The sequence below is a fragment of the Mandrillus leucophaeus genome, unplaced genomic scaffold (assembly GCF_000951045.1).
Source record: "Mandrillus leucophaeus isolate KB7577 unplaced genomic scaffold, Mleu.le_1.0 Scaffold994, whole genome shotgun sequence".
Lineage (NCBI taxonomy): Eukaryota > Metazoa > Chordata > Mammalia > Primates > Cercopithecidae > Mandrillus > Mandrillus leucophaeus.
The window spans coordinates 1268668-1334156 of record NW_012110852.1 but is presented as its reverse complement, the minus strand read 5'-3'; the positions used below and the strand labels follow the sequence as shown (position 1 = coordinate 1334156).

The 65489-nt window shown below is 44.1% G+C and overlaps 1 protein-coding gene across 3 annotated transcripts; it reads left to right on the top strand.

The window, feature by feature from the left end:
* Positions 1-13137: 13137 nt before the first annotated feature.
* IDS (iduronate 2-sulfatase) lies at positions 13138-39842 on the top strand. Of its 3 annotated transcripts, none has more exons than XM_011971252.1 (9): positions 13138-13691; positions 14409-14545; positions 15256-15389; positions 17730-17818; positions 20421-20621; positions 22209-22379; positions 28206-28332; positions 31492-31665; positions 35393-39842. In XM_011971252.1, the coding sequence occupies exons 2-9, from the start codon at positions 14532-14534 to the stop codon at positions 35863-35865; spliced, it is 1383 nt and encodes a 460-aa protein (XP_011826642.1). In that variant the 5' UTR covers positions 13138-13691; positions 14409-14531; the 3' UTR covers positions 35866-39842. The 3 variants fall into 3 exon arrangements, with proteins under 3 accessions (XP_011826642.1, XP_011826641.1, XP_011826643.1); XM_011971251.1 differs by having other exon boundaries at positions 15212-15389; XM_011971253.1 differs by lacking the exons at positions 31492-31665; positions 35393-39842 and adding an exon at positions 31277-31462 and having other exon boundaries at positions 15212-15389.
* Positions 39843-65489: the final 25647 nt, after the last annotated feature.

Here is a 65489-nt window from a genome sequence, read left to right as displayed (position 1 = left end):
TCTTTCTTTCTTTCTTTCTTTCTTTCTTTCTTTCTTTCTTTCTTTCTTTCTTTCTTTCTTTCTTTCTTTCTTTCTTTCTCTGTCTCTCTTTCTTTCTTTTCTCTCTCTCTCTCCTTTCTTTTCTTTTTCTTTTCTTTTTTTTTTGATACAGAGTCTCACTCTGTCACCCAGGCTGGAGTGCAGTAGCGCAAGGTGCAATCTTGGCTCACTGCAACCTCTGCATCCTGGGTTCAGGCGATTCTCATGCCTTAGTCTCCCAAGTAGCTGGGATTACAGGCATAAGCCATTGTGCCCGGCCTTCTTTTTTTTTTTTTCTTTCATGACTTTGCCAGATTTTGGTATCAGGATGATGCTGGTTTTGTAGAATGAGTTAAAGGGGAGTCTCTCTCAATTTTTTGGAATAGTTTTAGTAGGATGAATACCAGCTCTGTTTTATATATGTCTGGTAGAATTTGGTTGTGAATGTATTTGGTCCAGTACTTTTTTTGTTGGTAGGTTTTGTTTGTTTTGTTTGTTTGTTTGTTTTCTGACAGGGTCTCACTTGTCACCCAGGCTGAGGTGCAGTAGTGCAAACACAGCTTACCGTAACCTCTGCCTCACAGCCTCAAGCCATCCTCCCACCTCAGCCTCCTGAGTAACTGGGACCACAGGTGTACACCACAATGCCTGGCTATTTTTTTGTCCTTTTAGTAGAGACAGGGTCTCACTATGTTGCCCAGGCTGGTCATGAACTCCTGAGCTCAACTTATCTGCCCGCCTCGGCCTCCCAAAGTGCTAAGATTACAGGCGTGAGTCATTGTGCCCAGCCTTGGTAGGTTTTTTTACATTACGAATTCAATTTTATAACTTGTTATTGGTCTGTGTAGGCTTTTAATTTCTTACTGATTTAATCTTGTGTGGTTGTGTTTTTCTAGGAATTTATCCATTTCCTCTATTCCTAGGAATTTATCCATTTCCTCTGTTCCTAGGAATTTATCCATTTCCTCTGTTTCTAGGAATTTATCCATTTCCTCTAGATTTTCTAGTTTGTGTTCAGTGAGGTGTTCTTAATAATCTCTGAACAGCTGGGCACGGTGTCTCATGTCTGTAATCCCAGCACTCTGCAACACTGAGGCAGGTGGATTGCTTGAGTTTGAGACCAGCCTGGGCAACATAGTGAGACCCTGTCTCTATTGAAAAAAAAAAAGAATCTTTTCTGAGGATCTTTTGTATTTCTGTGGGATTAGTTATAATGTCACCTTTGTTATGTCTGATTGTACTTATTTGAATCTTTTCTTTTTTTGTTTGTTAATCTAGCTGGCAGACTATTGATCTTGTTTATCTTTTCAAATAATAAACTTTTTGTTTCATTGATTCTTTGTCCGGATTTTGAGCCTCAATTACATTTAGTTCTGTTCTGATTTTAGTTATTTCTTTTCTTCTAGCTTTGGGGTTAGTTTGTTCTTGTTTTTCTAGTTCCTCTAGCTGCAATATTAGATTGTTAATTTGAGATCTTTCTGTTTTCTTGATGTAAGCATTTAGTGCTATAAACGTTCCTCTTAACACTGCTTTTGCTGCAGCCCAGAGATTTTGGTATGTTGTATCTCTGTTTTCATTTATTTAAAGTAATTTTTTTTGATTTCTGCTTTAATTTCATTTTTTACACAAAAGTCATTCAGGAGCAAGTTTGGTTTCCAGGTAATTGTGTGGTTTTGAGAGTTTCTCTTGATTTTGATTTCTATTTTTGTTTCACTGTGGTCCAAGAACCTGCTTCATATGATTTCAGTTTTTTTGAATTATTGACTTGCTTTATGGCTGATCATGTGATAAATCTTAGAGTATGTACAGATGAAAAAATAGATATTCTGTGGTGGTTGGTTAGAGTATTCTGTAGATGTCCATTAGATCCAATTGTTTGTGTCAAATTTAAGTCCAGAATCTCTTTCTTAGTTTTCTGCTTCAATGATCTGTTCAATGCTGTCAGTGAGGTGTCAAACTCCCCCACTATTATTGTGTAGCTGTCTAAATCTTTTTGTAGGTCTAGAAGTACTTGTTTTATGAATCCGTATGCTCTGTGTTGGGTTCATATGTATTTAAGATAGTTAAGTCTTCTTGAATTGAGGACTTATATAATTTATCATTATATAATGCCCTTCTTTGTCTTTTTTTACTGTTGCTGGTTTAAAGTCTGTTTTATCTAATATTAGAATAACAACCCCTGCTGTTTTTTTTTTTTGTTTTCTGTTTGTGTGATAGTTCTTTCTTCATCCCTTTACTTTGAGCCTATGTAGCCCCTATTTGTTAGGATAGAAGACCTAAGATAGAAGAGGCTATCTTCTTCTGGAGGTTACAAAGCTGCCCTTGTGGGAGGACTCTTGGAGGGTCACACATGAAGACTTGATCTGGTTGTTTTACTGTGTATTCTTCCCCAACATGTTGCTCTTACTTTTATCCTGAATATCATGCCTCCAGCCCCCACTATGACAAAAAAAAAAAAAAGATTGAAGGAAACTGCTGACCCAACACCAAAAGTCTCTGATGCCTGCTCTTGAAATTGCTCCTGCAAGAGACCAGATAAGCCCAGACCTTGGGGAAGCAGGGAGAGGTGGGAGAGAAGTGACTTGGCCAGGAGAAAGAAAAGGGTCCAAAGGATAAGGAATCCTAGGAATGGGAAGGAGAACTAGAGCTTGACATGGCATGTATTAGGGGCCAAGTGGGATAGACTCCAAGGACAAGCTTCGACACGTCTGCCTGTCCCTAGCTGTCTCATGCCCTGTGGGCACCTGCTGTTTGGACACTTACAAGCCCGCGTAAGAAAATGGTGGAGGACTCAGATATCAACCCCTGCTTGAGGGATACATGGACAAAACAGAATCAACAGAGTACTTTACCTATGAGAAGGGAAGAAGGGTCTAAGTGTCACTGTTGCACTTCCCTGTTCTTGGCTTCCTCCCACCACTTCCCACCTTAGAACCCACAAAGCCAATTCTCATAATCAAATGATTATTTGTTTCCACATCTTTCTGCAAAGGGTAAGGCCAGAACCTGGTTAAAGGATATATTTGCTTCATGCTGTGTCTCGCCAAACATCTGTCTTTTATCACCACAGCCTTTATGTGGCTGCAAGAAGAATTTGGCTCCTATGTCTGAGTCTGTCCTGGGAGTTGGGAGACATGGGCTCTCAGCACAGTTCTGCTGTGGAAACTGCCTGGGAGATGTAGGCTCCCAATCTGTTGGGAGTGTGTGTGAGTATAGGTGTGTGTGTGTGTTTCTGTGTGGAGGTAGAGGAGGGATGGTCTCTGGGACCGAGTTTCTAGGCTTCTCTAAGTCTTTGTCAGGTTCTTTAGCAACTTGCCTCCTGCCATCTCCATGAAAGGCAGTGGTCACTCTGACAGATGAGATAAAATCATCCTCATGATGGAAAGGAAAGCAGATGGAAGAGGGGCTCTGCTTTGATCGAGTTACCTGCTTTTCTGTTACCCCATGACCCAAACCTGGCACCATCAGTTCAAGTCCACTGGGGGATTGCTGGCAAGCGAGCTTTAGAGATTTTGGTAAACTATGAGATTTCGTCCATTGCCTGTAAAGGAAAGGGGTGTGTGTGTGTGTGTGTGTGTGTGTGTGTGTGTGTGAGAGAGAGAGAGAGAAGGTCCTATGGTCACAGCTCTAGAAAATCATTATCCGTGTGTGTGTGTGTGTGTGTGAGAGAGAGAGAGAGAGAGAGAGAGAGAGAGAAAGCTACCCAGATAAAGATAGTCAGGCTTCTGTCCTCCACAGGGCAAGCAGGGCAGGAAGCACAAACTTTGTAGTTATAAACCTGGAATTGAACCCGGCTCCATCATTCAATGGATGTGTGACTCAGAAAGTCACTATACCTCTCTACGTTATAATTATCTCATCCGGAAGATGGGTACAATATTAACCATCCACCTGCAGGAGTAATAAAACTTCTCAGTCTATCTCCTGGGGGATGAGATTCCTGTGGGAGTGATCTGTAAACTATAAAGCACAGTATTACTAATAGTGGTGAAGACACATTTCTGTTTTCCCAGGAATGACCTTTTGAATAAGTGTGTGGAGATGCTGGCCTGAGCCTGGAAGCCTGTAGATGGGAGATGGGCAGATAGGGAAAAGCCTCCAGCTTGGGGAGAAGGAAGAAGAGCTGTGAGACTGTAGGTTTCCAGTCCTGAAGGTCCTACAGGATATGGCCTGGTTGGGGACTTAGATTCCATCCATGGATTATGTGTAGTGGCTCTGGGCCAATAGGGAGGCAGTGAGAATCGACTTGGGTGAACTGACAGGTTTGAAAATTGAGGGCTATTTCAGTACCAGGAATCTGTAAGGCGGGAAGCCTCTTTTTTGATCTGTGTGGAAATTGATGCCTAGGGCAGTACAGACCCATGATCTATTATTCACAAAACCCTAATCCATAAAGCTCTGGCAAGCAAAAGGTTTTTCACAGGCCTGCTCTTAATTCTCTTGGTAGTAAAACCTAAAATGGATGATACGAAACTGTTTATAAAATACTGAATTTTCTTCATTTATCATATTTTGTATTCATACATCTCACTGTTTAAATGTCAACGTGTTTGCTAGACTCTGAGAGGTGTAACTGATCTACACACCTCATCCCCTTTCTGAATTCTGAAAATTATCTGTGCATATGTGATACTAACACCAGTAAGAGCCACCATTTGTTGAGGCCTTGCAGAGGGCTAGAGTTCCTGGATATGTGCTTTTTCTCCAGCCTTGACCTCATGAGGGCGCCCTTCCTAGGACAGTTGGCCACAAAGCTGAAATAGTTAGCACAGGATCTCCTTGTAGCATGGTGCTTATTGTGGTCACACATTCTATCGTTTCTTTCTTCACCAAATCTGTGTAGAGCACAGGGGGATAAGTGAGGTGGCTTTTCACTAGCTGAAACTGGGTTTGAGTCCTGCCTTTGTCACTTACTAGCTGTGTGACCTTAGACAGCTTATGTCCACTTTTTCATCACGTAACATGAGGATGGTAGAACCCACATCCCAGCATTGTGGGGCCATAAAGTCCTTTAGACAGTGGTGTTCAGGGCTTACTCACTCAGACTTGGTAGCTAACAGTAATAACTTAGAACTAATCTGGACCCTGAATTGTAAAATGTACTTTTCCCACATGTAAAATTGGGGTTTTCTGACAGCCTATGATCTGGAAACTCTTGCCTATCCACCCCTACTCTCAGCCTTGTGACCTTCCATGTGCTCTAGTTGCCTATGAGAGCAGATCATGGTTACCCTTAAAGCACAGGGCCTAGCAGTCCAGCCCAGTGCCCTGGCCTGTGGCAGTGTTGCATAGTGATTAAGAAGCCAGGGGCTAAGTTCCAGCTCTGTTGGCTATGAGACCTTGGGCCAGTGATGACCCTCTTCAAGCCTCAGTTTGTGCATTGGTACTCTGGAGAGAAAAATAGTGCACAGCCCTCGGGCAGCAGTGAGGATTCAATGAGTTGAAAAGTCTGGGATGAATTTGATCCACAAAGATGTTATTGGAAAAGAATAGCAAAACACTCCTGGGGTTGGGGTCTTTTGTTTGACTTTGGACCACACTGTGGACTGACGGTGGTATGAAGAGTGCTAATTGTATCCCAGTGAGAACTTAATCTTTATTTTATTTTAATTTAATTTAATTTTATTTTAGACAGGGTCTCACTCGGTAACCCAGTCTGGAGTGCAGTGGTGTGATCTCAGCTCACTGCAACCTCCGCCTCTGAGGTTCAAGCGATTCTTCCTTCTCAGCCTCCTGAGTAGCTGGGATTACAAGCTTGTACCACCACGCCTGCCTAATTTTTGTATTTTTAGTAGAGATGGGATTTCACCATGTTGGCCAGCTGGTCTCGAAAGAGAACTTATTCTTTAAGCAGCTCATTGTTGATATTGAAAACAAGTTACACTGCATGATAGTAGCCATAGATGGGGCCCTCAGGAAAATGCTCACGAAGCCCTGGAGCCTAGTCAGATGCATCACCTCAGTGCAGGCTGAAAACCCCCACATGGCGCAGGCTGTGGCTTCAGAACTGAAAATATTTCGCTGGCCCTTATGCATCTCTCTGAAGTTCACAAGCCATGATATGAGCCATGTGGGGCTCAGGAGAGCCAGCAATTGCTGCAGCTTTGCCCCAACTGGGCTGGAGCTGAAGCAGGCTGAGAAGGCTGGGATCTGGAACTCCACAAGCTAGCCTCTGGTCAGGCAGGCAGAACCTGCTTCATAAAGGCCCAGTTGATTGAGTACTTACTGGAGGCTGGAAGTGGGTCCCTCCGCTGGCTGTTTGTGGGATTCACATTTCCTGATGGGGCCCAGGGAAGTTTAGCAGTGGCTCAGGGTCACACAGGAGCTAGGGTTGAAATAAGGCCTGTCTGATTCCAGAGTTCATACTTTTTCTTTTTTTCTTTGAGACAGAATTTCGCTCTTGTTGCCCAGGCTGGAGTTCAGTGGCGCAATCTCGGTTCACTGCAACCTCTGCCTCCCGGGTTCAAGCAGTTCTCCTGCTTCAGCCTCCTAAGTAGCTGGAATTACAGGTGCCTGCCACCATGCCATGCTAATTTTTTTGTATTTAGTAGAGACGGAGTTTCACCATGTTGGTCAGGCTGGTCTCGAATTCCTGACCTCAGGTGATCCACCTGCCTCGCCCTCCCTTGCCTGCTGGGATTACAGGCATGAGACATTGCTGCAACAGAGTTTATCCTCTCTAGACTGCCCTATCATGTGACTGCTTAGCCACCATCAGTCAGAAAGGTGGGAACCAGGCAGCCAGCTGGGGGCAAGCTGGTGGTTTCTGCATTGGGATACAAAGTAAGGGTTAAGACCGTGGGCCTCAAGGCCTTGCTCCTGCCCAGGATTTAACTGCAATGCTTAGGCTCCAAGATTCGGTGGAAAGAAATCCAGCTGTGGGCTCTGAGGACTTTGAAAGCTGTGTTTCATATGTGAATACACTTGCCCTTTAGCAGGAATCTCCGCTGATAAGCCTTCCTCCTCTTGAGTGTTTTTATCGGTCCCTTAGAGAGTGTTAGAGAAGTTTCCCATTTTGATAGACTTTTTAATGATGTTAAAAAAATATCATTTCATACTGATTCCACAGGGGGGACATCTGTTGCTTCCCAAATGCCACATTTCTTCAAATAAAAAGCAGAAGATAGCATGTAATACATAAGGAACTCATGTCTTAATAAAGACAAAATTGAAATTCTTTTAATAATTAGTCTCATATGATAGAAAAGAGGACTGATTTTCCTCACCCACCCAGCAAGGTTGCTCTTCTCACTATACTTGTTTGGCATAAACTACTGACTACTTCTAAGCACTGATCTGAAGTCATGGTAATTTGGCATATCTTTGAAGATCCTTCCTCCTACACTTCTGTTTGTACCCTTAAAGGTGTCATATTTCAGGCTGTATTTAGCTATTCTTTTTGTTGATGCATCCATTCATGCCTGAGGTATGTCTCATAACACACCTATGAGAGGGGACCTTGGAGGAACGTCACCAAAGGCTGAGGAGCAATGTCTTTGCAGTGTTTCCCAGTCCATCTTGTCTTCTGGCTCTTACTTCAGAAGGGACAGTCCTGCTTTGCTGGCAAGAGGGAGTGGGCTCTGCCTTGAATTCCAGCTGTGGGCTCTGCTTTGCAAGATATCTTCTTGTCAGAACCTGAGGTCTATATGACTATGGGACAGGTCCCAGGTATGCGACTGACAGGCCTGAGGGACCAGAAGCCCTTCTCCTTACCCAAGCCCAGATGGGGAAAACTTCAACTGTGAGAGCCCCCCTTTATTCCCAAACAGCCATCATTGTTTCCCTTCCCTGAGGCTCTTTGTAAAGAGATCTGGGAGAGTAAGAATAAATCCTTTCTAGATCAAAGAGAAACAGCAAAAGCCAGGAGAGAAGCAGGTAACCAATGTACCCATTCCATTCAGATGAATGCAGTCCAAACGGAAAGAGAGCCAGTCATACATCACTCAGTGACAGTGCAATGCAGTACTTCCAAAGATCTGGTTAGGCACTTCTGTTTTTCTTATTTTAAGCTTATGCTTTACAAAGTAAGTTGGTTGTTTTTTGTTTTGTTTTGTTTTGTTTTAAATGAATCGCCTTTAAAGTAGTGGGGGCAAAACACCAGAGCTTAGGCAACCCCTGGTGGAGGCTTTTACAATTCCTCTACTTTTTGGCTCTGACAGCACGAGGGTTGCCTGCTCTAAGCCCTGCCTATCCACCCACCCAGAACTGAAGTGGCTGAATCATTGCTTGGCATGATGGGAAAGTCTTGGGCTTGAGGGGAGAAGAAAAAGAAAAGAAGAGAGGGAAGAGGGTGGGACGAGAACTGGAAGGAAGAGGAAGCAAGGGAAAGATTGTTCAGAGGATGATGCAAGATGTCCACAGGCAAATGGGACTGGGACTAACCTCTTCCATCATGAGAGAATGTCTCAGCTCCTAAAGTTCTTGACATAGTGTGTGACCCAGGGTAGGAGCCCAGCAAACGTCAGGGCTTCTGTGATGCCCAGCCCCTTGGCTGCCCTGTCATGCTCCATGGGACTTCACTTCTTCCTGGGAAGTAAAACAGAATCAGATTCTGGTTGTGTTGCCATTCACTTTCACTCCTCTGGAACCCCAGGGAGCCTAGAGCTGCTACTGCTGCACCTCAGTCCTCAGGGCAGCACAGACCTGGCTATGGAACTAGATGCTTATGGATGACCATCTGTACTCTCCAGAGTTCAGATTGAGAGCAGAGTTCTCGCACATTGCCTCACGCACCTTGAGATAGTCTCTTCTGGGAACAGTGCCCTCCGTGCCCAGCGTATTTGGGTAACATTCACAGCTGACGTTAGGTTCCTCCTTGGAACACCATTTCATGTGCCCACAGAGTCCAGGGCCCTGCCTGTGACTCTGCAGGGGAGAGAGCCCTCACTGGCATTGGGCTGAGGACAGCCTGGGACATTCCCTTTCCTCATCCAGGTAGTTCTCATCATGGTTCTCATCCCGAACCGTTGAAACCCCACGAAGGTACTAGCCCTGGTGAAAAAGTAGTAAATGGAGTGGGCAGAGCCTGCCCTTGAGGAGTGCCCATCCAAGGATCCCTGGATCTGGAATGAGAGACAGATCTTGAATTCTCCCCTGAATCCTCATCCTACCACTGTGTGGGACTATGTACCAGTTTGCCAATGTGCATTGTCCCCTCCTCCTGGAGTTAGGATCAAAGGTGGGGGTAGAAGTCCAAGAGCGAGGGGAGGCAAGAGAAGGTCCAGAGTCCTAGAACTCCTCTCACACCAAATCCACATATCTTAGCTACAGAAGTATCTGGGGCAGTCCCCTTTGCTTCCTGTGACACTAAAGTGGCATGAGAAAGCAGCTGAATTTTCCTGTGCCTCCAAGGAGGTAAGAGAGGGAGGGAGAGAGAAAGAGGGAAAGAGAGAGAGGGAGGGAGCGAGAGGGAGAGGGGGAGAGAGACCGAGAGAGTGAGAGGGAGAGCACACCTCCAAAAAATGTCACAATAGAAAATGGCATGGACTGTGCAGCTAGGAACCAGGTTAGAATGACACCACGACATTGGAAGACAGCATGAAGGTATGCTATCTCTGAGCACTGGATGGGATTGTACATTGGAGTGGATGCTGGCAAGGACAGGTTGCCATTGACAACGAGCAGATTCTCTTCTCTCTTGCTCTCTCTCTCTGAATTTAAGAGCCTTACAGAATTTAGGTGATAGGCTGGGGCAAAAGAGACAATCCTAAATCGCTTGATAACAATAATTGGTAATTAGTAAGACAATCCTGAAGTAACTGGGAAAATGTGGAATTGACTAAATTTTCTGTTATCTGTTGGAATTGAGACTCAAGATAGGGCTCTTTTGTGGTAGATGCCATTCTAGGTGGCCCCCAAGTTTCCTGCCCCCTAGTGTATGTGACCCCTTGCGTACGGGTAGAATGTACTACAATCAGCCTCCTTATCAATGTGTTCCACATCTGTGGATTCAGCCAACTGTTGAATTTGAAAAAGATGGATGGTTGTCTCTGCAGTGAACATGTACAGACTTTTTTTCCTTGTCATTATTTCATAAATAATGCAGTGTAACAACTACTTTCATGGCAGTTACATTGTACTAGGAATTATAAGTAATCTAGGGGTAATGTAAAGTATATGGGAGGATGTGTGTATGTTATATGTAAATACTGCACCATCTTATATAAAGGACTTAAGCACCTGTGGATTGTGCTATCCACAATCCTGAGCTTTAAGTGAGAATGCAGTCCTTCAGTGCAACCTTTTGAGATCCTGAACTTAAGACCCAGCTTAGCTGTGCCTGGATTTCTGACCCACAGAAACTAGGAGGTGATAAATGAGTGGTGTTTACAGCCGCTAAGCTTGTGGTCATTTGTTACATAGCATTGATTGGCCCTTATCCCTCATTCACTGAAGACTCAGGTACCAGGCTCACAGATGACCTTGGTACCCTGTGTCCTGTCATCATTCTGGGGGACTGCAGTGTATTCATCAGCAGCTTGTGCCACTCACAGACCCTTGACTTCTTCCTCATCTCTAACCTCTAGCAGTCTCTTCCTCCCCGCCTCAGCCTCCCAGCTTCAAGGCCACATCCTTGACCTTTAAATCACCAGGATCTGTTTTACCTCAGAAATCTTAAATTTCAGGATCTCATTCTGAGACTAAAATCAGTACTCTCACACCCTTGCTGCCTCTCTACATCCTCAACCATCTCCTAGATCTTTCTTTGTCCCCAGTCCACTAGTCTTCTTAACCACTGTCAGCCACCTGAACTGCTCTCTTACTGGCTCTCTCCACTTGCTCCCACTCTTGTCTTTCTGCTGCTATGAGCCCCAGCAAAACCTTAAGCTTACACCAGAGCAAACAGACAACAAAAACAAACACACACAATTGTGCCAAGTGGTGTATATAATTTTCTATCCCAGCTGAGCCCATCAATCTTGTTAAATTTTGAATTGTTTATAGGTAGTGTTAGTTTACTAGGGCTGCTGTAACAAAGTACTACAAATTATGTGGCTTAGAACAACAGAAATGCATTGTCTTACAGTTCTGGAGACCGGAAGTCTTAAATGAAAGTGCCAGCAGGACCATGCACCCTCTGAAACCTATAGAAGAATGCTTCCTTGCCTCTTCCTAGCTTGTGGTTTGCTGGCAATTGTTGGCATCCACTGGCTTGTAGATGTATCACTTCAATCCACTGTCTTCACATGAGTGTCTTCTCTCTGTGTGTTTGTGTGTGTGTCCAAATTTTTTCTTTTGATAAGGACCCCAATCATATTGGATTAGGGCCCAACCCAGTTACCTCCTTTTAACTTGATTACCCTGTTAAAGACCCTGTTTCTAAATAAGATCACATTCTGAGGTACTGGGTGTTAGGACATACAATTTTTGGGGGAGGACACTAACACATAAGTCAAAAAAGACCAAAATACATATCACACAAAGCAAAGGCCCTCTGCCCTGCACCTTCCCTCTTCTGTTCTCATTTTAAATATTTCTATTTTCATTTCTTCTAGTAGATTGTCCCTGTCTTTCTAAATACTATGTTACTGCTATATCAACTTTCTAATGTTTTCAACCTTAGACATTGCTGACTTCTTCCTATGATAGATGAGATCACTTATCCATTCCCTTTTTATGTACATATTTTTAACCTTGGATTTTGGAAATTGATCAAACCTATACAAGATTACAGAAAATAGTGTAATAAACCCCAGGTGTTCATCAATGAACTTCATTGGTTATCAACTCATGACAAATTTTGTTTCATCTCTCCCTGCCATTTTCCCTTCTCCTTTTACTATATAGATTTATTGCCACTTTTAAGTTTTCTATTGTTTACTTTTGTATCCTTAAATATCCCTAAATCTGTATTTCTCTTTCTATGAACTGGGGACAACTATTGATTTTTCTTTTTTTATTTTATTTTATTTTTTTTTTGCGATAGGCTGGGGCAAAGGACACAATCCTAAATTGCTAACCCTAAGTTAATGTGCCTACATTTCCTGCCATCTGCCTTCCTCCTCCTCCCAGCTTTTTGCCAGCTGTTAGTTACTGCAGGCCAGGTTCCCAAGGAAGCCGACTAAGATGGAGAGTAATGTGCAGGAAGTTTCTTAGGGAGTACTCTTAGGATCAACACCTGTGGAAGGGGAGGGGAGGGAAGAAATCAAAATTCAACAGACTGAGAAAGTGGGCAGTTTCAAATAAGGTTTCAGTTAACCCCACAGGGAGCTCTGAAGCTGAGATGGCCTTTCAGAGATGTCCCAAGTTGGGGTAAGGGGCTGGACCTTTATACCTTCAAGTTGAATCATTGATGTGGGCTTCCTGAGGACAGGGGTGATCTTGGCTGAGGTGCCTATCTTTTTCTAAGACACTTTCTGATGAGGGCTCACGACAGCTAACAGCTCTCAAGCCAGCTAGGGAAGTAAAATTTTTGGTCTTCAAGGGAGATCTGAGCAGTGCATCACAGCACCATCACAGCTATATTTGTACCTTCCCATTGTCCATTGTCGTTTAGTCATAATTAAGTCATCTGGGCTTTGTTATAGATTGATTCTCAAAGTTGAAAATCCAACTGTGTTTGCAGTATTAGGACGGTATAATAGTATTCAGTACAGTACAGTGTAGGGCTAAGATTCCATCTCCCCACAATTGCTGCTCTCTCTGCTTGGCGCACCCTTCTTGCAGACCTCAATGCGGCTTGCTCCCTCACTTCCTTCAAAATTTTGTTCAAATGCCCCTTCACTAGTGAGGCCCTGCCTGGCCACCCCATAGAAAATAACAAGCATGCCCCGCACCCACGCTTTATTTTTCTCCAGACCGGGTATGCCCACCGACTGACTGACTATCTATCTATCTATCTATCTATCTATCTATCTATCTATCTATCTATCTATCTATCTATCTATCTAATCTATCTGTCTGTCTGTCTGTCTATAGTTTTAAGCTCCACCAAGGCAGGGACATAGAGCCCCAGTACCAACAACAGCGCCTGGTATACATATTTGCGATACTTAAGAATTAGTTGAAGAAATGAATAGGAAAGGGAGTCCTTTTAGATGGAGGAAGGGACTTTCTCAAAAGTCCTCATGGAAGGAGAATGGCATTGAGGCTGGATTACAAGAAGTGTGTCTTTTATAAAGATAACAAGGAGGGGCAGGGCTTACAGGTGAAAGGCATAGCACAAGCAAAGGCAAAATAGATGGGTAACTGCTAGTTGTTAAGGGCAGTGGTTGAATCGCAATACCCCTAGCAGTTCTACACCTAGGGGCCTGCGGGCCGCTGGGTCTGCGAAGCTTGCAAAGCAGCTGGCCCGCCCCGGCTCTGCGCCTGTTTCTCGGCCACGCCTACTGCCGCAGGATGACGCGCACCTCTAGAACCCGTCCCCAAAGGGAGGGACGCAGGGAAGAGTCGCACAGACGCAGTCGCGCCGTGGCCAGCGCCCGGGCCTCCGGGCCCGGGCGGCGGCTGTGTTGCGCAGTCTTCATGGGTTCCCGACGAGGAGGCCTCTGTGGCTGCGGCGGCTGCTGCTAACTGCGCCACCTGCTGCAGCCTGTCACCGCCGCTCCGGAGCGGCCGCGTCGAAGCCGAAATGCCGACGCCCGGGTCCGGCCGAGGCTTTCTCTGGCTGGGTCTGGTCCTGAGCTCCGTCTGCGTCGCTCTCGGATGCGAGACGCAGGCCAACTCGACCACAGGTGCCGCCCACGCCCTCCCTGCCGTCTCCCCTCCTCTCTCCTCTCCTTCCTCCTTTGTTTATATCCATTGTTTTTATTCTCCCTCTCTCCTACCATTCCTTCTTTCATCCATCCATCATTCGTTCCCTTCCTCCATTTTTTACTCCTTCCTACCCTCCCTTCATCCCTCCCTTCCCTCCTTCCTTCTATTCATCCATCCTCCTCCTATCCCTCTGCTTCTCTTCCTTTTTTCCCCCATCTTTCCCATCTCCATCCATCTTCACCCTTCCTTTCCTCCCTCCATTAGTCCATCCGTCCCTTTTACCTTCTATCTATTCATATTTCTGTCTCTCTCCTTCTTTCCTTCTCTCTATCCTTTCTTCCCTTCAACTATGCATCTTTTCCTCCTTATCTTCCTCCATCCAACCATCTGTCCTTTCCTCCATACATCATTCTCTTTTTTTCCTAAATTCATCTTTCCTTTCCACCGTCTTTCACTCACTATCTCGCTTCCTCACCCAGGTTTGAGGCCATTACCAAAGCCTAACCCTGCCACCCAGGACTCAGGCTTCCTCCTTGAGCCCCACTCCCACCCTTGCTGAGGCACAGCTCCCTCCCTGCCTGGGCTGCTAAGGTGCAGGGTCCAGCCTTGGGCCTCTTAGTAACCTAGCACCTACCATGAGGGAGGGTTCAGTGTCAGTGCAGGTTACCTCACCAAAGCCCCTCCCTCCTGTGTAGATGCTCTGAACATTCTTCTCATCATCGTGGATGACCTGCGCCCCTCCCTGGGCTGTTATGGGGATAAGCTGGTGAGGTCCCCAAATATTGACCAATTGGCATCCCACAGCCTCCTCTTCCAGAATGCCTTTGCGCAGGTATGTCTGGGAACCTCTAGCTGTGGGTGTGTGCCTCCTCGGGCACTGAGGGTTGGGGTCGGTGAGCTTCAGCTATTGTCAGATGGCGCAGATTGTGCAGGACATCTTGTTAGAGGGAAGCAGTCTAGAAAATGGTAGTGGAGAAAATCTGGCTTTCTACTCATGGGAAAGCTTGACCTTCAAGGGTGGCCTTCTCCTTGGGTGGAAGGTCTGCCCTGGACCTAATGTGCTCACGGCAGCCCTGGGCAGCTTTCTCCCAGAACGGGGGCTTGCCTGCTGCTCAGAAGGAAGGGGTACTGCAGAAGGGCACCCACAGGTCTGCAGACTGGGCCTCAGGTAAGAGCTAGTCAGGGTGGCTCTGTTCCCTGAACCCCCTCATGGCTCTGCCCCCAGCAACACTGGCAGCTCTGCGTGCCTGGGGAGGCCATTGCGTAGGAGGAGATAAGCATCTGCTGATTTCAGGGGCTGATTGCTTCCCTTTCTCTCTCCGGGAAGCTGTCTGTTGCCTAGGTGATGCCCAAATCCCAGTGTCTGGTTTGAGCTCTGCATGACTCAGCTACCAAGCTGTTTGCTAGGGGCGTCAGGAGGGCAGTTGCTTGGTTACCTAAGAGATAGCAGACATGTTTTGCTGTGAGGACATTTACCTCTGCTTCTGCTCCCTAACAGCAAGCAGTGTGCGCCCCGAGCCGCGTTTCTTTCCTCACTGGCAGGAGACCTGACACCACCCGCCTGTACGACTTCAACTCCTACTGGAGGGTGCACGCTGGAAACTTCTCCACCATCCCCCAGTACTTCAAGGAGAACGGCTATGTGACCATGTCGGTGGGAAAAGTCTTTCACCCTGGTACTGCTCCATGTTCAGAGTCTGGGTTCTCTTGGTTTGTGGTATCTGAATCCAGCAATCCCGTCCTGGGGATGGGGCTGCCTTTGCAGATCGCTCTTCTGGCTGGGCGAGTGCCTCACTATTCAGTGCTTCCTTTCTGAAAAACCAACTTGTCAACCCAGCTACATGTTCTCACCCAAAGTGGAAAAGGGTAGAAAGAGCTTTGCTACCTTTCAGAAACCACTGAGGGTGTGCCGTTGGGTCCTTCAGCTCCTTGGGTGGTAGGCAGGACACGGGTTGAGGAGGTGGCAATGTTGGGTGAAGTCCAGCTCGGGGCCCCACCCTCCTCCCTGCAGGGTACCTGTCAGTAAACCTAGGGGTGGGTTGAGGACACCTGAGGGCCTCCCATGTGGCCAGCATTGCTGTTGCTAACTGATTGCCCAGTGAGGGGGCTGTGCTTAGGTGGGGGCTGCTACCCACTCTGGAAATTAAGTCAGAAAGATGAGTATAATCTGGTACCCAGGAACTATAGGGTGCCAGAGATGGACATTCCTTACCTCAAATGCTGCGTGATAAACTGGCTCTCTTTAATGCCAATATGGGGATAGTGAAAAGCAAACAAACTTTAAAACTTTTTATTTATAGAAGTAATGCATGAGTATTTGAGAAAAATGGAGAAAAAAGTATTGGAAGACAAGAGCACCATAGGGACAATAATGCTTATCATTTGGGAATGACGGCTTGAATGTTTTCAGTCTCTTTCCCTTTGCTCAGTGGTTACACTGGCAGGCCTGGCAGCCTTCTGCAGGAACCCAGCTGGTCAGGCTGGTCAGCCCAGGTTGAGAGTAACATTCAACTCTACCAAGTCAGGCCAGTTTCAGAGGTGAACCTGTCGCGAATCATATTGCACAGGCAAAAGCCCAGTGTCAGGAGAACTTTCTGCAGTTTGTTGTTCTCATTACCACACCCCTTGCCTGAATGCAGCTGCAGGGAAGTGATGATTTTGGAGACAGGAGGAAACACAGCAGAGGGTGGAGATTGTGCTTTGGGAGGGGAAGCCAGGCAAGGACTGAGTGATGTTGCTTGACTTCCTCCCTCCTGATGATTCGATTTTGGCATCAGGCTCTAAGCGCCATGTCCTTCCCAGAGAATAAACCTTTTCTGGCAGCCCTTGTGGGAACACATTTTTCAGCTGAGTCTTTGTTCTCAAGACCTTTTTCTGTTAGCATTGGGCCTGCTTCAAGATGACAGTAGCCACCACTGAGTGCCAGGTATGTACCGTTTACCATGCTGGCCACTCCTTTAATCCTCCCAACAGCAAGCGAGGTGGGTTTTTATCATCATCGTCATTTCCCAAGGAAGACATGGGGGCTCATGGGAGTCAAGTAGCTTGCCAGAGGTTGCAGGGATGCTAAGAGGCAGCATCCGGATTTGGACCTGTGGTGGTTGGCCTCCTGTGTGCTCTTTCCACAGTGCTTGCTGTGTTCATAGGTCCTCCACCCGCTGCCCTCTTTCTCTGCATTCCTGCCTCTTCTGGTGCTCCCTGTTGGAGTCCTACTGTGTGACTGTTGCTGATGCTTTCTCGCGAGGTTCTGCCTGTGATCCCCTCCACTCCTGGCTAACCACTATAGGCAGCGCTTCCCTTCAGATCCCTCACAGGCCTTACTGGCTTCTAGAAGTCCTCCCTGCTAGTCCTCACCTGACTCACAATAACCTCTGTGCTTGGAGGATCCCCCACTTGGCTCTTCGATGCTTCTGAAAGCTGGCAGTCCTTCCTTGGTTTCCAGTACTACTATATTGTCTTCCCAAATAAACTATAAAACTACTAAGCTTAAGGGTGGGTTTCTGCTTCATGAATGAGCACTTGAACTTGGAGTTCTAAAACATGGTTTTGAGTCCTGGCTGCCTTATCTAATATCTGGTTAGCATCGGATAAGGCACATACCTTCCCTGAGCCTCCCCTTCCTGCCCCCATCAACTCCCTGGTGGTGCTGATGCCTCTACTGCCTCCTTCATAGGGTGAGAGATAGGTTTCAGCATGGGCTCTAAGGAGCTGACTGTTCTTGTCTTTGTGGGTCCCTTCCACAGAGCCTATCACAAATCATTAGGGCTTAGGGACCAGGAAGTCAGATGCTCAGTTCTCAAATAGGAACTAGAGAGTTTGACTTTAGAGGGGACTTTTATAGATGAGGAAACAGCCCCGAAGAAGAGAGGTTCCACTTGCCCTTTTGTTTACAGAGTTTTAGTTATGGGGAGTGTTTTAACAACTTTTTTTTTATGTCATGTTTTAACAACTTTTTTGTCATGTTTTAACAACTTTTTTTTTTTTTTTTTAACAACTTTTTTTTTTTTTTTTTCAAGGGATAACTTCTAACCATACCGATGATTCTCCATATAGCTGGTCTTTTCCACCTTATCATCCTTCCTCTGAGAAGTATGAAAACACTAAGGTAAGGCTGTGAGAGGGACATTTCTGAAGAGGAACCACTTTTTCCTTTGTCACATAAACTACTGGGTATACGGCATGTTCTGTGAAGCTGGTTATATACCGCAAAGTTGTGGGTTTCATTTGTGATAATGTCTTGACAGAAGTAAGTTCAGCATTAGGCCCGACAGGAGCAGTGGCTTCATTCTAGAAGCTGGTGGGTGCTACTTGTTCTAAAACCTTGGGCTCTAACGTATCAGAATCATTGAATAGCTCCCCAATGCTCACTCTGGATGAGACTAGGAGATGCTGAGACGTGGGAGGGAGAAAAGAGGCTGAGCTCCAGGAGCCTTAGCCCAGAATGGGAGAGAGGCATGCCGTGTATCTGTCTCAGACCTAATGTGTATGTTCAGCAGCTGAGACATCTGATAGGGGTTTTAAATTTTTAGAGCATTATGAAAAAAAGTAACCTACAAAGAAAATCTTGGTTTAGAGGAAACCCAAATATATAAATGAAACTAAAACCCACATTTAAAGAAACTCAGAAAACCAACTGGGGAACTGAGAAATGAAATGTACCTCTGAGGTTTTAGTAAACATGTTGGGAAGGGTGAGGGTTTGGAGGTGAGGTGGAAGGTATTGTTCTAAATTCCTGACAGCTTTCCATTTCAGAATACAGTGAAAACTGTGAGCTCTGGCCTTTGGCTTGTGACTTGAATAGGGAAGATCCCATCTTAATTCCCTGAAGCCATCTTGCTCCTTTTTAGTGGCCTCACTTACGAAGGCCAGGTCCCTGCCCTAACTGCCCCCTTACCCATTTCTTCTCAAAGTGGCGGGTCTGACAACACTAAATCTCCCTCGAGTGCTGCAAATTGCGTATATATAGATGATGAACAAGTGGTCTGAGGCGGGTGCTGGGCTGTCCTGCCCAAGGGTGGGGTGAGCAAGGCAGGGCTGTGAAAAGGCAGCAACACTCTTTGAGATGGAACAGCAGCTAACACAGCCCCTTGGTCTTTGTGATATACACATCATGGTCAAAACTAACTTTGGTCTCACGGCCAACATGTCTACTTTGGGAAATAAAGCAGGAGGTTTCATTCTGTGCCTAGTGTAGCTGAAGATCTGGAAATTCCATGGACTGTCACCTTCTCAAGTTGACTGGGACCCTGTCATTTACAAGCCTTAACCTGTCTTTGTAATTTGAAATTTTTTTTTTCTTTTTAATTTTTTAATTAAAATAGAGTTCATATACCATAATGCTCTCTCTTTTAAAGTATACAATTTAATGGTTTTTAGTATACTCACAGAGTTGTGCAGCTACACCAAATCGATCTTAGACCATTTTTATCACTCTCAAAAGAAACCATGTACCCATTACCAGTTGTTCCTCATTTTGTCTCAGCACCCAGCCTGGGACAACAACTGAACTATTTTTGGTCTCCATGGATTTGTGTATTTTGTCCATTTGGTATAAATAGAGTCATACACTATGTAGCCATTTGTTTCTGGCTTCTTTCACTTAGAATTCTGTTTTTGAGGTTCAACCACATAACAGTATAAATTAGTACTTCATTCCTCTTTTTTTTCTGAGACAGAGTTTCACGCTTGTCACCCAGGCTGGAGTGCAATGGTGCTATCTCAGCTCACTGCAACCTCCACCTCCCAGGTTCAAGCGATGATTCTCCTGCCTCAACCTTCCGAGAGCTGGGATTACAGGTGCCCGCCACGACACCCAGCTAATGCTTGTATTTTCAGTAGAGACGGGGTTTCACCAGGTTGGCCAGGCTGGTCTCGAACTCCTGACCTCAGGCAATCCACTCACCTCCTAAAGTGCTGGGATTAGAGGTGTGAGCCACCGCACCCAGCCTTTCATTCCTTTTTATGGCCACATAATTGTCTGTTGTACCACATTTTGTTTATCAATTCATCACTTGATGGATATTTGGTTGTTTCTACTTTTGACTATTAGAAATAGTGCTGCCTTTGACATTTTTGTACAAGTGTTCTTATGGTCATATATTTTTCGTTTTCTTCAGTATAATAACTATGTTTAACTGTTTAAGGAATTGCCAGACTGGTTTTCAAAGTGACTGCACTATTTTACATTCCCACCAGCAATGTGAGAGGGTTCTAATTTTTCTGCATCCTCATCAACACTTGTTATTTTCCATCTTAAAAAATTATAACCACCCTATTGGGTGTGAAGTGGTTTTGATTTGCATTTCCGTAATGACTAATGATGTTAACCACATTTCCATGTTCAGTTGGCCATTTGTATATCATCTTTGGAGAAATGTCTATCCAAATCCTTTGCCCATTTTTAATTGGCATTTTTTTATTGTTGAATTAGAGATTGATTTTTTTTAGTAGTCTACTGGGGTTTCTTTTAATTAGTTATGATATGGAGAAAGAGTATTAGTGGCAAGAAACTAAGTGCTAGTGGATTTCTGGCCCCTGCCTGGAAAACAAGAAACACTTTTCTGTTTTAATTCTACTTCTGATGTCTCTGTTCAGTCTGAATAACACATGAAGGGCTGATTATGTGAACATTAAATCTGTGTGTGTAGCCTTCATGGCTTCCATTTCTTGCACTTAAAAAGCTGATGTTATATATTTTGTTTTGAAAGACATGTCGAGGGCCAGACGGAGAACTCCATGCCAACCTGCTTTGCCCTGTGGATGTGGTGGATGTGCCCGAGGGCACCTTGCCTGACAAACAGAGCACTGAGCAAGCCATACAGTTGTTGGAAAAGATGAAAACGTCAGCCAGTCCTTTCTTCCTGGCCGTTGGGTATCATAAGCCACACATCCCCTTCAGATACCCCAAGGTGAAGAGCTGGTTGAAGGCTGATCCAGCACAGCCACCACAGCTGTGTTGTTTGTTGAGGGAGGGATTTGCACAGGGAAGGTGGCCACATCCTGCCATCCCCAGGCATCATGGATGCCTGATGGGCACTCGTGTCCTCAGTGGAGTGAAGATGGGATTTAGAGGCCAAGGCCAAGAACATGTAAGAGTCTTGTAAGAAATGCTTGGCTTTCCACTTCCCTCCACTGGAGGATTTGATTTCCTTTCCTTGAACTTATCAAGCGCATGTTGGGTTGGATGGCGAGATCACCACAGAGAAGTGAATCAGAGCTGGCTGCCAAGGCCTGTAATAAGGGATGGCCCTTGCAGAACAGCCCCAGGGAATATGAAGCCCTCTTTAAAAACTGCCTGTTCCCCCGAGCCTGTCAGGTTAGATCGTGTAAACACAAAGCACTGCATTGCTTCTTGGAACCTCAACTCCTGTACTTGCTTGTATGTCATTTAGAGCATGTAGTCTTTTCTGTTTTAGAATCCTTTTCCATTTTTCCCTATCATGTTTTATGAGGGCCTGAGTATCCCATCCTTTTGACTTTGCAGAGAATGCCCCTCACATGTAATGAGAGTAGAGACCAGCGGTATGCTTTTTGATGCTGCAGGTATCTTGCTTTGATTGGCCCAGGGGATCTTGCCTTCCTAGTAGGAGCTGTCAGCCCCCTTGATAGAAGAAGGCTGTGAGGTTCACCTCTCCTGCCTCTTTGCAGACAACAGTTAACAAAGCTGACCTGGCTGTGATTCTTTGAAAGGCCTGCTTATAAGTCTAGCCCTTGGCTGGCATCTGGGAACTTTGATTTCCAGAGTGTTCCCACTACTCCCAGAATTGACTTACTATGCTTAAACTGTTTAGACAAACATTGTGGTTGATGATGAACCCCTGTTTTTTTTTTTTTTCTGGGAGTCTGGCATTTTGGTATGTTTCAGACAGACAATGCCTACCTGACCAGCCCCAAATAAAAACTGGATAATGAGGCTTCAATGAGCTTGCCTAGTTAGCAGCATTTCACATGTATTATCACACAGCTCATTGCTGGGAGAAGTAAGTGTATCCTATGTGACTTCCCTGGAAGAGGACTTGAAGCTTGTGCCTAGTTTCCTCTAGACTTTGTCTCATGTCCTTTTTTCTTTGCTGAGTGTGTTTTACTGTAATAAATCATAGCTGTGAGTGAGACTAAATGCTGAATCCTATGAGTTCCCCTAGTGAATTATTGAACCTGAGGGTGATTTTGGGAACCCAACACCTCATGACACTTTTCTAGCCAGGCAGGAGGTGGGGACAGGAACAGAAGGGCATCTGTTTGTATGAAGGAAGAGAGCTGTTGCTGCTCAGTTTGTAGGAAACAGAAGTCGTATGATTTCATTGCCATTGGCATCTCATGAGAGTAACTTAAGGCTGGACTTCCAGGTCAGGGATGAGCACATGGGAAATGCTAGTGAGCCACCATGCAAATGCATCACAGGCTTAGAGAAAAGGCAGCATAGATACTAGTAGAGCCACAACCTTGTGCTTTTGCTAAAACAGTGACAACTTTGTGGCTTTGTGTTTTTCCCCAAGGAATTTCAGAAGTTGTATCCCTTGGAGAACATCACCTTGGCCCCCGATTCCGAGGTCCCTGATGGCCTACCCCCTGTGGCGTACAACCCCTGGATGGACATCAGGCAACGGGAAGATGTCCAAGCCTTAAACATCAGTGTGCCATATGGCCCAATTCCTGTGGAGTTTCAGGTATCAAGGACATAGTTGGAGGATGTATTGGACACTGATGACATAGTGTCATAGGTGAAACCACTCTTCTCAGTAGACACAACTCCATCTATAATGTCTTATTAAGAGCTTTCTTTGTGTGAGTTATCGGGCAAAGAGCTGGGGTGGAGGTGTCCTATAGGTATTTAGGACACAGGCAGTGTTGCGTGGATCAGAACTCTCCCAGCCAGTGTCTTACCTTCTAAAGAAGGGAATATCCAGAGAGTTGGTGACTTGTTGCTTGTGGACACGGGTGGGGAAGCAGCCTGGGTGACCATTCCTAACCAAGGGGGATACTGTTTAATTTAGGTGATAGCTCATTAATTGTAGAGTGATGAGCAACTCCCGAGCAGCCCAGAATGCTTGGTTTGCTGGTACTTGCAGGTTCCCTTTGTGGGAAAAGCCCACCCTGGCTAGCTGTCACTCTCAGGGGGTGGCTTGGTGAGCAGGACCTTGGTGCAGAGGGAACTGGGACACCATCCACCAGTGCCATCCAGTTGTGATGTCTGGCATTCCTTTGCCATGATTTAGGGGCAGAGCAACCACATAATTAGAATCCTCACACTGACTCATCAATCACCTTTTCTCCCTGGAGAGCAGAATACACATTGACTAATGCTCTTTCTGGAATATTCCACACAGAACCGTGCCCTTCTCTTACCACATGAATGCTGTGGCAGGCAAGCTATAGTGAATGGAAGATGGCAGGGTTTTCAAAGTATGCGTCCTGGACTACCTGCCTTAGAATTTCTGGGAGTGCTTGTTGGGAATGCAAAGTCTTGGCCCACTCAGATTTACACAGTTGGAAGCTGGAGGTGGAACCTGACCTGACAACCGATATTTCTTTAAAAAAACAAAAAACAAAACAAAAAAAAAACAGAAGCACACCAGGTGATTCGATTCATCAGAAGTTTGAGAGTCTCTGCTGTAGTGTATTGTTTAAAACAAACACAATAAAACCACCGTATACAGATATCCCTTGCTATCCAAACTTACTTGGCCCCTGAGATTGCACAACAAGAGTGTGGGTGGTGAGAGGTGTGCATTCCTCAAATCCATTTGATTCTGGTTTCACTGAGAGTTTGGAAAGCAATGCATCCATCTGTTTTTTTTCTAATTTTGTGTTTCTGGGCTACTGATGATGAAGTGGCTTGAACTGGCCCTGAGGCTGCACCTGGATGCTTTATTAGTGACGGTCACTTAAAACGACCCTTCAAAATGGACTGTGTGCCAGGAAGGGCGCTGATTCATGTGTGGTATTACCTTTAGTCCTCATGGGGACTTAGTGAGGTACCTGCTCTCTGTTGTCTAGGTGAGGAAACTCAAGGCATGAGAGGTGTGCTGACTTGTCTGACAGCACAAAATTAGTGCTAGGTGGAGCCGATTGATCCCCAGGGACTGTAACTCCAAAGCCCCATGGTTGGATCTGTTGGTTCCCAGCAGTGTGGGTTCAAATTCATGTTCTACCCCATACCAGCTGCCTAACCTCTGTCAAGTCATGTTACCTCCCTGAGCCTCCCTGAGTTTTCTTCTCTATAAAATTGAAACAAGGTAGGTAAGATTTTTCCATGATAACACCTACTTTAGAGATTTTCAGCAAGAATCAAAGAGAGCATGTAGAAGTATCTAGGACCGTTTCGGCTGCACAGAGCGGTCTCCTTCAAGTTCTGTTAGTCCCCTCCTTAGGCACAGTGGACAGCATGACTCAGAGGGCCTCCCTGATGCATGCACATGCTGGTCCCAGCCCTGTATTCCGCTTGAACTTGGACCTGTTCACTGTCCTCTTGCAGCTATGGATGTCCGCATCCACGCCCATCTCACTGCACTCTTGAGCTCTGGGCTCTCTTCAGCTCCAGCCCTCTAACTCAGCTCCACATGAGCCAGTGACCTCAGGGGCCACACTCAGGAGTTTGTTGCCTGCTGCTTCTGAGTCACCACACTGACCACAACCTCTTCTAGCACCTCCCTTGCTCCCCCTCACGGGGATTGCCAGAATATGCATTTCTATCTCCCCCTTGTGTCCAGGGCCTGTTGGCTTTGTTGCTTTCCTAAATAGCTAAGGCCTGGTGGTAGGTGACTACTGTTCTTCCCAGCTGCTTAGCTCACCATACTTGTCCATTTATCCTTGCCCCTCCTGCAATACCCTTATCGTCAGACAGTCCAACCACACCCTCTGCTCTCCAGTCCAAGTCCTGAAAGCTGCTGGAGAAAATCCACGCCCCCACGAAGCAGGAGGCCCTCAGATACCCCGCCTCCAGCCCCAGCAGCCCAGGCAAGCTCTCTGCTCAGCTCACCTCACTTGTCCTCTGCAGCTGCTCTGTTTGTATGACCTCTTCCCTACTCCCCTTCACTGCTCCCCTCCAGGCCTTTGCCACCCCTGTGCCCCATTTCTCAGTGGACAGCACCTTTCCTCTTGTAGAAATGGAGGCTGGTGGATAGGCAGAGGTAGGGGATCGGATGGGGTGGATGTGGGTACACATTCTGGCTGTGCCCCTTATCAACTGTGTGACTCTGGGCAAGTTAACTAACCCTTCTGAGTCTTGGAGTCCTTAATGTGCCATTCAGAGGATCAGATATCACCTAGTGTGTACTTGTTGAATGGGCTCTATTAATAATCTCCGTCACTGAGATCTGGAATTTTGTGTTTGCATGTTCTGGGCTCGAGGCCTCTTCCCTCGACTCCCCACCACTGTCCCTGCTTCCCACGTCTGCAAGCAAAAAGAGCAAGGTCTTCCTTCTCACTCACCTTCCCTGCAGCCTCTCCATCTGCTCTCATCCCTCTCAGCTGCAAAAGTGCCAGCCCCCTTGCCCCTGCCTGTTTCTGCTTTCCACTCCCTCACCTGACCTCCAAGGCAGAACGACTGCACACTGGGCTGTTCTGGCTATGTCTGTGGCCTCATTGTCTATTTGTTCTTCTCTGTCCTCTACGCAGGCTTCCACCTCCCCAACCCACTAAACTTTCACCTCAGCACTGACCTTGGTGGCCAATAAAATCCATCTGTGTGGGTCCTGACCTTCCTTGAGCTCCGTGTCGCTTCCTCACTGGCCAGCTCCACCCCTTTTGGAACTCCTTCCTCCTCCTCCTCCTCTTGCACCGCCTGCCCCCACATGCCAGCGAATTATGCCACCAGCTGAATGTGAAACCTGGAGTCACCCTGGGGTTCCTCAACACCTCCTCCTGCTCTGCTCCCTGCCCCCATGTCTACTTGATGCCCCTAAATTCCTCTCACATCCACATGGTCCTCTAGATCCTTCATCACATTGTTCTGGACCACTTTAGTGGGCCTTGCTTTGTTTTGTTCATTCAGCAAGTGTGGTGAGCACCTCTTATGTACCCAGCAGTGGCCTAGTACCATTTTGTCTAAAGCCTCTGGAATCTGTGTCTGTGTCCTGTTGCAACATGACTCTTAATAACTTGCAGCCCAGATCATGTCAATTTCTCGCCTTGAAAGACCTCAGTGACTCCATTGACCTAGAACTTGGAGTCTCCACTCCCTGGATAGACCCACCAGGTCCATATTATCTGGCCCAGACCTAACTTTCCAGTCACCCCTCTGCCCTCCCATTTGATTCTCCAGTCACATGAGCCTTTTATTGGCCCCACACACAACCTACTCTGTCACAACTCCACACTGTTCCGTGCCCTGCAGCCCCTGCTTGGAGCATCCGAGCCCCATTTGTCTGACTGCAGGCGCTTCTTGTCAAATTCTAACTCCTCTGTGAAGCCTTCCCTGAATCTCCCAGGCAGACTTGAGGGCTTATTCCCCTGTGTCACCCCTGGACCTCTGTGGGGGATCGGTCAGAGTGGTGGGAAAAACTATAGGGAAAGGATACAAACCTTCTGAAAGGTCAGAAGTTTCTGCAGAGCCCCAGGGGAGAATAGCTGAAGGCAGCTATTCTATAACCCTGAGGCAGAGGGCAAGGCGTAGGTACAAGGGAGTGTGGGGGAATTTATCTTAAACAGTCTTGTTTACTTATGTTGACCAGGAGCTGACTTTTGATCATCTGTGCATGTGAGGTTCCCTGGAAGGAGAACAATAAATGTTAATTACCTACAGGTTGGCTCCAGGTTTTTGGCATTGTGCCTGCACTGAGTAAAAGCAAGCAGCTCCAGCTTCTCGGGGCTGCTGTCTCGCCACTAGAGCTAGGCAGTCACCTAGCTGCTCTTACACTGCATACCTGTGTCTGAGTACTCATTTCCTCCATAGGCCAGGGTCTGCAGGACAGACCCGGCAGGCCTCACTGATAATTAAACATTTTCTTGTCTCCGTGATTGTGTCCTCACTGGATGGGGTGGTTCATCAAGGTTGAGGACCTTGTCTGCTTATTGCCTTACATCCAGGGGCTAGCATAGGAAGGAAGGAATACTTTTGTATAGGACACAGCCATCCTGACAGGTGTCTTTCTTCCCCAGGAGGACCAAAGTTCCACACGTTTCAGGCTGAAGACTTCATCTACCAGAAAGTATAAGTAGGCCAGGGTTCAACATAATCCTGCTAGAAAGTTGGATGTATATCTTTTCTCTTGACTGCAAGTGAGAACGGGTGAATCTTATGATTGTCCTCACCCTGGCAGTGATAAGAAGAAGCTGGTGGGTCCAGATGATAAGTCAGGGACTGGTCTGAGAAGTCATGGCTTTCTTCTCACCCCTCTTTGGGGTGGAGGATTAATCTTTGTTCTTAGCATTTGTGAACCAGGCTGGGGATGAGAGCCCAGGAGGGGCCGGTGGCTCATTTACTTCAGGGTATGATCTGGCTGTTCCCAAAGCCCCTCTTGGGTTCAGGGACTGTGAAGGACGTGCTGCTCTCTGGTCTCTCCCTTGCTCTTCTGCCTGCTGACAGTTTGTTAGAAATGAGCTCCATGTAACGGCCATGGTCCATGAAAATATGCAGTTGTAATCTGCTGTTGGGTTAGAAAGTGCTCAGAGGGAAAGGCTCAGTCAGGGTTGTTGTTATGTGTTAAGTTATGAATTTTTTTCCCTGAAAAGAGCTGTTGAAGTCCTAAACCCCTAGTACCACAGAATGTAACCATATTTGGAAATAGGTTTATTGCAGATGTAATTAGTTAAGGTCAGGTCATATTGGAGTAAGGTGGGCTCCTGATCCAATATGATCAGTGTCCTTTAAGAAGAGGGGAGAGCGATACACTGGAAGAACACATGAAGATGGAGACACAGTGATGCAGCTGCAAACTGAGGGATGCCAGGGACTGACCGCCACCATCAGCAGCTAGGGAGAGGCAAGATTCTTCTACTTAGAGCCTTCAGGGAGAGAATGGCCCTCCCAACACCTTGATCTTGGACTTCTAGCCTCCAGAGCTAGGAGACAATACATATCTGTTGTTTTAAGCCACCCAATTTGTGATATTTTGTTATGGCAGCCACAGGAAATGAACAGAACTGAATTGTATCTTTGTGACCTTTATCAGAGCATGTGTGGGCCTGTGTTTCAAGGGACTGTAGGATCAGTTTCTGTGTACATGTTCATCTCTTGGAACCCATCAGAATATGTGAGGGAGACAGAAAGGAGCAGTAGGTGACACATTCATCCACTGTGATCTGTGCCCTAAAGTGAAATCTGATTTGCTTAGAAATGTATCTTATTTGTAGACCTACAGATTTTGCTGTGACTCTGTGGGTGAAGTGGTGCAGACGGTAGGAAAAGGAGTGTTACATTTTGGCTGAGAAAATCATTAAGGGCATCAACTAAGGGGTTGGGATTGGGAGAGATACTCAGGCAAGCATTATCTCTGTATGCCATGGCAATTTAAATTGCAGTCGCTCTCATTATTATGTTTATTAATTTGCAGCGGAAAATCCGCCAGAGCTACTTCGCCTCTGTGTCATATTTGGATACACAGGTTGGCCGCCTCTTGAGTGCTTTGGACGATCTTCAGCTGGCCAACAGCACCATTGTTGCATTTACCTCGGATCATGGTAAGCATTTTGAAATTCCCTGGTGAGTCAAAACATCTGAACTTTCCTGTGAAACATGCTTTGCAAAATTGCCATTGACATAAACATGGGTTTGTTCTCTTTTGTGAACCAGTGGTGCCTTGAGTCTGGGATCCTGGGGTATTTTTATGATCAACTTGTTAGTCCTGAGACCTCTATCTTAGATGCTTGACGGATAGGTGTGGGTGGGTGGGGGAGGGTCTTGTAGCAACTTTTTTTTTTTTCTTGGTGAATGCAGCAGGAACCCTCCATTTGTGTGGCAGAGCTCTTGTAACCCCCATTTTTAACTGGAGGGTTGGAGGTCTTTTAGTTTGGGTGGAGAGGATCCAGAACAATCCTGGCAGAGCCCAGCAAGCTCTTCAGGCCTGGCTCCAGCCCTCCCACCCCTATCCCCGCTGTCTTCTCTGCTGAGAGCCTGGGATTTTCAAGTCTTTATCTCCTTTAAGGCTCGTTCCTACTTTTCCAAAAATGAAACTATCTTTTTAAAAGCATTTTTTTAATTCTTCAACATTCCAAGAGCAGGGAATAAAACAGCAGCTCCCCCCGTTTCCCACTCACCCACTCCCCCATCTCCGAATTGTTTTGAAGCAAATCCCAGATGGTTCTGTTTTCTGATCACTATCTCTGAAAAATATTGCCTCTTTTGAAATATAACCATAATACTGATATACTTAGAAAAAGGAAAATAATTTATATCATCAAATATGAAATAGGATAATAGTAAATCATAACCTGTGCTTATCGTAAAGAGAAAAAAGGATACAGAGCATATAATTCAGGGCCAGAACATCCTGCCCTTTTCTCCCACCTGCTCAGGGCTAACAGGTGCTAATGGATTAGGGATCCATCTGCCAGCCATCAGTTGTGCACATATGCACAAAGGGATATACATGTGTATGTTTGTAACATGTATGTCACAAGATGTGATTGCTTGTTCTGTGTGTACTGTTAACGTTCCCTGGTTTTGTACACTTAATATCATAGACAATCTCTGGGTCATTTCTCAGAAGCCTGCTTTTTCCCTTAGAAAGGTCTGTAATATTATATATGGAGGTGCCATAATTTTTCACATATTCCCAATGATCTGCCATCTGCTTCTGACCCCTCAGTGCCCAGTTTCCTTTTCTCCATGAACACACTCTTTGTTGTGAGGCAGCTGCCGTAGATTACAAATAGCCCATCTAAGAGTACCCTCCTGGGACATTCTCCATTAGAACCGTCTGGGAGCTAGTAAAACATGCTGGTTGCTGCAACTGGTCTCAGGAACTTGCAGGTCTGGGCATGGGAAAGTGCAGTTTAACAGGTGTCCCTGAGCTCATCATTCCCTGGGCCTCCCTGTGTTGCCACGTCCTCATCTTGGGCCTCTGGAGCAGGAGCCAGAAACCTCCTGAGCTGCCTGTCAAGGTCACTGGTCTCTTGTTCCTCCTGATCTTGAGACGGATCCTTGGGGCCCACACAGGCATGTGTTCTCCTTAGCCGGACTTCCCTGTATTTGCTCCTGGCTGCAGCAGCACAGGCTGAGGCCCGGCACCAGACGTTCAATGAGATCTTGCAGTCAGGCAGTCCACAGTTATTTCTATAGCATGTGCCATGTGTCAGACCCTGTGCCAGGCCTGGGGGCCACCTCTGCCTGGTGCAGGGCAGCTCACAAAAGCTGGCAGAGGCCGAAGGCTGCGTGCCAGTATTCAGAATGCCACAGAGCGCCTGACTGCTGTACCTTCAGGGCCTCCACGGGCACCCCAGTCAGAGTTTCAGGGGTGGATTCCTGAGGTCCCACTGCCGGGGTCCCTCACTTTGCCATCCTGCAGGCTTCTCCATCCTCAACCTTTTAGATTCCCGCCACACTGAATCTAAAAGGGACAACGTGATCTCCAAGCTGGTGGCCAAGGAGCCTGCCGATAACCGACGCATTCATCAGCCCTCGTGGGTCAAGGCTGCCTCATCCTCCCCAAGAGAGTGGAGAGGTTGAGCAGTGGGGCTACCCCTCGGCCCACGGGGCTGACCGACTGGGGCAGGAGTCAGGGGGAACTCCCTCTCTTTCTGCGCTCCACCGAGCTATCTGAAAGTCCCCACCATGCTCCCCAGTACTCACAGCCAGAGGGAGGAAGGGCTCACCAGAATCACTGGGCAACTCTGATGGGCATCAAGTCTGCTTTGATTATAGATGAGTGGGTAAGAGGCTCCTCTCAACTTGGGGTCTTCTTAGGAGAGCAGTGTCAGCGCAGAACAGGTTTCAGCCCTGTTCTGGAGACCACAGACGCTGGAAGGCTGGGACACCATTTGCAGCCCCAGCGTCATCTGTTAGACAGAGCCAGCAAGGTCTCACGCTGTGTGGTGTATTTCAGCACTTTCTCAAATTTACCCGTGGCAGCTTTTGGTGTGTTTGGTTATTTTTATAACACTACTCACTATACAATTTCTGTCATGCCCATTTTTTGTATCAAAAAGGGTGCTGTAACTTAAAAAGACTGGGTATTTCCAACTTGGAATATTCAAACCATCTTTTGCAAGGGACGTTTTAAATAGGCATGAAGGGTTGTGTTGTTTTTAATCGGGGTTAAGGATCTGGAATCAAAGGTTTTAGTTTACTCCATCTATGGTGTATCTTAAAATCTGAGCAAGATGTCCTTGCCTTTTTTGAATTTGATGATTGTGCTGCAGTTCCACAGCTCAGTTTTAGGTGGCACACACCCAAAACTGAAAACCTGAGCCTGGAGGAAATGAGTCAAAAGATAGGTAGGTACAGGACAGGGCAGTGGTGACACTACAGCTTTCAGGGTTCCCACTCTGTCAAGGGGGAGTGTGTCTTAGCAGGGGAGGAATGCATATGTGGGAACCACCACAGAGCCCTACGTTAGGTATATGTTGCTAGTAGTTTGTTAAGATATTTGAGTTTGGAAATTTCATTATTTTTTCTTTTTTAAAGGTTTCCTCATGAGGACAGATAACTGATTTTGAGTACAGCAGCATTCAGTTGAAATCACCCTTTCTGTGGTAATTCCAAGTGAAAATTTTTCTTCTAGGTGATGAGTTTCTACTTTCTCTGGTTTTTACAACAGGAAATGAAATGGTGTCTAAACTAAACAAGCTGTGGTATGATGATTATTCATTTTCTGTCATTCTGTGCTTTTTATGAACTAGGGTGGGCTCTAGGTGAACATGGAGAATGGGCCAAATACAGCAATTTTGATGTTGCTACCCATGTTCCCCTGATGTTCTATGTTCCTGGAAGGACGGCTTCACTTCCGGAGGCAGGCGAGAAGCTTTTCCCTTACCTTGACCCTTTTGATTCCGCCTCAGAGTTGATGGAACCAGGTATAAAATATGCTGAAATGATATTGCTTGACAATAAGATCACCTTTAGTTTATATGTGAACCACTTTATTGAGTCATAGGCTTTGGAGGTTACACAGACCCTGCTTCCTGCCTTGTGTTGGAATTTCTTCTCAACATTTTGTGGTCAGCACATGCTTCCTGAGCATCTCCCATACTCTGGGCAGGGAAAGAGTGACAGAACCTGAACTGACAAGTATGGTCCCTGTCCACAAGGAGCCTTGTGGGGTGATGATGGACAAAGGAACAGGTGCATCCCCAAGATGAGGAGGGCTGTGGTACATTCTACAAGAGCCTGCTCCAGAGCTTAGAGGAAGAGGCTGCCCCCGTAACAGATGAGTAGAATCCTTTCCCTCAATGCACCCTTTTGGTAGGGACTCAGCCTCCTTTGTAGGGGGTACATTTTCCATTTTGACAGCTCATCAATCTAGTGAACCACTAGATCTGTAAAATCTACCAGGTGATTCTACTCTGCCCTCCCCAGCAGTGAAGAGCCAAGTTTACTTTGACTTCCATGTACCAGTCCTTAAAGACTTTGAAAACAGCAGTGATGCCTCCCACCCTATCACTCCACCAATACCTTCTCTTCTCTAGGCTGAAATCCCCAGTCCTTCAACCATTCGTCACAAGGTAGTGTTTAGACCTGTGGTTGTTCTGGTCTCTGTCTTCCAAAATGTTTCAGTTTGAGAAAGCACTTCCAGAATACCAGTTGGACCAGATACCCCTCCTGGATGTGTGGGCAACCTGTGTGGGTTCTTGTGAGTTCTATCCTGACTCGATCTGCCCAGTGCATTTCAGAGACAGGTTGTATACTGTCTCTGAAATGGCGTATGATGTTCGCTGTTTTTGGAGCACCTCTTCTATGAACTATGCTAAACCAGATTGCCCCCTTTCTGGACTTATGCATTTAATCCATCCTTAATATCTAAATCTTGTACTGTATGTTGATTCCTGTTTAAATTTGTCTGGTTCTGGACCATCATTCTGGCCTTTCTGGATCTTTCCGAGTTTGCTTTATACTACCCAATTTTATTTTTTACACATTTGATTTTTGTGCACTGCATGCCCTGTCTTCTTTCATGTCATTGATAGAAAGGTTAAACAGTTTCAAGGCATGATTTTAGCCCTTTGTTTGCTGGGAAAGATCTTCTGATTGGTTGAGAATCTTTTCTGAAACTTTCGTTGGGAAGTGTTCAGCAATTTAGAAATGGATGTAACTGCACTGCCTTTCAGTTTATTTCCAAATTTTATCTCTAGTTGTGTCTTTTCCCTGAACTTCAGGCTTTTGTTTCCAACAGTCTTTACCACTTAGCCAGCCTAACATATCCAAAGCTGGACTTCACATCTTTCATCTTCAGCTTTTCCTTCAGCACTCTTCTTGTCCTCAAGAAATGAAAATAGTCACTCATGCCAAAAAATCATGGAATAATCTCAACCCCGGTTTTTCTCTTACTCCATATGCAATACTCAGTCTATGAGCAAGCCTGTCACACTCCATTCAGACTCTGTGTACCACTTCCCACCACTTCCCCTGCCACTGCCTTGGACCCCCAGACTGCTGCTATCTTGTGCTGAAGTACTGCAACAGCTTGCTAAATGGTCTCCTTGCTTGTGTCCTGGATCCCTTGGAGGTTTTCCTCCTCAGAGCAGCCACAGTGATCTCACTAAAACCCAAGTCAAGTCATGTCACAGCCCGGCACAGGAGGCTCTTATGTACCCTTCTTGATCTGAGTAAAAGTCGTCACAGTGGCCTTACATGTTCTGGCCCCATTATCTCCCTGACCTCATCTTTTTATAAGTATCCAGGCCAGTTGTCCTATACAGTGTCCCACAGCCTGGATTTGTCTGATTGTTTCCACATGACTACATTCAGGGTAACATTCTTGACACGTGTGCTACATGGGCTGTTGTATTCTCCCATTGTGTCACATTTGGGGGTAGGGGGGTGCACTTCATGGCCAATGTTACTAGTATTGTAAGTTTGATCACTCAGTTAAAGAGCTAGGCATCAGCCAGATCTTGCCATTGTAAAGGTACCCTTTTCAACTTTCTTGTTTTCTTTTTATTTTACTTACAAATTAAGTGTCTAGAAAATGAAATCAAGCATGATAAAGCACTATCTTAAAGATCCAGAAGGGCCAGCATGATAGTGCAAATCCAAGATCAATTTTAACAGGAATCAATATAAAGTACAATATTTAGACTTTAAATATGGGTGAACCACAATGAAATACTACTTCATACCCACTAGGATGGCTATTAATAAAAAACAACAACAACAAAAAGCTGTGAAAGGCCGGGTGTGGTGACTCACGCCTGTAATCCCAGCACTTTGGGAGGCCAAGGTGGGTGGATCACGAGGTCAGGAGATCAAGACCATCCTGGCCAACAAGGTGAAACCCGATCTCTACTAAAAATACAAAAATTAGCTGGGCGTGGTGGCACATGCCTGTAATTCCAGGTACTTGGGAGGCTGAGGCAGGAGAATCGCTTGAACCTAGGAGGCAGAGGTTGCGGTGAGTCGAGATTGCGCCACTGAACTCCATCCTGGAGACAGAGCTAGACTCCGTCTAAACAAACAAACAAACAAACAAACAAACAAACGAAACAAGTGTTAAGACTGTTAGTGATTATATGGAGAAATTGGAACACTTGTGCATTGCTGGTAAGAATGTAAAATGGTACAGCCACTGTGGAAAATAATTTGGTGGATCCTCAGAGTTAAACATAGAATTACTCTATGGCCCAGAAGTTCCACTCCTAGGTATATATCCACAGAGCTGAAAACAGGTATTCAATCAAAGGTTGTACATTAATGTTCATAGCAGCACTATTCACAGTAACCAGAAAGTGGAAGCAACTCAGATGTCTATTGACAGAAGAATAGACAAAATGTGGTCTGTCCATACAATGGAATATTATTCAGCCTTAAAAAGGAAGGAAACTGACACATGCTACATCATGGATGAACCTTGAGGACATTATGCTAAGTGAAATAAGCCAGTCACAAAAGGACAAATACTGTATGATCCCACTCCTATGAGGTTTCTAGAGCAGTCCAGTTCATAGACATAGAAAGTAGAATGGTGGTTTCCACTTGCTGGGTGAAGATGGAGAAAGGGGAGTTGTTATTTAATGGGGACAGAGTTTCAGTTGTGTAAATTAAGAGGAGTTCTGGAGATGGGTGGTGGTAATGATGGCCCAACAGTGTAAATGTACTTAATTCCACTGAACTGTACACTGAAAAGTTGTTACGATGGTAAATGTTATGGTGTGTGTATATGACAGTAATAAAATGAAAATATAACTCTAATGCAGACATCCAGAAGGGGGTAATGTGTGGGGTGATCCTGTGGGACTCAGAATATCCTGTTCCTCAACAGACTTTTTTTACCTAGTGGTTTTAGCCTTAATTGATGATCCTTGTCTGAGTCAGTTATTACATTGGTGGTTCCAAAATTCAGGTTGTTTTAAAAAGTGCCAACAGGCTGGTGGGACTCTTAATTTTGCATCCTGCTATTTGATTGGATGAGTAATTAATGCAGGGTGAGGTGCTGAGGTGGTGTTTCTAAACGTCTGTTGTTAAAGATAAATGTTGTAAATTAAAAAAAGAAAACATGGAGCCCAGACAGGTTCCTTTACTGATCCTGCCTGGCCATGGCAGGCTTTTATAATGTAACCCATTCTGCTCTGTTGCTTCCTGTTTCAGGCAGGCAATCCATGGACCTTGTGGAACTTGTGTCTCTTTTTCCCACGCTGGCTGGACTTGCAGGACTGCAGGTTCCACCTCGCTGCCCCGTTCCTTCATTTCACGTTGAGCTGTGCAGAGAAGGCAAGAACCTTCTGAAGCATTTTCGATTCCGTGACTTGGAAGAGGATCCATACCTCCCTGGTAATCCCCGTGAACTGATTGCCTATAGCCAGTATCCCCGGCCTGCAGATTTCCCTCAGTGGAATTCTGACAAGCCGAGTTTAAAAGATATAAAGATCATGGGCTATTCCATACGCACCATAGACTATAGGTATACTGTGTGGGTTGGCTTCAATCCTGATGAATTTCTGGCTAACTTTTCTGACATCCATGCAGGGGAACTGTATTTTGTGGATTCTGACCCATTGCAGGATCATAATATGTATAATGATTCCCAAGGTGGAGATCTTTTCCAGTTGTTGATGCCTTGAGTTTTGCCAACCGTGGATGGCAAATGTAATGTGCTCCCTTCCAGCTGGTGAGAGGAGGAGTCAGAGCTGGTTGTTTTGTGATTACCCATAATATTGGAAGCAGCCTGAGGGCTGGTTAATCCAAACATGCATCAACAATTTGGCCTGAGAATATGTAAGAGCCAACCCTTTTCGTTTAGTCTTTATTAATTTATAATTGGTAATTGGACCAGTTTTAAAAAAATTTCCCTCTTTTTAAAACAGTTACAGCTTATTTACTGAATAAATACAAAGCAAACAAACACAAATTATGTCATACCTTCGGATACGAAGACCATACATAATAACCAAACATAACATTATACACAAAGAATACTTTCATTATTTGTGGAATTTAGTGCATTTTAAAAAGTAACCATATATCAAACTAGGCACCACACTAAATTCCTGATTATTTTGTTTATAATTTAATAATGTATCTTATGTAGCCCTATATATTCAAAATATTATGTTAACATGTAATCCATGTTTCTTTTTCAAATCTAAAGTTAAAAAAAATACCAGAAGCCGGTGTCTTAAAATCTATCTTTTATTTTTGTTTCTAAGACCATGGGATTTCAAAATCTCACGATAAAATATGTATGAAGTAATTAATGTAGACTTTTTACATCAAATAATAAATAATGCTCAACAAATTAGAGATATGAGGTGTGTAGGAAATTTGGTTAAACTTTTTTCAGATACTTTCTGGCCCAAATAATAATTTGTTAACAAATAATATGACCCTTGAACTCAATGACCATCTATTAGAAGACTTATTCACACTGGAAAACATTTAAAGATGTAATTATATCCATGGATGGATTGAATCACTCAAAATATATTAGTATCCTTCTTTAGGGATGGTTGGTTGCAGACATGTTTATTCAGGAGGCACAAAATATTCCATTTTAATTGCTTATTGAAACATTAAATTCTAAATTATTTTGAGGACTGTGAAGACTTCATTAGTGTAATATTAGGTCATTGTCAATCTCTCAGAATGTGGTTCTGTATTCTTTAAATATGAAAGTATCCAGAAAGGCCAGTGGCAGTAAAAAGCTTAGTGTATATAATCTCAAAAGGGATGGAATATTTACAACTCATATTCATAACATGTTGAATCTTATCAGTTATCAGTAGTCATCAGAAGTGTCAGCAGCTTTCTAAATAAATGTTAAATATCTAATGTCCTGTAGTGAAGGAGTAATTTTTAGTAATTGTCTCTTTACAAAGTCTCCAGTGTTTCAAGGTAAATGTTTGTGAAACAAAATACAGCAAAGTACATTAAGTTACTGCAGTGTATTGTTACCAAAAATGACAAGATATTATATTAAAATCAGTAAATTTTAGACAGATTTTTAAAATTAATTAGCCTACAATAGAGGTATATATGGTAGCATGATGATCTTTTAAGCAGTTAAGTTACTGACTGTTCTGGCAACAACGATTTCTCTGTGACTGAAGAGCCCTGTTCATCTCCTGATCCTGAAGCTCGTCTCTCTCTTGAGCCTCGGCTTTCTTTGGTCAATGGTTTCCCTCAGCTTTTTCTTCACTGTTCTTCATCCTCATTGTTGCTGTCATCACGTTCACTGTGACTTTTACAATACAGCCTGTAAATTCCTTATGACATAGTTCAGTGCATTTGGCTTTATCGCCTACTCCACAGTTCTTTACCTTGACTTGGCCTAGAGAAACCATATCTTTGTTGCTTCATATAACCTTTCCCCAACCCCACTAAGCTGGACATGACTTATTAGTGGTCCTCCAGTCACTTTACTTGTAGAAATCTCTTATTTCACTTGAGCAGGGGTTCTTTCATATGGTTTAGCTGACAGCAGAACTAGTGATTCTAGACATTTTGAATGACTCTCATTCAGTGGCTCACAAACACGAGGGAACATCACAACTACCTGAGGGGCTTGTTAAAACCCAGTGCGTTAGAGGCCGGGCATGGTGGCTCACGCCTGTAATCCCAGCACTTTGGGAGGCCGAGACAGGTGGATCACTTGAGGCCAGGAGTTCAAGACCAGCCTGGCCAACATGGTGAAACCCCGTCTCTACTAAAAATAACAAAAGTTAGCCAGGTGTGGTGGCACATGCCTGTAATCCCAGCTTCTCAGGAAGCCAAGGCACGAGAATCGCTTGAATTGGGAGACGGAGGTTGCAGTGAACGAAGATCGTGCCACTGTACTCCAGCCTCGGCGACACAGCGAGACTGTGATTTTCTTTGGAGACTCCTAGATTTTCTGTGGATTTGAACTGAATTTGTTGGATGTTGGCAGGTTCCTCTTACGAGCTGTTTCTTTGCCCTGCATTACCCCACCAAGACTTATCTGGAGATGAGCAAAGTATGTTTGGTCGTGAGGTCACGAATGCGATCAGCCCCTTCTTCCCCACTCTCATTGCCATCTTCTCAGTCCTTCTCCCTTTCTTTCCAAGTAGTTTCTCCACCCCTCCTCCTTCCTCCCCTGTCCCTAAAATAATCCATGTGTCTTCCTAAAATCTCTCTTTGACCCTGTCCTTTGATAACACCGCCAGTGCCTACTACTGGGTCTAGACAGACCTCTGTTGAGCAGTCAGAGTCTTCCCTGACTCCACAATGCCCCTTTCCTTGGCTGACCAGTATGACTACTGGTCCCCACCTTTCCCTTGCCTATCCCTACCTCCCTCCTACTAGGTTGTCCCCTCCCTCTCTTCACCCATTCATTCATGACCATTTTTCACTACCAAGCTCCCCCCCTCTCCTGAAGGAGGCTGAGGTTTTTGTGACTCTCTAGACTCTATTGTGGGATGGAATGAACATTGCTAAAGAATCTTGTGTTTGCTTTACTTTAAAAAGGTATTTTTTTCCTAATTATAAAATTGATGTGTCAGCTATGGAAAAATTAGAAATGCAGCACAAATACATGAGTAGTTTACTGCAAAATTGCCAGATAATATCTTGTCCTTTTTGGGGGTGTGAATTTTTTGCATTGTTGTGGTCATATTGTGTTCTTTATCATGCAATTTATGTTCTTTTTTTTACTAAGTATTATGTGTGGTTATTACAGATTTTCACAAAGATACTTTGTATTGCTGGTAATATATTTTATTGCATAGTCTTATAATTTACTTAACCTTCTTTCAATTGTTAGAAATTTAGGTTATTTCCAGATTTTCAGTATTGTAAATAATGCTGTGATGACCAATTTTGTGAATAAAATGTTTTTATGTATTTCAAATTATTCCCTTAGGATAGTCTGTCAGTGCCAAGTTGTCAAAAACATCTCTCTTTTGCTTCTCTTCCTGCTCTCCTGCTGCCTTAGGGGGTAGTAAACTGAAACATAAAGTAAACATGCATACAAATAAAAAACCTAAAAATAAGCAGCCTGATGGTAACAGGTGAAAGTGGTAACCTGTTTTAACTTTGAATTCTGGCCGGGCGCGGTGGCTCACGCCTGTAATCCCAGCACTTTGGGAGGCCGAGGCGGGTGGATCACGAGGTCAGGAGTTCAAGACCAGCCTGGCCAAGATGGTGACATCCCGTCTCTACTAAAAATACAAAAATTAGCCGGGTGTGGTAGCGGGCACCTGTAGTCCCAGCTACTCGGGAGGCTGAGGCAGGAGAATGAAATGAACCCGGGAGGCAGAGCTTGTAGTGAGCCAAGATCGCGCCACTACACTCCAGCCTGGGTGACAGAGCGAGACTCCGTCTCAAAACAAACAAACAAACAAAAAGCTTAAAATTCTTTGCTTGTTAGTGACCTTGATCGTGGTTCTCTTTGTGCGATAGTTGGGCATTTGTATTTCCACTTGTGTTAATTTGCCTTTAAATTTTGGTTATGGGTTTCACCTTTTAAAGTAATCAAACATATTTATCTTTTCCTGTGTGATAGTTTTTTTCTGTGTCTTTTCCTGTTAAACACATAGACCCCTCCCCAATCCGGAGATTGAATAAATACTCATTTTCCTTTGCATTGTTTGTGGTTTGGTTTTATGCTTACTGTGTCTCTCCACCCCATTATCAGAGTAATATATGCTCATTACATAAAATCTGGAATATGTGAAGACTGGAGATGAAAAGAAGCCCACCATTTGAGACATAGCCACTGCTGACATTTGTATATTTCCCTTCACTCTTTTACCTGCCTAAAGACATATATGCAGATGTGGACATATTTAGCTTTACATAGCTGCAGTCTACCACGTATAATCTATATCTTGTTTTTTTTGATCTAATAAAATGTTTGCTTGGTTTTTTATGTCATTGACAGTTCTTGGTTAGCAGCTGTAATGGCTGCACAGCCCTGCTTCATTATTACTATTTTTTGTACTGAAATGTATGTACCACTTTCTGCTTATCCATTCATCCACCAATGGCCACTTGGGTCATTTCTGCCTTTTGGCTATTGCAATAATGTTGCTGTCAACAAGGATGTACAAGTATCTGTTCGAGTCCCTGCTCTTAATTGTTTTGGGTATACACCCAACCTACATTAATCTTTAATCACTTAAAATGTTGGGCTTTGTGCTGGGAGGTAACCAAGGTAACTCTGGAGCAGCCTAACCCTGGCTGCAGAGGGAAACTGACTCTTCCCTCTCTGCCCAATCTTTCACCACCTGTCAGGTTCCCAAGCTGTCCATACCTCACTGTGTGAAGGGCTTTGGGTATAAACTCCCAAAGAGAGGCTCAGCCCCTTTTCCTTTCCCAAGTTCATCCTGGAGATTATAGCTCTTCAGAGGAATCTCTTGAGTTCTGGCCTGGGATCTGGGATTAAGGTAGAACCCGGGTTGTCCCTTGGGGCCTTAGGGATAGTCCGTTGTGGTGGAACCTGCCATCAGCCCCACTGCACTCAGTGGTCCCCTTGTACTCCAGGACAGTTTCTCTCTTCTGCACATGAGAACTTCAAGCAGAGAGGACTGTCATTAATTGGTGCCTTCACATCAGCCATCGTTTGGCCATAATGGCCAAGAGCCCTCACTGCGCTTGGGTCTTGCCTTTCCACATGTTACTGAAAGCTCCTGTTGGTGTCCCTGTCCACTAACTCACCTGATGGGGCAGATGCCCCTTTCCTCTGAATGTCTGATAAAACACAATCTGTTGTGGGGAGCCCACACTCAAGGATTTTCTTTGGGATCAGAGTTTCCCGGCTATTAGTCCATGCCCTGCTTGAGATCACTGTCATCTATGGTGCTAATCACCAAAGGATGCCCTTGTTTGATTCTGGATTCCAGGTGATAGTCCTTATCCCCAGATGGGGAAAGAGTTTGGGTGGGAGAGAACAAATGTGACAAGTTGGCTTCAGGTGAGGTGGCTGGGAGCCAACCCTCAGGTACCTGGCTCCGAGTAATGTGACGGTCCAGGCAAGAGGGCTCCCACTGCCAATGAGGAACAAAAGCTTGAGGTCTAGTAGTGTATTCAGCACATGCTAGGAAACAAGAATTGGGACGTGGACGAGGAGCAAAGTCCAGGGGTTAACTGCTTTTGGCTTTTCCTCTATAAAAGTCAGGGACTATGATTTATGTGGGTAAGAAGGTTTGGAGTAGGACTGAAGCTGCCATTTACAAAACCCTTGCCCTAATTTATTGTAGTTTTGGGTGTGTTTCCGAAAGAACCTTTCACAGGTGATTTTTATTCAGTACTCATTAACTCACAGATTTTATGGATTCACATCTTCTACACTATTGAAAAACATATCTTGGTATTTATGTTAAGTGCAGCATGAGTTATTATATGAATAAATCACATTAAATTTGCCATTATCATGTGTGCAATTCTTGCTGCTGTTTTGGGACTGCTTGGTGCTGCCTTAGAGAGGCCATTTAACAGATCTTGAGACCGTGGTACAGGTTTGCCCCCTTAAAGTATCCAACCTGTTCCTCCCCATGTGAGGCCAAGGCAGCTGTGGCATGGGTTTTGTTAAGAAGTTGAATTCTTGAAGGTAGACAGTGAGTTGCACTTGACTGTAGACACACCTTTCTGGGCAGTGGTATGCCTCTCAGCTTGCCCTGCAGTTATAGTACAGAGACTCACCAGAAAGAAAGAGGAAGTGGGCTGACCAATTAGGTAGGCTTAGGGAAACCATATATGCAATAGCAACAAGGTAGAGGAAGTAAATTAATGGGTTCTTGGGGTTCCCAACTGGAAATTTGCCTGTTTACTGGTCTTGGCTTAGTGTCTTGATGAGCCTTAGTTTATCTTTTTCTACCTATCCTACTGGTTTTGACTAAAAATTTGGCAGGCAGTGCTGCTTATATTGGTGAGGACACTGGAAGACATACATTTCCAAATAGATAAGGGCAGGTTGGAAGGATTGAGTAAATCTCAGCAGGTGAAGTAACTTCAATGTATTCATTTACTGGCTTGTTTATTGGGCATGGTGTGAAGTTTAAAAAGCACAAAATGAGGGAGGATTGTTTGAGGCCAGAAGCTCAAGACTAGCCAGGGCAACATAACAAGACACCCATCTTTACACACAATTTTTTTTTTTTTAAATTAGCTGGGTGTGGTGGCATGGCACCTCTAGTCCCAGCTATTGGGAGGCAGAGGCAGGAGGATCACTTAAGTCTGGGAGTTCAAGACTGCAGTGAGCTCTGATCGTGTCACTGCACTCTGGCCTGAGTGACAGCGAGACCTTGTCTCAAACAAAAAAAGGCACAAACATGTATACAATGAAGAGTCATTTCCTCTTCCATCCTGTTCCCCAGTTACCCTATTATCCTCAGAGGCAAGCATGCTTACCAGTTCTTGGAAACTGCTGAAGTTTGAAAAGGATACATGGAGACCTAACAGGCAGGCCCCAGAACCAAGGTGCTAGTGAGGGATGACCCAAGGGAGCAGTATTGCACATGCAACCCTTTCACATTGTGGCCAACAGCTCAGAATGGGGGTGCAGGGTGGTGTGGCTGCCAGGAAGTGAAAGGCATCTCAGGCTACATAAATGGATATCCAGGAGGAAGGAGGAGGTAAGCTGCTCTGCCTATGTGCCACGGTCAGCCAGCACCTGGAGAACTGTGTTTAGTGGCGAACACGGAGCTGTCATGTAAATGTGGACAAACAGGAGCCTGTTCAGAGGACAGCCCTAAGATGGGTGAGACCCAGCATGTCATGTGAGGAACAGTTGAAGAAGTGTTCAAATGGGGAAAGAAACGACTCTGGGGTGGGTAAACGTAGGGGTTGGGGGGAGAGCATGGCACTATCTTGAAATTTCTGAAGAACCATCAGAGGCAAGAGAGATTAAACACACTATCTAAAGCCCCAAGGGGAGATCCAGCACTGGACCCTGCAGGGAGACAGATGGCCATCCAGAGGTTGAACTTTTGGCTGGGCATGGTGGCTCACACCTGTAATCCTAGCACTTTGGGAGGCCAAGGTGGGTGGATCGCCTGAGCTCAGGAGTTCGAGACCAGCCTGGGCAGCATGGTGAAACCCCGTCTCTACTAAAATACAAAAAAAAAAAAAAAAAAAAAATTAGCCAGGCCTGGTGGCGTGCACCTGTAGTCCCAGCTACTCGGGTGGCTGAGACAGAGGAATTGCTTGAACCCGGGAGGCAGAGGGTGCAGTGAGCCGAGATCGTGCCACTACACTCCAGCCTGGTGACAGAGTGAGACTCCGTCTCAAAAGAAAAAAAAAAAAAAAAAAAGAAAAAGAAAAAGAAAAAACAACAGAGGTTGAACTTTCTAACATAGCAGCTTACCATTGGATGAGCCTGCTCCTAGGTGTGGTGAGTTGTCATCTGAGGTATGTAAGCATCATGTAGGCAAGAGGTTCTCAATAGAGAGCAGTTCTCCTCTTGGGACATTTGTCAGTGTCTAGCGTCATATTTGGTTATCACAACTGGGGAAAGGCTCCTACTAGCATCTAGTGTGTAGAGGCCAGGGATGATAGGAATCACACGCAGACAGCACCCCCTCCCCAACAACAATAAAGAACTATCTGGCCCAAATGGCAATAGTTCCAAGGCCGAGAAACTCTAACATAGGCACACATTTGCTACAGAAAGAAAAACTACTAAAATCCCTTCTTTCTCTGAGACTTCTATGATTGGAGAATGCATGTTTAATTATTAAAATAGCATGCTGACTATATAAGGTGATTGGCCCTTTGCATATAGCCTTGAAAACATTTTTAAAGATTGTAAGGAGCTTTCAAATCAAGATGAAGATTTAAAAACAAACCATTTTATGTATTAGTAGTAGTAGATTGGATTTCTCTTTCTTCCTCTTCAGTGGAGAGACCCTCCCATCTGAGTTTCCTCTCCCATAGAAAATATGTTAAATAGGTGATTTCTTTTAAAAAAATAATACTGCATTTTTCCTCAGTTGAAAAAGTATTACATATTCATCACAGAAAAATTAGAAAAATATATAAAAGCAAAGAAAATAATCTAACACCACTGTTTACTTGGTTGGCATAGTCCTTCCCCTGAATAATATATAAAAAATGGATCATACTCTATCTCCCATTGGTTTTTCTACACCGTGTTTTACAACCTGGGTGTGTGGTGGCATGGCACCTGTAGTCTGCTTTTCACACTGCATGATTTCTAAGGGCTTCCCCAAATTCAAATTTCTATGACACACAAATTGGCAGAATTCCCATATGAACATGTGAGGCCATTTCCTGGAGGACAAAAGTAGAAACGTCTGAGTTTCCTTCCTCTCCCATGACGTCTAATAAATGTGAGTGTTTCCACAAAAGAAAATACTGAGGCTGCTGCTTTTCACAGCCTTGAGTTTCACGACTCTGTTTGCTCACAGCGTGCCCTGGATAGCCCAGAAACTCGATGGGATAGAGACATCCACCACCAGGCCATAGGCTTTTACTGCTTTGTGTATCCATGTATCCATCTGATACATGCATCACTTTGTGTATCGGTGTATCCATCCAGGTTTCTACCTCCACCAGGTATCATTCTGAAGCCATCTCCTATCACTTGGACATGCAACCACTTCATAACTGGTTTCCTACTCTTGCTGCACTGCAAACAAGTTCACACAGTTCTGAATATGATCTTCGCAAAATGCAAACCTGATTGTGTCACGGCCTATCACTTGTACCTCCCTGCTCTCCCTCCCTCCCAATGGCTTCCCATTACTACGAGGACAAGCAGAAAACTCCTGAGCCTACCCTTTGCGTAGACCATTCATGGTTTGGCCCCTGCTGACCTGCCACACCTCCTTGTTTTAACTTCTACTCCATCTTCAGGGCCAACTTAACCCTTTCTTCCCAGGGTCATCCTTCCCTGATGCCTTTGACTTGGTCGCGTAGCAGCTTGCATCACACTCATACCACTTCTTCATAGTCCTCAGCTTGGTTGTACTTTTACATTGGTTTGTGTAATTATTTCATTTATATCTGTTTCCCCAGTAAGCTCCATGGGGGCAGATAGTGTCTATTTTTGCATCATTGTCTCCTAGTGCCCAGTACACAGTAACACCCACAGCAAATGTTTGTGGAATGAATGAGTACAGTGTTTATAATGGCTGCATTGTTTTCTGTCATTTCCCTAAGCTCCTGTTGCTGACTCTTTAGGTTGTTTCCAGCGTCATTTCTATTACAAACTATGATGCAGACATCACCATGCAGCCATCTTTGCGCACTTGTGTATTAATGTATCTCTAAAGGATAAAATTGTAGAAATAGAATTCTTGGGTCAAAGGTATGTGTAGAGGACATTTGACATGATGTTGGACACCAGCATCATAAGTGCCTTTCTCAACTCGGGAAATTCTGCACTCAATTATTTTGAGTGGCAGGCAGGGGGAGCCCACTTGCCACTGCAGAGGTGCAAAGTGCCAGAAGCTCATTTTCCCATGACTTCCTTGTGGCTAGAGAGCAGGCATATGACTTTGACTCAACTCAGCAAGATGCTTTCCTCCTTGAGTTGGTAAAGCAGGAACCAGTGTGAATTCATCTTCCCCCAGAGGAAGGCTCTGCGGTGATGGTAACCACCAGTGTCCAGCACTGGCAGTGTCACTATGGTTACCAGACTGTTTTTGTGTGGTTATGGCAGCTTGCCTGGTCACCTTTGTCCTTACCTGTTTTTTAGGTTTTTGACTTTGGCCTCCCCTGGGATTCTATGAGCTACTCAAGCCTTTCAAAAACAGACAAAAAACAAAAATCCTTTTTTTCTGCTTAAATTAACTAGTCAGTAAAACAACCAGGGCTCCTGACTGGTGAAGTGTCTGCATTTGAAAATCTGGAAGCTAGTGCCAAATTTCCTCCAGAGAGGTAGCACAAATTCACACTCCCATCAGCAGAGTGCACAGAACCCGAGTTCCTATCTTCCCTCTAGTACTTTTTACGTTGCTTTGCAATGACCTATTTCTAAGGAAGGGGACATTTCTTATTCATTTTTCTAGACTAAGCCTCTAACCTAGGGCCTGACAAATTTAGGCACTTACATGTATGCTAAATGAATGAATGAAAAGAATTGTTTTTAAAGTTTGAGAAAGACCAAAGGTACTGTAGCTTGAATCAGAGACTGGGAATTGGAAGGGCACCCATCCAGCTCCTTATTTGTTTATTTTCCTTTTGTTTTTTTTATAGACAGGATCTCCCTATGTTGCCCAGCCTAGCCTTGATTTCCTGGACTCAAGCGATTCTCCTACCTCAGCCTCCCAAGTAGCTGGGACTACAAGCATGCACCACTGCAGCTCCTTATTCTGAGGTGGGAGCTAAAAGCCCAGAGATGGCAAGCAGCTCCACCAAGGAAACACAGCTAGCCAAGTGGAAGCAGCCTCAGATCCAAGTCCACCAAATCTATTTTCAGCTCACCTCCAAGTCCAGTCCTTTGCAAGGACTGCTGCTTCCACAACGTTTCTCTTCTTGGGTCTCCCGATCCAGGGAGTAGATTTCAGCTGAAATGATGTGCAAAGGAGCCACGGCAAAGCTATGAAACCGCCAGAAAATCACTTTGTGAAAGGAAGAACGCTGGCGACCACCCGTTTGGAAAATTGCCTTTGTAGTAACTGGAGGGCACACATGTGTGTGGAAGGATCAAGCGTCAGCCTTGCTATGTCCACAGTTTTGATTTTCCTTTATTCTTTGTATTGCTTTCAAATCAAAGGGAAGCCGTAGCAGAGAACCTCTTGCCCTGAGCTACACATATGAAAATGAACAAGGTTATGGGAGTCGCGTGTTTTCAATAATGGATCGCCGGTGCCGCCCTTTCTAGGAAATGAAGCAAGACTGTTGCTAGGTTGGCGGTAAGAGGCACTGGGCAGGGGTAGGGGGTCCTAATTCCAGTGGTTTCACCTTTCCCACTATTCATTCCAGTCCAACCAATTGGTAGAATAAGAATCAATTCTGAGCAGAACAGTGTCTCATTCTATTTCAAGCCTCCCCGCTCCCCCACCCGCTTTTTGACATTTCTATCACCACAGCTTGATAGAGAAAAATATTCACAAAGCCGAGTCCGTTTTGAAGAGAACATCTGTAAAATTGGGTCAGCAGATACGTTACACGTTGGCGTGGAAGATGAAATAGAACCCTGTCTGGTCTGAACTTCACAGCAACAGGGAAGGGCTTTGTTTCTACGGCGGCGCGCACTTGGATTTGTGCCTTACAGCTCTGATCCGGCCACACAGCCCAGGCCCCTAGGCAGCCACAGGGCGCCGCCGCCTTCCGCCCTGGCTTTAGGGACAAGCTGGAGCCTGGCGGTGGAGACAGCGTGTGGTTCCTCAGAGAACCACTGGAGGCCGCTGTGGCACCAAGAACGCACGAAGGGCGCCCGGCTGGAGGAGTGAGTGTCTCCAAGGAGTAATGACTGTCGCGCACACTGACTGTTCTCAAATTCTAGTCCAGGATTTTAAAGACGCTGTTATGAATTAACGAGAGTAAAATACTCGGCAGATGAAGCTTGGGTCTCAGATGCCCTGGGGTTGTTTTCTAACTGCTTTCTCATTCCCAGCCCCCTCTGGAACTGGGTCTCATTTGCAATCCACGAGGCACAGGCTTTATATACGGTGGAAACGTCTTCCAAAAATGACACAAATGCACAAATGTTACCCTTGCAGCCTATAGTATTCATCCCCAAATACTATTGCAAAATATTATGCTATTTTCTCCATCAAGCAGTGTTGGTGGCAGGTGCCAACCACCACGTAGGCCGCAGGAATACAGCTGCTGGATAAAATGCAGGATGCCCAGTTAAATATGAATTTCTGATGAACAATAAATAATTGCTTAATATACGTATGTTCCACGTAGTACATGGATCATATTTATACGACATAATTATTCATTGTTTATCTCAAATTCCAATTTAATTGGGAGCCCTGTGTTTTTATCTGTAAAATCTGGCCTTCCTTCACAGAAAGGGTGACTCAGGTGAGGTAGCAAGGAGGTACCCTGGCGCCCTAAGGGCACTCAGAGCTGGGAGGTGGTCAGAACTGAAGCTGAGCACAGAGTTCTGTTCCAATGTGGGTGGTAATATGTGTCACATGTTCTCACAGAACAAATAAGCTCTTAGACCTGCCTGTTGGGAAGGGGTCTCAGAGGAAGAGATTTGTACAGTAACTGGCGGTAATGTTCCATTTTTCACTTTTTGGTTATTGCCTTCACCCTAATACCTACATAGGCACACCAGCTTCGAGTAGCATTAGTCCAAGCCCCACTGAAAGGCAGAGTTCACTTCCCCTGAGTTCAACCAAGGGCCATCATGCCCTGGTTCTGGAAGGCTGAGCACACACACACTGTGGTCATATAGGCCTTGCCCCTGGTGTGATCACCCCAGGTCCCAGAGTGAACCTGGGTCTGCAGGTAGACTTCATGGACTACTGGGCCAGCAGTAGACTTCATTCTGGGCAGCCAGAGAAGGAAGGAGAAGGCAGCAGAGGGGAATTTGCATTGTATTATAGGTGGCACATCAAGCATTTTGAACCTGGGGCTCCTTAAATTTCCGAGGTCCCGATATATTAATGTTCATCTCCTCCAACTCCTCACAAGGCTCTCCCCTCTGGGTGCAGATCTCCATGAGTCAGTGGTGACATGCATCCCTGGAATTTTTATTTTGTGACTTGGTGGATAAACAAGAGCAACTGAAGAGCCTTCAATCTCTGGCCCCCTTTTTGGGGGTCTGCTTGGCAATCCAGGCAGCCCGGAAAAAAATGCTGGGGGATCTCAAGAGCAACAGCAAGGGAAGAGCCTTCGTGGCCCCAGATTGATCCTGTTCTGCCACTTGAGAGCTGGACAACATTGTGCAAGCCACTTCCCTTCTCTGGGCCTGTTTGTTCAGTGGATTGGGGAAAGTAGCTGCTCCTCTTGAGTGGGTTTTTGAGCCCTCAGTGAGCAGGTATTGAGAACATACGATGCCTGAGCAGCGTCCGGCATCTGTTCCATAAGTGTGCCTCCTCCTCTTTTTCCTTGTTCATGAGCCGTGGAGAAGGGTGGGATCCACCTGAAAGTGACCCTGATCCTGATCCTGCCACGTGGGTGACCCTGGATAATCCTCCTTTCGGGGCTTGGGTCTTCCCATCTAGGGGCCATCCTTCCCAGCTGTCATACTCTACAGTCCTGTAAGAAGCCAGCTGTTCTGGACATAGGAGCTGTGTTCATTGTGAGCGGCAATATACATCTTATGCATTTACTTTCCTTCTTTTTGTAGACACTAGGCTTTGAAGGATCTTCCACCTCCAACCTCATACACATATACATTTCCTAACGTCCTCAAAAGCAGAGAATCCCAGACTTATATGGTACCAGGGCTGCCTGTAGCTTGACAGCCACTTCCAGGGTGATGAGGACCAGGCCTGGGAAACACCTCCTGGCAGAAAGTATGGAGATGTGGGATCGCTCCACAGGTTATCACTTTCAGTGGCCAGACCTTGATCTGGACACCTGGACCTGCCCTTACACTCACACAAACACAGCCTAGGGGAGCAGGATTTCCTCCAAAGATGCTGGGTTGTAGAAAGCACAATTTGCCTCATTCCCTGGCCACCAAGTCTTTAGACCTGCCACATCTGCCTCTGATTACCTTGCTTCATTTCCTTCATAGCATACACCATTTTCTGAACTTGAGTGCCGTTCTTGTTAATGGGTCATTGTATATTTCCCTGCTAGAATGTCAAGTCCAGAGAGCAAGGACCTTGTGGCATCTTATTTACCACTGTATTCTCAACACTTAGAATAGGTCCTGACAAATGTGTGAAAATATGTATTTCATCACTTTTTAAAGTTTATTTGAAAGCTTGTAAGAGAAACGGTGGCATATGAGAATGTGCCCTGAATTTGGAGTGTGAATTCTGACTCCATCCCTGACTGGCTATGTGGCTTTAGGTAAAGCTCTCTGAGCCTTAATTAGTTTCCTCATGTGTAAAAGGGCATGATAGTACTATCTATCTCACTGAGTTGTCGTTAGGATATGATCAGACTATGTGAACTCTTCAGATTAAACCCAAGGTATTAGAACGGTTATGCTACTGCAATATTGTCACGCATTTGGACAGCCCTTGACCTTGGGTGAGGCACTTAGGGGTCAGTGGTGATGCTGACACTAGGAATCTGGTCCCCTCATCCCTGGCCCAGACGACTTTTGATTCACAGTTAATGACCCCATCTGAGTGACCTTGGCAAACTGTACTCATGTAGAAGAAAAACTGGACTTAGATTTCCTAGTTCCCAGCATCCTTGCTTTCCCAGCTGGCCCTGAGCCACTCTTCTCACAGGATGATGGGTCAAAGGTGGGGGTGAGGGAGCAGAGGCCAAGACTTGTTTGCTAAAACATTTCCTCTGTTGAAGGCTCCACTGTCTCTTTCATCATTTCCCACTCAACATGCAGCCCAGGCCCCTTTGGTTTTCATCCTTCTCTTGATGGGCTGCAGCTGTGTATGCTGAAGACCTGCAGCATTCTGGGGATGGGGTCCACTTTTGCTAAGGCTAAATGCAGACCCTGTCCAAGGCTCTCTCTTCTAGGAGGTGCCCAGACCAATGAGACAGCTTTGTCCCAGGAGACAGTCCAAAGAAACCTGGCTGGGCCAGAGGTCCCTGCACCAGCTAGTTTTGCTGCTACTAACCTGCTAGGGTTTGCCATCTTTGCCAAGTTTATCTTGCCAATCCACTTTCCTAAATCAATGGCTTTAGTTAGATTCTGTAACAAGAGAAGTTGCAGCATCTGTAAGCACTTTGGCAAATATTTGAATGAGCTCGGAGTTCACGTGTGAGGACTCAGGAATAACCAATATTGTGATTTTTTTGTTCTTTCTTGGCCAGTTCCCCTAAAGGCTACTGGAATAAGAGACTTCAAAATAATTCACTTTACCTAAAGGTGTACATTAATTCATTTGCTCTTTTTCTTAATCCATCAACACAGAGTACCACCTACTCTTGGCCATGCACACGCTGGGCTGAAAGGCTTCAAAGGAGCCTGGGGCAAGATCCTCAGCTGTGAATGGATCATCAGATCTGGGCCCTTGGAGTGATACTTAATTTCAAGCTCCAGTCCCTTTGGTGTGTGTAGGTTTTTTTTTTTTTTTTTGATGGGGTGGGGGCGGGGGGCCTCTATCAGGAAATGGAATAGGCTTCAATCAGCATGTAAGTGTGTGTGGGGTAGGGTAAGGTGGAGCAGACTTGGAAAGCATAATTGAATTCAGTCTGGACTGGAATACAGTCCAGAAGTGGGATGGCAAATAGATTTCTACTTGCATGCCAAGCCCTGTTGACTGGAAACGGCTGCTGAGAGTGTATTCAGAGGATGCAACTGGGTCCAGAGAAAAAGGCCACTCCACAAAGGCTGTCATGGACCCCGGTGGGGGATTGGTAGGCAAGTGTTGGCCTAATCTTTATAGGTGGAAGCAGTGCAGGTCAAGAGATAGGGTTTCTAGTCTGAAATTTACATCTAAGTAGTCTTGTGACCTTAGCAAGTCACCTACCTGTTCTCTGCGGTGGAATATGAATCTTTATCTATAAGATGATGTCTTAGTTCAGCTCCCCTAGCAGCAGACCCTGAAACAAGGATTCAGATACAAGCAGTTTATTTGGGAGGTTTTATTAGTCAGGATTCTCCAGAGAAACAGAACCAATAGGAAAAAAATATATATAAACACACAAACATATATGTGTATGTATATATATACACTATATATATGTATATATAGTTGACCTTTGAACAATGATGCAGTTAGGGGCACTGACCTTGCGTACAGTCAGAAATCCATGTATAACTTTTGACTCCTCAACAACTTAACTACCAATAGCCTACTGTTAACTGGAAGCTTTATGGATAACATAAACAGTCAATTAACACATACTTTATATGTTATATATATTATATACTGTATTCTTACAACAAAGTAAGCTAGAGAAAAGAAAATCTTATTAAGGAAATCATATGGAAGATAAAATTAATTTACTATTCATTAAGTGGAAGTGAATTGTCATAAAGATTTTCATCCTTATTGTCTTCATGCTGAGTAGGCTGAGAAAGAGGAGGAAGAGGAAGAGTTGACTTTGCTGTCTCAGGGGCAAAAGAGGTAGAAAAGGTGGAAAGGGAGGCAGGCACACTTGGTGTAAATTTTATTGATGTAAATTTTATTGGTGTCAATTTATCCTTATATAAGTGGACCTGTGCACTCGAAACCCATGTTATTCGAGAGTAAACTGTGTGTGTGCATCTATATATGCACACACAATCATACACACCACATGGTATATATACAACTATATCTATACACACGCACATACACACACATACATATATGTGTGTGTGTATATATGTATATGTATATACATGTGTGTATATGTGAGAGAGAGAGTATGAGATTTATTTTAAGGAATTAACTTATGCCAGGTTTTGGGGCTGGAAAGTCGAAAATCTGAAGTGCAGGTCAGCTGGAAACCCAGAGAAGAAATGATGTTGCAGCTCAAGTCCAAAGGCAGCTAGGAGGCAGAATTCCTACTTTCTTGGGGGACCTCAGTCTTTTTCTCTTAAGGCCTTTGATTGGATGAGGCTCACCTACATTATTGAGGGGAATCTGCTTTACTCAAAGAAAGCCTACTGATTTAAATGTTAATTGCATTCAAAATAAATTTTCACGGTAACATCTAGACTGGTGTTTGATCAAAAGCATCTATACTGGTGTTTGCCTAGCCAAGTTGAAACATAAAAACAACCCTTACAGAGGTGACCTCAGGAAACACTGGTAGAAGAATGAAGAAGTGATACAGGGAAGGGAAAGTAGACAATAAAGGGTGTGTTGTCAAGTGAGTTATCACTGTGGACAAATAGAGCTGAATCCTTGTGGAGAACTCTGGATACCTGATATAATTTGGCTGTTTCCCCACCCAAATCTCATCTTGAATTGTAATTCCGACAATTCCCACATGTCATGGGAGGAACCCAGTGGGAGGTGATTGAATTACAGGGGAGGGAATTGTTCCACATGGAACTGTAAGTCCAATAAACCTCTTTCTTTTGTAAGTTGCCCAGTCTCGGGTATGTCTTTATCAGCAGCATGAAAATGGACAAATACAATACCAGGGTAGAATACATGCCTCAGAGTCACTCTGCTCACAGTATGAAGGAATTGGGCCATTAATCCACTAACTTCCATTACTCAGTGTTCCAGAGCTGCTTACAGTGTGGAGGTCAATTCCTCATCCTACAGGGATGCTATGTGAGCAGGTGAAGCCAACACTAGTGATCAGAGACAGTGTCTAGGCAGAGACTCACATACTGACAGTCAGAAATTGGGCCAATGTATATGGAAATGGCAAGGGCTAAGGGACATGGGTGGGACACAGAAAATGTCTACAAAATAGAGAAAAACATGTATTCTCAAACTTCCTTATTGAGTATTTGATTTCTAACAGTAAGATGAGAAAAATAGACGTGAAAATACTGGAATTATACTTTTTATAAATGAGATATTAACCATTTAAGTAAAAAAGACTATTTCAAAAGCTAGAATTTCAAATTAACAAAAATACCCTATTTCATGAATATTCCATTTAATCAAGATTTTGCTGACAAATGCCATGTGAGGCTAATTTCTATTCATCTTTCCAATCTTAGTGAGGATGTCATATTTTCCAGGAAGCTTTCTCTGTCACCTCTAGCCATGTCAGGTTCTATGTTATACTCTCTCAAACTTTCACGGTGACATCTAGACTGGTGTTCTTTTATTTTCTCAAAGCCCCCTGTTCTTTTATTTTCCTTCAGAACATTTCCCAGCTCTCTGAAGGAAATGACTATATATTTCTTGTTTATTAATAATTCCCCAACACCTAGCAGAGTACCTAGAACATAGTAGGTGCTCAATAAATATTCGATTAAAAAATTAAAGAAATGTGGCAGGAAACCTTTCTTGAAATCCATAATGAATTACTTACTACTGTAAAATAAATTCAAAACATGACTCATACTACAATCAGAAAGTATCTTTAGGAAACGAAGTGCCTTAATGAAGAGAAAAGAATGACTTTTTATCAATATGGCAATTATTCATAAGTAAATTGGTGCTTTTAAAGCACTTGAGGAAAAGTACTTTCTTAAGTAGATTGTCTGACCCCTGAAATTATGTTTATACTACTAATTTCAGTGGGAAACCCTTTCATCATAGTCTATTAGTTGGTATGAGTTACATTATGCTGTGGTAACAAACAACCCCGCACATCTTAGTGGTGTAACATGACAAAGTTCTACTTCTTATTCACATGATTTCTCCAAAGCAGATCAGCAGGGGGTTTCATTCCTCATACTCATTCAGGAATTCAGGCTGGTAGAGGCCCTCTTGTCAAAATTTGCTTGCACAATCACCATGGTGGGAACAAGGAACATGGAGAATTATGTGCTGCCTTTTCAAGTTTCTGCCAGAAAGTGACATGGTCATGCTATTATCCATACTTAACTTCTGGAGGTCAGGTTCCCAGAAGGAGTACCAGAAATATTTAGTAAATAGCCTTAATGGCATAGACTCCAAAGGTAAATTCCAGGCTAGGCTGTGTCTTATATCACAAGCTCCAAAATCATAGAATATACACAAATGAGGTTTGGCTGATTTCATCAGTATATCAGAGTCTCCCAATCAGAGATAAGATCTCTTGCTGTAAGTAGAGGTCATAAGAATCGACGCATGTTGGAGGAACTGAGCCATCTGCAGAAGTGTCCCATCCTCTCACAGGACCTGTAAATGTGCTGCAGATAAAGGTTTCAGAAAGCACTGGGTATAATGAGGGTGACAAGGATTTTTCCTCAGTGCCTCATTATATTAAAAAAATTATTTTATAAATGGAACGAGTGAAGCAACTTCTGCATTTCATCCTTTTACAGGTAATTGAGAGAATAATACACTCTAACACACCTCTGGTATTAGGAGACACTGTATTATTCTCTCTTCTTAATTACTTGTAAGAGGATGAAACATCATCTGTGGTTGTCATGTTACCTGCAGTAAACTCCTCCCCACATGGAAGGACCATAAACTCCTGTCCCATGGAGGTTTAACCTGCCATATGCATTCCTTTAGCTAAAGAATGTGAGTGAATATAACCCACTACATCCCAGTAGAAGCTTTAAGAGCCATTGTGGGTTTCTGCCAGAATTCTTTCTCTTTCCCTCTGCCAGAAATAAGAACATCATCTCCCAAAGGCAGACTGCATCATTCAGGCTGGGTCCTGGAATGAGAATACACATGGAGCAGAATTGACCCAAACCAGTGACCTATACTGTATATGAGAAATAAATGTTTGCTTTGTAAGCCACTGAGGTTTTGGGGTTGTTTGTTACTGCAGAAAAGCTGACCAACACACTAAGGAATGATGGCACCTCAACGAAAAATAAAAGGATCTTTGGTCTAGGAAAGTTTTAATACTCCCCTGTAGTATGCACAGCGAGGCCCCAGAAGGAAGAACGTAATGAGAGGAGTTGAGATAAAGAAGAGTTCAATCACTACATGTAATAAAGGAACTGTGGAACTTGAGGAGAATTTTCAATTTTCAATTTTCTCCTGGAGCACAGGTTGGTAAACTATGGCCCAAGGGCCAAATGTAGCCCACCACTTGCTTTTGTAAATGAAGCTTTATTGGAACACAGCCATGTCAATTCATTTATGCATTATCTTTGGCTGCTTTTGCTCCATAAAAGCAGAGTTCAGCAGTGATGACAAAGATCTTGTGGTGTGCAAAACATAAAATATTTACTCCTTTGCCCTTTACAGAAAAAGTTTGCTGACAAATGTCCTAGAGAGTGGATGAGATGGGGCTCTGAAATTTGTGCAAGAGGAGAGGTAGGAAAACGATTTCTATGGAGAGAACAGACACAAGCAACAAGAGAGGGGATTGGAGTCTAAGAAGAAAGATACCCAAAGACAAATATTGTGGTAGGTAAACCAAGGAGCTCTGAGATGTCTAATCTTCAATTCTGCATTGTTCCCTTTTCTGTTCTGTGCAGTAATTCCCTTCCACTATCCCCAAGTCTTGTCTGTTACATAGAGTATTCCAGTGCATGGGGTGTCTGGAGGTAGGAAGGAGAGAGGGACTGTTACAGACGTTGCAAAGCAGGAGAAACTAGGATAATAACTGCCCTTTCTCACCTCTTGATGATTCCTTAACCCTCAGTTTCATCTCCTTGACAGACTGAGTTACTTGTCGCCGTTTCTTACTCCTTCTTATTCCCGGTTAATCCTTCCTGGCTTTTGCTCTTTTAACAAGTGTGTGTTATTGTTGAGGTCGTATGAGGTGCAGCTGTTCTCCTCAGTCAGGAAGGGCAGATTAGTAGTCTCTCAGCAGTCCTGAGCTCACACTCCCCCAATAACAACCATTGGTCCTTTGAGTAACCTCCTACGATTCTTGGGGAGCAATGCAGATTTTTGCTTTCAGAAGGCTCTGGAATGGGTCAGAACAATAGGCAAATTAACTTCACTTCAAGACTGCTGGATAGTCAAGGATGAAAATTAACTCCCTATTTTCCATTACAAATTATGTTCATTCATCTTATCTAGGAGAGCTCTTTAGAGATTCTTTATTGATGTCAAAGGGCAAAGTAAAGATTCTCTAACAATGAAGTGCTGGCAACATTGAGATGTCCTGAATTTGGATGCAATCCTCCTCCCCCAAGATCTAATTCATGGAGGGAAATTAAAGCTTACAATTAAATCTTCCTATTTTTTAGAGTTAAGACCTAAAGATGTTAAGGTCCAAAACCGAAATATCTTCTCCTTGTAAGTGAAAGTCAAAAGCTTAGAATTTCTATGTCCAAAGAAATTAAAGTCCAAAATGTATTATAATGCTGTATTCCGCTCTGTCTTAGCCACAGGGATTCTCAATGTCTGAGTAGAGTGTGGCCTTCTTCAGCAGCAACTGCCTGGGTTGTCTCTCATGTGGCTATGCCGGTGTTCTACTTCCCCACAGCTGAGACTCAGCCTTTGGACCATTGCCATCAACTCCTATCACTGCACTCTGCTCCACTCCAAATGACCTTGTCACAATATACAATGGACACTTCTCAGCCCTTATTTAAGCAAATGACACCAGCATCGCACAGATGAGAAGGATGGTTCCCTGGCCTGTCAACAACTGTTCACCCCTCAGACCTACCACCACCCCACATACAGATATCAGATTCCAGAACAACCACAGAAACAGAACCTGAAAAACAGACCCCAAATTGTATTACACATTTGGAAACATTAGTTGGTTTACTTCTTGTGAGAAGGGAGACTTGGCACTGATGACTCAGGTATTCCAAGTCTTCACTAAAATCACATAGATAGAAGGCATATCAGTGTTCATCCAGTGAGGGCCTGCCTTCAGGTGACTGACTCTCTAGAAGAGATGGCCAGTGAGTCCCTTTTTAAGGACGAAGGACTAATAACATTCCTAGATGATCCATTTCTCCCCTTCAATATGCTTTATTATCCTGTTTCTGCTAAATACACCTTTGCCTTCTCTTGTTCGGCCAGACTCCCATTTTAAACGACTAAAGTGGTAGCTTAATGCTATTGTTTCTATGTTAGTGCAATGGGAAGAAAGCCACTGCATTGGCAGCCACTGACTTGTGCAATGATCCTGAACGAGTCATTCCACCTCTTTGGCCCTCATTTGCCATATGTAAAATGGAGAAGGGGTTGCACCGGCTGATCTTGGAAAGTCTCTGTAGTCCTAGTCTTCTAGGGGTTGGCCTGATATTTACAAAAACAAACCAACCAACCAACAAACAAAAAAACCTTTGATAGCCAGACTTTGCTCATGGAGACACTACAAATTCTGCCTGCTCTAGAGAACTTTTAGAATAGGTGAATCTTCAAAGTACATTTTGCTTACGATTCAAATACAACAAAGACTTCAACCTTAGATGATATGCCTTTGTATAGATCCCATTATGGAGAGCTATCTGCTGGAGTTTTTCAATTATGGATGCAGTTTATTGATTTTTCCCAGCCTGAAGAATAGGGAGAAGATTCTAAGATTATGCTCATCTTTTTGGTTCAGGTGACTAGGTACATGGTGGGGCCAATCTCTGAGACAGAGGAGAAAGAAGGAGGAGGTTTAGTGGGAAGATGATGTTTTGGATACATTGAGTTTGAGGTGCCTATGGGATATATCTGTGGAGATATTTCACATCCATTAGAAAATATTGTATTTTTAAAGAAAATCATGGTCATTTTCATAATCTTCATTCTGATGCCTATTCTATAACATTCCTCCCATATGACAGATAATTTGTAAATATTATTTCCATTTGAGAGATAAACAGGCCAAAGAGACTAATTTAAAGGAAATTAAATGATGGATGGAATAGTGACTTACAAACATTAAAGTGCTGTGCACATGAAGAGGCTTATAATTTCCCACAGGTCCGTGAGAAAGGGATCACTGAGCTCAGATTAGATTCTGGCATTTTCTGGCATTTGTTCCTCTGTTTCTCCAGGAACTACATCATGCATCTATACGTTAATTCATTCCTCAAATCAGCTAACTAATCAACATTTGTTGAGCAGCTATGTGTGTTAAGCAATATGCTCAGTGCTGGGTTAATGAAGAAGACAATTTTTGTTCTTGAAGAACTTTCATCTGAGAGAGGAAGGCAGACCTATAAATGATGACAAGATAGTGTGGCAGGTGCTATTATGGGGGTAGAACAGTGGGACCTGACATAGCCTTGGGGTTTAGGGAGGGCTTCCCTGAAATAATATTAAGACCTGGAAGAAAAAGTCAGACAAATGGTGGAGGCCAACGGTGGTTATGTGGCAGTGAGACATTGTGTGTGCAAAGCCTTGCAACAGAAGATATCATGGATAACCAGTATGGGTGGATGCGGAGTGAGGGAATAATGGCGTGCAACAAGTCTGGGGAAAAAGAACAGGGGCTGGGTCATGTGTGATCTTTTAAGACATTTGTTCTAGTTATCTGTCACTGCATAACAAACTACCCCCAAACTTAGTGGCTTAAAGCAGTCATTTTATTTTGCTCATAATTTTATGAGTCAGAAATCTGGGAAGAGTGGCTGGTTTGTTTGCCTGTGACCCACATGGCATCACCTTGTGGTGGATAGGGCTGGAGAATCCACTTTTCAGTTGGCTTCTTTACTCACATATCTGAAATTTCAGTATTCTTTGACCTCTCTCTCCACACTGCATTTTACCCTGTGGTGGCCATCTCAGGACATTCGGGCTTTTTATATGACAGTTGGCTTTCTCCAGAGTGAGCTCTCTAAGAAAGCTGGGAAGACAGTGACACAGCTTCAGAAGTCCCAGAACATCACTTCTGCCACATTCTATTAATTCAGCAAGTCAATAAGTCCAGGCCAGATTCAAGGGGAGGGAAAGTAGATTTCACCTCTCAATGAGGTTGGGTGGGGGTGGGGTTGCAAAGAACTTGCATCCATCTTTATTCTGTCACACCATGATAAAGAGTTTTGTATTTGTCCCAAGTGCAATGGACTTATTGTGGTGTTTTAAGAATGAGGGTGACAGGATGATCAGATAAATTTTAAATATATCTCTTCAGCTTCAGAGTGGGGCATAATTTGGAAGGATAATTGAGACAGGTGGAAGAGAGACCAGTTAAGAAATTTTTGAAGAGGCCAGGCTAGACTTGATGATAAGATGGTGGCAGTGATGTTAGAGAAAAGTGGAAGAATGTCTTTTAAAATTTCAGGAGGTAAAATCAACAACATTGATTCAATAAGGGAGATAAATGTTCTTTTCATGTTATGCTGGTGCAGTGTTTTTTCTTTTATTCATTTATTCATTCTTTCTTGTCGATCCATGTATTCACTGAAATACATTCACTGAACAGTGACAATATTAATGCGATCTTTCAGGAACTGTGCTCTGTACTGTAGGAGATACCAAGAGGTTTCTGCTCTCAGGGAGCTCAGTGCAGTGTTAGAACGTGTTCACAGTTTCAATCAACTATGCAATAATAGCAATATCAATCAACCATGTGTTGACTCTTTATACTGTGCCAGCCACTTTACATATTCAGTAGCCCTTTGTTCTTTGCATATGTATTTATTTAATATGTGGTTTCAGTGACTGTTTAATAACATGTAGCCATTTGTAACTGATGGAGGCACTGGGAGGTTGGTGTGTGGGAAGAAGTCTATAGTCCAATACCCAGTATCTTCAGGTTCATGTGGTTTTGATCTCCATCCATCACTGCCACAGAGGAAGCTCTAATTTGGGATCCAAAAGTGCCCATGAAATTTTCCAGAAATACTTCGTTTCATGGGGAGATTTGTATTATGTATAGTCTACTTTAATCCCTAACTCTACGAATAGGTTCCCATCATTACCTCTAACTCTCCACTCTCCACTCTGCTCCCAGAGACCAGACCTGTGAATAGGCTCTTGCGCAGGATGTGACTGATTCACTGGGTAGGAGGAGGTGACTCTTTCTCCTTCTTTATCCCAAGAACACACTGCAGCTATTTTGCAGCTTAAAAAAAGAATAAAGGGTGTTCATTCCCACAAGCTTCTAGTGGATTTGGGACAATAATTCTGGGCCTCCCAGCAGTAATGGACCGCTTTCTTTGGAATCTAGACCCCAATTGGCCTAGCTGCTGAGAGTTCTTGTCAACCCATCTCCCCTCAGTCTCCATTCAGTGCCTCAGTACCACTTTCTCCTCTCTTCTCTCGATGCCCTGAAACTTTGGTATTTAGAAATTAAACCTTAGTAATGCGGTTTGGTAACAACCAGACTGAGGTGGATTCAACCCAGTGACCTCAAGAGGAAAGAATTTTTTAAATGATTTTTTTTTCAGGTTTTCAAAGAAGCTGGTACTGTACTTTTCATTTCACACATCACAAATTTACATCTTCAAAAGCTAGAAAATATCAACACCTCAGAAAAATATGGTGCAAAATATGTGGACATCTGCGCACCTGAAGCAGCAGTAATCACAGAGAAAATTGTAATCCCCTGGACTAGACCAGCATTAGGCTTTAGTGCCTAGGACCTGACTTAGGGCCATCCTCAACCATCTTAGTTCTATATAACATAAAATTCCAGCCAGCACATTCCCTGAACTAGACTGCTGGTAAAACCAGAGACTTGTTTCAACAGAAAGTCAACAATGAAGCCGTTGTGTTTCATTGGAGTGAGACAGGATTGGAGGAGCTAAGCTTCCCACTGTGGTTTAACACCTTCAATGGGGCCTTCCTCTCCAGCCCAGCCCTGTTGGGGTAGGAGTCAGGATTCGACAGGTATTTCCTGAGGGCCCTTTTCACTGTTCCCTCTCAACGTGTGCATTCACGGCCAGGTCATTTATCCTGCCTGCCACCTTGGGCTGATGAAAATGTTGCTTTGAGTTATGGCATGAGCACTTCCTCAGAAAGTTGGGGACCCCAAGTGAGTTCTGTCCCTAACTTTTCTCTATGGAAAGATTTTTTTATTGTTTATGGTCTGTGAATTTTGGACGGCAGCCAATGCTGAAGCCAAGAGGAAGGCTGTCTCTGTGGGATGTTGCCTGCATCCACCACCATGGTAAGCACGTGATGTTGTCATCAGTATATTTGGCTCTAATGAAATGCTTTCTTTGTCTAAGAGGACATCCGTTTGCATGTTTATACATTATCCTATGCTGTTAATTGGCAATCATGTTTTTATTTAATTATTATGAGATTAATGTAACCTCTTTTTAAGCCCTAATACATCACATGACAAATAAAACTCAGACATTTTTGGGTTGAACAGAACTAGCCTGCCACCAGACCTCTCTTCTAATTCCTGAAATATCAGCCAATTATACCAAGACTTCACAGTACAAAACCCACAAACTCATCTGTAAGGTGAGGAATTGGTAGCATATAAAAGGATAATTATTTGACTTTGAGGATGAATAACTGAGGAAAGTGGTAAAATCTTTTATGACAATGTTTAGATATAATCAAAATTATAATGACTGGCTTGGTTTAGGTACTGCATTGTTGCAATTTGGGGGATGCAATGATGATGCCATTTAGACACCTAGGTGCCATCTAAGGGTTATGGTTGGTGGTAAGAAAGGTTTCTTAAGAGCAGCTTCTTGGTTAGATCAACACATTCTAGAGAATGTGGGTTTAACCTTTCTTGAGTAACCTTCTTGGTTAGGTCACCACGTTCTAGAGAAGTGGGTTTAATCTTTCTTGAGTCTTGGACCAATTTGGAAATTTGAGAGAACCTATGGTTTGCCCCACACTCCCACATGCTTATATGCTCATCTACACACATTTATACATATAATTTCCGGGGGGTCCACTGAGCTTCCAAAGACTTGTCCTAAAGGACCATGAACTCCAGGTTAAAAACTCCAGTTCTCAGGCCTGGTTCTTAGTTTTAAACTGTCTTGGGGTGCCAGAAATGAGGATGACTCATGCTAACTGAAATACCAGACAGTAATGAATAAGACAAAATAATTTATAACAGGGCTTCCCTCTTTTCAATAACCAGAATGCTTTTGTGTTCACTTCTCAATATCCAGAGATATGGGAAATAGAATCATTTAGCCAAATATTACTTGCAGAGGTGAGTGGCCTGAGGGTGAACTTTTTACTCCATCAATGAGGGAACTCAGTGACCTGTCCCTGTCCTAGAATAAAGATCCTCTCCTCAGGGGCCTCCAGATCCAGGATCTCTCTCCCTTAGACAGTACTGGATATACACATGGCAACTTGTGCTTCTTTGAATTCAGTTTTCCATGCTGGTTAGCCCCCTCGATCGATATGTTCTTTCTTTAGACAGTACCTGTTCCCTTAAGCTCTAGAGCCATGTGTGTTTCTTCTAATTTTAAGATGCCCACAATCTTAGCTCCAGAGGTATGGAGGATTCATTAGAGCAGAGATGGACTCAATCTGTGCTTTTCATTGACTCTAGTTGTACCAGGAACTCACATGAAAAGTTGAAGGAGTTCCTGTAAATTTGATGTGGTTTGTGGCAGTCATGTTTTGTTTGTGTCTACCTCAGCCCTGAGCTAGAACTTGGACAGGAGAAGGCAGCAGTGGTCCAGGCTGAAGAATTCCCAGGTTTAACTCCCGGTTAAAGTTTTGTGTAGTCAGGGAGGCTGTGATTTACATTTCCCAAAAGACTGGTTCAGAGTATATATGCATATTTTAAGGTTGTGTATTCATGCATTAGACCATATTTCCAGCCTCTTTGCCAAAAAACTATCTTTACAATGTGCCCCCATTGGTGTAAATGTCTGAAGATCCAAGGGGGTTTGAATGGAATACTTGAATGTCAACTTTGTCCCCAAAGTTGGTTCATAATCCTCTTAAAATGTTTATATTTAGGAGTTCTCTGATGGCCAAAACATCCTCATTGGCTCGTGTAATCTAATATGGCAGAAGGACACATCACATATGGCAGAAGGACACATCTCTACCCTAATATGAAAACTGTTGGCCTTTCTTAAACCCTAATGGGGCAAGATTATTTCAGAATGCAAAGGCATCTGGTAGAATTTGTATTGTACCAATGCCTGGGAAGGGACCCACATCCAGTCCAGGCTTTTATTCATCAGTGGGTGAGTTGGACATCTGGAAGGATGATAAGTATCTTAGAACAGTTATTACTTCCCTGTCAAAAGTTTGACAGTTGAGCTGAAACCTAATATTTCTAACAATAATAGCAAAATGTTACAAACTAATGACTGATCCTGGAGAGAAAGGAGTGTCCACAGCATAGAGCACTCATCGCTGGGGCACTGCCTTGCATTCTCATTCTTTAGACTAGCCTTACACCTCATAAATCTCTCAGTCATTTCAAATAAAATTTCTGTTTATGTTGTGAAAACTATTTCCAGTGTTTCACATGAACTATCTGGCAAACTGATAAGACAATGAAGGCTGGATTCCAGCCTGGATTCTTGAAATAAGGCAAGAAAATGAGTTTCTATTTTAACCGATAATTTCTTTGCTACCTCTAATGCTGCACACCTATTAAAAAGCTAGTGTCACATTTCCTCCAGTTTGGAGAATTTAAGTTGAATCTTCTCATTTGGGTTGCCATCTGGTGTGCTACTAACAGTCTCGGAGAGTAAGAGGCCATCTGTTAATACTTTTTCCAGGAAGCTTTTTATAGAGCAGTGAAGTGGCAACTCTCAAAAACACATTGTAATGACTTACATGAACTTGAGTATATGTACAAATTGAGGCTGATATTTTGTTTCTACCAACACTATTTTCTTCCATTGAGGAGGGACAGAGGAATCAAGAAATATATATTTGTATGCAAAAATGTGTATCCCTACCATGTGGAGAGCCATAAAGTTAACAAGTTATTGGCCTTATGGTATCTTAAAAAGTAAGGTTATAAATACATACTGAGAAGTAGTAATAATAATAATGATATTGATAGTCATGTATTGACCACTTGCTATCTTCCAACTAATGTGCCAAATGCATTGTCTTAGTTTATTTTTACAATGACCCTGATAAATACTTGCCAATATTATACTGTCTACAGATGAAAAAGGATTGGTGCTCAGAGAGGTTAATGACATGTCCCTGCACCGAGGTGGTAGTAGCCAGCACATGAACACAGTTTTCTTTTCTTTTTTAAATTTTTTTTCTGACTTCAAAGCCTGTGCTATTCTATATGAGTTATTCTTTCTCACTGTCCTGTGAAACTTGGAACAGTCTGTCTTTTGCAACTAGCTGGATACCAGCTACTAAACTTCCTATCACTAGAAATAAAGGTTTAAATAATTTTGATCAAGGACAGCTGGTGGTTTGCATTAATAACAGTGTGGGTTAGGTTTTGCTGTAGTTACAAATAACCCCTAAATCTCAATGGCTTACCAAAAAAGAAAAAAAAAAAAAGCAGAAAATAACAACAACAAAAAACCGTATGTTTTGCCCATGCAGCATGCCTGACTCAGGTCACGGGAACTCTGCTCATTGTGATGACTCATTGTGGGAGCCTCCATCCCTACCCAGGCTTCCATGATCATAATGGCACTGGCAACTCCTCACCTCCTCACACATTTCATTGGCCAAAGCAAGGACTTGATCAATCCAAATTGGAAGATTAAAGTTAATTTTTCTAAATGGGCTAGGAAATTTCAATTCTATATGTGCATCCAGCAGGAGAACCACAATATATGGGCCTACCCCTAGTTACTGCAGCAACTAGATCAGTTGATTAAAAGCCATCTGATTTCTGCAACTAGATCAGTTGATTAAAAGCCATCTGATTTCTG

What these genes read in the sequence shown, in the direction of transcription:
- IDS (XM_011971251.1), top strand. Translation starts at nt 13,589, where the DNA reads ATGCCGACGCCCGGGTCCGGCCGAGGCTTTCTCTGGCTGGGTCTGGTC. An exon ending in TCCAGAATGCCTTTGCGCAG is followed by an intron (nt 14,546 to 15,211) that starts GTATGTCTGGGA and finishes GCTCCCTAACAG; the next exon opens with CAAGCAGTGTGCGCCCCGAG. An exon ending in AGAAGTATGAAAACACTAAG is followed by an intron (nt 17,819 to 20,420) that starts GTAAGGCTGTGA and finishes TTGTTTTGAAAG; the next exon opens with ACATGTCGAGGGCCAGACGG.